The sequence below is a fragment of the Stenella coeruleoalba genome (assembly GCF_951394435.1).
Source record: "Stenella coeruleoalba genome assembly, chromosome: 3".
NCBI classification, from domain to species: Eukaryota; Metazoa; Chordata; class Mammalia; order Artiodactyla; family Delphinidae; genus Stenella; species Stenella coeruleoalba.
In genome coordinates, this window is record NC_137148.1 from 152379671 (window position 1) to 152451759 (window position 72089).

Sequence of the window (72089 nt, forward strand, 5' to 3'; positions counted from 1 at the left end):
ATCATTAAATGCATTCATATGCATCTACGCTAGGTAAGCTCTTTAGGGCAATTGCTATGAGTTCTACATACCTGTCAGGATATTATATATAGCCCACTTTCTATGGCGTTTATTCAAAGACGCTGAGAAAGGGTTACTCTGGGTAAATTCAGACCTTTTCTCAGTATAGAATTTGGTCAACAGGCATTCTGAACAGCAAAATTTCACAGTATTTTCCTACACTAATTGCCACCTCAGCAAATGCAGGATTAAGTATAATGGATTATAAGAAGTTAGAAAGGAAAGATGGAAGACAAGAAGGAAGGTAGAAAAAAGGTGGGTATGGAGTACTTCAACATTTATGTAAAGAGTGGACCTAAAACTAACCTGAGGTTTCCCTGAACTATTAGCATACGCTATAGAAACTTAAATGAAAAAATAAAAAAAACCAAGCAAGGGAAACTCAAAGATTCTTTGTTTTTTCACTTTACTGCATATACACGTCCATCTTAAACAATCTATATGCTTATACCCAATAAGAGAGCATTGTTTTGCAAGGCTATTTGGGTTCTATCAGTATGTAAAGGTCGGACAACTCAACTTTAGCAGAGTTAGCCTTCAGGTGAATAATTGCTTCTTTCAGGTTGCGAGCATTTGAATTTTCCAGAAATGTTTCCCAAAATATGAAAACTAAAAGAAGGGTCCTAGGACAGCGTCCTTTAGAAGTTTTATGTAGTATCAAGGCTTTTGGAGGAAGAGAATCCTTGTCGATTATCAACACAATGATTCCAAGCAGGTCAATTTTTGCTGAGAATATTATATAACAGAACCCACTTCACCTCCATTATACTGACAATGATCTTCCTTACTTCAACCTTGTGCTTCTTAGTAAAGTTGAAAATACTGAGCCAAGAACAGACAGTGACAATGCCAGAGACTCAGGTGTACCTATAGGTGCCTTCAGACAACATCAGCCACCCAGGCTAAAGTCCTGGTTTAAAACGTCCCAACATGAATGAATCTCAAAAACCATATGCTGAGCAAGTGAAGCCAGATCAAAAGGGCACCTACTGTATTATTCAACTTACATGAGATTCTAAACTGGGCAAAAGTCATCTCTAAAGATAAAAAGCAGATCCGTGGTGGCCTTGGGGTGGGAGATGGGGATACTTTTGCAAAAGCCTAGGAGGAAACTTTCTAGGGTTTTAGGATTGTTATCTATCTTTATGGGGGTGGTAGTTAAACAAATGTATACATTAATTAAAAGTCACTGAACCGTTGACTAAAAATGTCTGCATTTTATTGTATGTAAATGATACCTTAATAAGGTTGATTACAAAATGAACCAAAACCAAAACAAAGCAGAAGAAAAACCTCTCAAGACCTCAAAGGAAATACACTGTTTTCTTCCAGGGTACCAGACTGGAAATGAGGCATTGGTCTTTTCTACCCTCAGATTATCCCTAGGATTATCTAGTCTATTTTAAAGCACTAGAGTCCCCTATCAGGAAAACTCACCCCATGTTTAATTACTTTGATTTCTTCTCTGCCTCTTCTCCCAACACAGTGAAGCCATTCACGGAAGGAAAACCAGCTTTTCCCAACTTTGCATCACCACATATTCTTTCCAAAGCTATTATTTATGGAATGGAATTTGGCTACACTTTGTAAAAATCTAGCTTTTTGAGGCTTACAAATCTTAACAGTTAACCTATTGCCTCCACTGGAATTTGGAAAAAAAATTATTTTGAAAAGGAATAGCTGAGAATTGACATTTTTTTGTGTGTGTGATTTTCTCTTCCCCTAAGATAGAAGTGAGTAGGAATGAGAAACACATACATAAAGAAAAATAAATTATCTTGCTGCCTTTGCATGGTTATAATTTATAGGAGGCCCTTTTCAACAATAATCTATTATCAGAATCAATAAAACATAATCTCCATGAAGGCCGGGCCAGGATATTTGTCTCTTTTTCAGCAGATTGCAATACAAACCACATTCATGGATATGCTTCTTGATGATCTTTGTAATACTGGAACAGTTGCCCATTTCCTCATGCCTCTTCACCTTAACTTCAACCTGGTTTTTCACCAATGACCTCACATTTCCTTCTCTATCACTTGGTTGTGGGCCTCTTTTCCAACTCCAACTCCAACTCCAACTCGCATTTCACTCTGGAACCAAAGGAAGACTCACACCTTCCTGCTTTTTAGTGATACCTCAAGGTCATTACCGTATTGTGATCACCCTGAAGAATAGCCAGACAATTGTCATTTCAGAGCCATCTGACAGTTTGTAGCTCTAAAAATTAACTAAGGACCGCATTTGTCAAAAATATCCTAGTTTAAGATTTTGGTAATACAGCAACAGTAATTCCGAAGTCATTTATGACAATCAGTGTGGGAAGCACCCTCCTTCAGGAAGATCCTTTGCCATACAATACTCTTTCCCTGTCTGGTAATAAGGAAGCACGGCCGTGGAAAGTAACCTTTTGTGGAAAGAAATACTTGGCTTTGAGAAGGCTTGAAGTTCATACATTTTTCTTGAATTAGATTCCCCATTAATTACTTTATCCACAAAGAGGTAATTATCAGAGTTATGTAAGCAATTAAGGAGATGCTACTCCACATTCTTTCAGCTTGTTGACCTTTCTCACTTTATTTCATGTGGCTATCTGAAACATCAGTGATTTACATGCCTTTCTTTTTTTTTTTTTAACAGATTTCTGTGTGTGTGTGTGTCCCCATGATGAAAACATCATTAAAGTAAAATATCATGAATAGACTCTTAAGAAGCAGAGTCTACTTAAAGTCCTGGAAAATATGAAAGCACTAATATTCATGGACAACTCTACACTCTGAAAGTTACTCCAAATGTTGTTGATCTCTCTTTTGTCTAGGAGTTTTTCATATTTTCTACCATGATCATTTGTTAGTTTTATAATTACATAATAAAGGCGTTACATCATACAATCTTTTGTTATCCATTGCAGTTTTAAAACTATTCCTTTCCTTGTCCTCAGCAGATATGTCATAGATTGTTAGTACACAAGCAAAGACTTTCAACGTAACAGTACTTTATAGTGAGAAGAACTGTACTGAGCTATCTCTATCCTAAGACAATGCACTAGGAAAGCACTAGGAATTCTTAAGCACTAGGAATACAGAGACGATCAAGGGGCAAGTTCCTTGCCTTCGAGTATACACGATCATTATAGCAAATGCTTAAATAGCACTTAGTATGTAACTCACCACAGCAGACTTATTATCCTCCTTTTTAATAGGTGAGCAGAGGAAGCCACAGGGAAGTCATAGGGTAAAGCCAGAATTTGAACCTAGGTAGACTAGTACACTCTCCACGGCTTTAACTACTACATTAAAATATATATATATATATAACTCCAAGTATTCCAAAGTTACAAAACACTTATCTACCAAAACTCAAAAAGGAGCACACAAACTTGCATAGAAAATAAACATGTGGGCTTCCCTTGTGGCGCAGTGGTTGAGAGTCTGCCTGCCGATGCAGGGGACACGGGTTCGTGCCCCAGTCTGGGAAGATCCCACATGCCGCGGAGTGGCTAGGCCCGTGAGCCATGGCCGCTGAGCCTGCGCGTCCGGAGCCTGTGCTCCTCAACGGGAGAGGCCGCAACAGTGAGAGGCCCGCGTACCGCGAAGAAGAAAATAAACATGTAAAACTTCATAAATAAACCACAATATAACCTGCTCCACATAATATACTGACTGCAGTGTCCTGGGCCTCTCCCATCCTTAGGTAGCCGGAAATTACAACAAAATAATACTTTTCACCTTTGGAAGCCACACCATCTCTCATACCAACCAACCAATTACTTCCTTAGAATTGGAAATTAACCTGAATATCATAAAATATATATATATAGCATTAGTGATGTAGAATCTTTGTTTAAAGACAATAACTTCAATAGCAGAGGGAACGTTACCATTGCAGGCTTCCGATAACCTCTATATTTCTCAGATTTCATGCTAAATCATAAAATGCCATATTGTGTCTGAAGCTATTTTTTCAATAGTCCATTTTCGTAAATGGACGAGCAAAGCCGTAAATACTGAGGAACATTTTGGCTCCCAAATCCTAAAGCCATTCTGATTATGCCTGGGTGATCATGGGGACGTCATCGGAACTACCAGAGGACTGGCTGAAATACCAGTGTTCTGGCCAGCTTACAAATTAGAAATTATACAGAATCCAATTTTATTTTTTTGTTAAGTAATTCGTATGAGGCTTTTAGGATGTCAGTGTAAAGTCCTTTCATGTGTAATCTTTATCCATTAGATAGGGAACAATGCCAATCCCCGTCATAAATACTGTCACAACCTGACACTGAAAATCCATTGCAGGGCATAGGACCTGCAAATAGGATGTGAATCACACAAATCCACTCATTCAGACAATCCACAAATGTTCATTTTTAAGTCTACTATATGCCAATAATGTACCGGCCTCTCAGATGCTAAACCATGCTAAATGCTGAAACAGACATACTCAGTTCGGGCCCTCCTGGAACTTATTACCTACAGAAGTGCCTTCGTTGTAAATGGTCAGGTCTCAGCCAATGCTATTATCATCAGCAGGTGACCAAAGGATAGAGCTTGCTTCCCTTCAGAGGTACAAAACAGTTCTTACACCTGAATGGGATGCAAAGAATAATCTGACTTCTGTTCACCGGGGCATGAATTGAACTGTCCTTGCAGAAGAGATAACAGATGGTGTGAACCCCAGATCCTAGAAACGGGCCAGGCACACGATAAGTGTTCAGCTTTCAAAAACAAATGAACAATCACTTCCTCTCCTAGATCTTTACACCCTTCCTCTGTTGGCTACTTTCTCTCAGCTTATAAACATCCTCAAATATACCCACTTAAAAAAACTCTCAGACCTATGATTCTTTGGATATTCTTGTGGATAACCTAAGTCTCTACCATGCCTTCAAACACCTGTCCTCCCAAAAGCCCACATCTGTGCCTTGGGCCCAGACCTATCTACCAGGCCCCTCTAAAGCACTGAAGATGAAGTAAGATCCTCTCGCCACACCCAATCCCTTTCTACTGTGCTCTGTATCTCTCAAAAAGATGCAGCTGTAAACTGTCACCCACGCTTGCTGCCCTCCCTTTTCTAACTGGTCACCAGGCCTCACCCATTCTCTCTCAGATCTGCAAAACCCGGTCCCACCTTTTATAACTTAAGTGGGACCCTTAGATTACAATTCACCCTGCACCCAATCAACTGCCTTCCACATGGAGGTCCAAGTGAGCCTCTAAACCAGAATTCCAAATCACTGTTCTTTGGTGTTTCCCGCAGCCTTCAGGATAAACATCCAAACTTCTGACAGGACAAACAAGGCGCCTTTCTGTTGGGCCCCACTAAGTTTTCAGTATCGACTCTCATTTCTTTCCCAAACCCTGAGTTCCAGTCCTGTACATTAGTTTTGCCATATTTTCTTACATTTCTCAAACTTCAACACACACTGCTCTCTCCTGCCACCCCAGGAGCTTCTACATATCCTTAGAAAGGACGGCACTTCCTCCAAGAATCCTACCCTGAACTTTCCCTTCCAAGTTTCTGTGCTCTGAAAAGGGGAAAGATGGCGGGGAGGGATACATTAGGAGTTTGGCATTAACATATACACACGACTATATATAAAATAATCAACAAGGACCTACTGCATAGCACGGGGACCTCTACTCCATATCCTGTAACAAAGTGTATGGGAAAAGAATCTGAAAAGGAATGGATATATGTATAACTGAATCACTTTACTGTACACCTGAAACTAACAATATTGTAAATCAACTATCCTCCAATATAGAATAAAAATTAAATCAAAGAAAAAAGAGATTCTGTGCTCTGTAGCAGCAGAACTCACTTCTTCCAGAGCACTGACTCCTGTGCTTGTGTTTACTTGCTGCCCAGTAGAAGGGACGATTACCTAGGGCAGAAGCATCGTCTCCAGCAGCCCTTGGTTCTGACAACTCATTCAAGTGCCAGGATACTTTACACACATAACCTGCTTAATTAATTCTAAGAACCCACAGAAAGAGTGGTTTTTAATGTCATTTTACAAGTGTGGGGATTGTGCAAAAGAAACCTGTCCAGGCCACAGAGAGCATAAGCCCTGGAATTCAAACCCTAAGCTGCCTTGACACCGGTGCTCTTTCCACTATATACGATACACCTATTGGAAAAAATTTTTTTTTCCTGAGCCCTGTTTGAATGGAAACGAAATGAAGCTGGGATATATCCATTTCCTAACCGCTTTGGTGTGTACCAGGCAAAGTCATTCAACAGACCAGGTAACATCTGTGCAACAATTAACGATACTCCAAACTGTGCTAAGTGTTCTACTTTGTAGAGTCTAGAAGCATTAACACAGTGCATCCTTGTAACCGCCACGGAGGCTGGGTCCTGTTAAGCCCATGCTACAGATGAGAACACTGAGACCTTGAAGCCTTAAGGCACCCGGCCGGGGTCACCGAGCTGGCAGGAGTCCTAGGCCACACGCCCCGTCTAGTGCACGCACATCCGGGCACTGGGCATCGGGTCTAGTGCCCACCCTCCACCTTTAACCATTTAATACCCCGCTTCTCAGCGCCCACACGAGGGCCCCTGGAAGCGGGAAGTACAAACCTGTCTCGACAAGCCGTGGCTGGAAGAAGCTCTGGATACAGATCAGGGGCAGAGGGTGCTCAGGAGTGGCGCCCAGTCTACCCCCGCGGAGGCGGTCGGCGTTAAGCCCAGCAGGCCCTCCCTCAGGGAAGCCCGCACGGAGGGCAGAGGCACCGAGTCCTGCAGCGCGCACAGGGCCCCAGAGCGCGAGAAGGAGTCGGCCGTGCTGTCCGGGCGCAGCTTCACCGAGTGTTCATGGCCTGAGCGCGGCCTCGGGGACGCTGGCTGCAGACAGGATGCCCACACCCGCCTGTGGGTCCCGGCTCGCCTCCCAGCCCCTCGCGCGCCCACCGCCCGGCGGCTGCGACCCGGCGGCTGCGGCCCCGCATCGTGGGCAGGACCGGCGTAGCAGCCAGAAGACATAGGGCCACGGGCCCCACCTAGGCCGGGGCCTCCATGCCGCGCTCCGGAGCCCACGCGCGGCCTGGTGTTGGCGCGGGCATCAACTGCCTCCCGAGCCGCGGGGTTGCGGTTTAAGCCTCCGGGCGGGCCCGTGGGGGCGGGGCTCGAAGACTTCCGCGCGCTCGCCGTGCGTCCGCACGCAGACCCGCCTCCCATGACGACGCGGCCTGAGGAGCGGTGTCGGCAGCTTCGAGACTACGGCAGCGCAAAAGGTAGGAGGTGTGGAGAATTTGGGGTTTCCGAAAAGCGTTTGCTGACTGATCCAAACAAAAGTGAGACATGGTTGTATCAGCGCATTTTAAAAGTAGTTAAACTCCCGCAAAGTGTCTGTGCTCGCCCCGCCCAGGAGAGAGCGTGAACTCCTTGAGGGACGCAGGAAAGGCTGAGTGAACGTCTGCCTGTGGTCCCTTACCTGGTGCACGGGTGTGTGAATTTCTGCGGAGAGCTCTTAATTTCTGTCGTTTCTGCTGACTTGACACGGTGGTTGGCAAACGGTGACGTGTTCCGTGCATTCAGGACATGATCGTGGTTCCTAGTAATCACTTCGTTTTGTACTGACACCTCCACAGAGAATTTACTACTGAATATCCACTTTAGAGAAGAGAAACTGAGGCGTAGGAAGTGAAGTGACTGAGTAAGAGGAAGGACTCAGACAATTGGTGTTAGTAAATTAACCCTGCAAGGAGGCCGTTAGCCTGCGGTGGCTCTAGCGATGCGGCCGCCTACTTAAACCAACCCAAATCTAAGCCTGTCAGCGCCTCAGGGTGACGAACACCGCTGAGGACACCCAGTCACAAACCACCAACTAGGCGTTAAAGCCATAGCAAATCACTCGTTTCCTTGCTTTGCTTCTGCCCTTTTAAAATAAACATCTCTGCAGCTCCTGTGGCTGGAGTGCTCCTCACCTCTTCCGCTTTGTGCTGCGTGAATTGAATCTATTTTTGCGCACATAAAGTGTTAAAATTTTAAATATGCCTCAGTTTGTCTTCTAAGATTGGCCGTAGAAATTGGATTTGTGTCCAGTTTCTAGAGCAGTGGTCGTCCTCTGGTCAGGCCTTAGGCGTTACGTGTACAACGTTCCTCTTCTACCACCACCTTCTGGATGCCTCCACCCACTACCAGCTCCCACGCATCAGTTCCCCTAGATGTGGTCAGCAATGGCTTTTACATGCAGCGTGCTCACATTATAACATCGCAGACACTCCTCCGTCCTCCAGCCAGCGTGTGAAGTGAAACATTACCATTCCTGTTGAAGAGTCTCTGGTGTGACCACTTTCCCAAGCACAGCAATTCCCCAGCTGACCCTGGGTAACCACTCCTCTGAACTTGGTCTCCATCACTGGCATGGATGTCTTTCTATGTAGGCTACAATTTTAAGTATTCTTAAACTGCATATCGTATTCTATTTTGTTTTCTCTTGTTACTTGCTTTATTTAGTGTTATCTTTGCTAGGTTCATCCATGCTGACATGTAAAGATCTATCTAGTTCATGTACTTTCCTCGCTAGGTAGGATTCCCGTGTAGGGAAATCCAATAATTTATATGTGCATTTTCCTGTTGATGGACATTTAAATTGTTTCGAATTTTAAGTATGATTTCTTTTTAAAAAAATTTTTATATACTTTTTAAAGGTTACTTTACATTTACAGTTATTACAAAATATTGGCTCTATTCCCTGTGTTGTACAATACATCCTTGAGCCTGTCGTACACCCAGTAGTTTACATCTCTCACTTCCCCACCCCTGTATTGCCCCCTCCTCCCCCTCCGCACTGGCAACCATTAGTTTGTTCTCTATATCGGTGACTCTCCTTCTTTTTTGTTGTATTCATTCAATTGTTGTATGTTTTAGATTCCATATATAGGTGATATCCTACAGTGTTTCAGAGTTCAAAAGACTCTCACGACAGAAGCCAAAAGGTAAGAGCCATTTTACATTGATAAAAAGCATTTTAACTATGTAGAAGCAGAAAATGAAAAGAAAGAACTTTGCATTACATTTAATAAAAGCTTAGGGAGATCTTTGTGGTATATTAGTGAACTTATTTGTGGAAATTTAGCCATGTACATTGTGTTGGAGAGGCACCAAGAGTTCAAGGACTCTCACAATTTGAGTACACAATTGCCTTACTTGTAGGCATGGTGGCATCCATTTACATAACAATGATTTGGAGCATGTTGTGTTAGTCAGCTCTTGCTGTGATAATGCTTTGGAACAAATCGACCCAAAACTCAGTTCCATAAACAAGAATTTATTTTTCTTGGACCTATTGGCTAGCTGCAGTGGCTCTCTTTTAGACCTCTAGATGGCTGGTTTGCTCCGTGTTTTGGGTCAGTTTGAGGTCTGTAACACACATCTTCCTCTGGAGCCCAACTGTGAGGCCGCAGCTCCCAGGCCCTGTCTTCTCACAAAGTTCACTGAAACATAAGAGGTGAGCCCAACTGCACAAGCCCATTTAAGGCCTCTGCTGCTCATTGAAGGCCATCATGTCTGCTCACACTTCATTGGCCAAAACATGTCACAGATCTAAGCTGTATTTAGAATATGTGTATTTGTTTAAAGTTGGGTGCCCTCACAGAAGAATATTGCCTTTTGGACAGTGTTACCTTAGCATTTTCATTGACATTTGCAAACGTGATAAACGCCGTGTGTACTTTTTCACCTTTGAGAACTTTCTGAAATTGTGGGACCATTTCTATTGGAAAAGAGGAAGGTATACTTTAGAACTCAACTCTAGTTATGGCATTGTTGGGAGAAGAATTAATGAGATAAGGTCAATACAAGTGAAAGATTTGGGATCACATATTCATCATTAACATTAGCATTCTACAGAACATTCCTGGAGAATTGTGATGCTTGCTTTATGTGATTTCTATCATAAATCATTAGAATTTGACCAAGACACTTCAGTGAAACATACATCATACAGCACATCGCATTTTAGTTTTTCCTACCACTCCACAACTTATCATCAATACTTCACCATAACTCAGAAACAGAAACAGAAACTGAGTGAGTTCATTGTTAGCAGACGGGCTTCACAAGCAATACTAGTAGAAGTTCTTCAAATGATAGCAGACAGTAACTCAAGCCATAAAAACAAAACAAAGAATGCTGACTAGAGCAGTTGTGTAGGGAATTATAAAAGATACTGTAATTTCAAATTTCTTCTCCTTTCTTCTCTTAACAAATTTAAAAAGTAAGTGCCTAAACAATGACTATATTTGGACTGTTCTCTATATAACATAAAGAAATATCATATATTTGATGATATGGCACAACGAAGGCAGTGAGAACAAAGCTGTGTTAGAATAAAAATGACAGTAGATCATAAGCTGATTCCGCAGGAAGAAAGGAAGAGAACCAGAAATGGTAAATAGATTAACCCGACAAACTCAAAAATATTTATTTGCTCAACTTTCTTCTCTAAGCTCTTTGAAAAAATAAGCTTGTGAGAAGTAATTATTATAATAATATGTTGTTAAGTATGTAACATATATAAAAGTAATAAAAACAAAAAAGAGGGGAAGGCATACAGCTCTATAAAAGTACAGTTTCTGTTTCTGTCTGGAATGAACCTAGTAAAAATCTGAAGAGATTCTGAGATGTATTACATAAGCACTAGTGCAGCCATTAGTCAAACAATGTGGTTAAAAATCATTAAAGGAATTACATGTTACAGTAGAAAATATCTACTTACTATAAAAGGAAAATGGAGGAACAACAACAATAACAAAAAAACAAAAACATGAGACATGTAGAAAACCAAAGGTAAAATGATAGACATAAATAAATCCTACCATATCAATAATAAAAACTAAATGTAAATGAATTAAACAATACAATCAAAAGGCAGATATTGTCGAACTGGGTATTAAAAAATGTTTTCTATAGGAGACACTGCTTGGATTCAAAAGTCTAATGTGTACAAAGTAAAAGGATGAAAAGCTATACATCATGCAAATAGCGACCGTAAGCATTGCTGAAGTGGCTATACTAATACCAGAAAAAATAGACTTTAAAACAAACAAAAAATTTACTAGATATGAAAAGAGACATTTTATGATAAAGAGAGGGAAGATACAAAAATTTTTAACATATTTGCCCTGAATAAGGTGAAACCAAAATACATGAAGAAGAAAATACCAAAATCCATGAAGAACTGAAGGAAGAAATAGATAATTACACAACATTAGGTAGAGGCTTCAGTACTCCACAGTCAATAAGGGATAGAACAGTTAGGCAGAAGATCAACAACGATATAGAAGACTTGGACAAGACTATGAATTAACAAGACCTAATAAGTGTTTACAGAACACTCAACCAAACAGTAAAATACTCATCCTGCTCAACTACATGTGAAACGTTTTCCAGCATAGATGACATGCTAGGCTGTAAAAGAAGAGATTGAAACCCACATACGTTGCTGGTGGGAATGTAAAATGGTGCGGCCATTTTACAAAACAGCTTGAGAGTTCCTGCAAGTGTTAAACATAGAGTTACCCTATGACCCAGCAGTTCCACTACTAAATATATACCTAAAAAAAATAAAAACTTACGTCTGCACAAAAGCTTGTACGTGAATGTTCATAGAAATATATCTCTAAAAACAAAAGGTGGAAATAATTCAAATGACAACCGGATAAATGAATAACCAAAATGTGGAATATCCATACAGTAGAATAGCATTCAGGTATAGAAAAGAATGATCTATTGATCCATGTTACAACATGGATGAACCATGAAAGCATTATGTAAAGTAAAAGCAGCCACTCACAAAAGATCACATATTGTACGGTCCCATTTATATGAATGCCCAGAATAGCAAATCTGTAGAGACAGGAAGTAGATGAGTGGTTGCCTAGGGCTGAGTGGTTTGAGGAGATTGAAAAAAAGCTTGTTAATGTGTAATGGGTTTTTTGTGGGGGGACAGGAATCTAAAATTGGATTGTTGTGATGCTTACACAAGTCTTTTAGTGGTTACACTGAGAACCACTGAATTGTATACATTAAAGTGTTGAAATTATGGTATGTAAATTCCATCCCAATAAAGCTGTTAAAATTATGATAATTTTATATTTATAAATTTGAAAATTCATCGAAAATGACAAATTCTTTAAAAATGCAAGCTAACAAGACTAACCCAAGAAAGAAAAAATATCTCAAAAACCTGTATCTACTGCAAAAGTTGTTTGTATAATTAAGTACCTTTACAGAAAATGATTGCCAGGGATAAATGGCTTTCCAAGTAAATTCTTCCAAATATTTAGGGAAGAAATATTGGTAATCTTACATAAAAATCTTCCAGGAGACAGAAAAGTATATATTGCTCAAAATATTTATAAGGCCAACATAAGCTTCAGATCAAAACTAAAAAGAATATTACAAGAATAGAATCACAGGCCAGTTTCTCTTTTGAACATGCATGCAAAATGTGTAAACAGAAGCACAAACTGTATCCATGGTATGTAAAACAATCATATATCACAATCAAAGTAGCTTTATTCTAGTAATGCAAGGTTGGTTTAATGTTCAAACATGAAACTGATCCCAGGAATGAATTAGAGTGGGAAAAAAAGTCATTTAAAACAGAAGTCTTGGGACTTCCCTGGTGGTCCAGTGGTTAGAACTTGGCACTTTCACTGCTGGGGCCCTGGGGTCCAATTCCCGGTCAGGGAACTAAGATCCTGCAAGCCATGAGGCAGGGACCCCCCCCCCCCCCCAAAAAAAAAAGGAAAAAAAGAAGACTTAACCAGGAGAAGCACAAGATCGAATAAACATAACAGATAACACCTTATGAAAAGTAGGTGAAGATTATGGAATATTCTAAAATTTTAAAACAAAAAGAAACATTTAAAGGTTCAAGAGGATGTGACAAATATTGTACATAGGCAAAAAATAAAATAAAGTAAAATATACGGATGATGGGAGCCCCAAACTCCAGATGCCCATGTGCTGTCTCTGAAGATTCTCATTCAATGGGTTATGGATTTCCTCTATGTTTAAAAACCTACAGGTGTTATAAAGCAGAAACTAACACACCATTGTAAAGCAATTATACTCCAATAAAGATGTTAAAACACAACCAAACAAACCTACAGGTGATTTTGATATGATTCACAGACAATGTAAAGCTTCTGCTTTACAGGAAATAATACCAGATTATTTTGTTATTTTATAGTTATAGTAACAGGTTGTACTGTTGACCGGTAAGTCTGATGTCAAAATGCACTCCCCACTAGGGATATAAAAGGAACTAATAGTCTGTACGGCTACTTGGTGGCAGCATGCAGGTATTGCAAGGGCAATTATTGTAGGAATCCAAATGAGTGGAACATTTTAGAATTGGAAGACTACATACAGATCATCTAGTCAAGCTTCCAACTATGATAGTTGTGAAAACTAAGGCCCATATAAAAGAAATGATTTATCTCCAAAGAGCGTTAGTGAAAGAGTATGAAATTAAAAATATCTCTGAACTTTTAATTTAGTGCTGTTTTTATTAATCTCATGTATTAGCTTAAACTTCAGTGTGACAGATTTGGGATTGAATTCTTGCTCAGATTTACTGATTGCGTGCCTTTTAGTAAGTTACTAAAACACTTTTTGTTTTTAAATAGATTTATTTTTGGCTGCGTTGGCTCTTCCTTGCTATGCGCGGGCTTTCTCTAGTTGTGGTGAGCGGGGGCTACTCTTTGTTACAGTGCGCGGGCTTCTCATTGTGGTGGCTTCTCTTTGTTGCTGAGCACGGGGTCTAGGTGTGTGGGCTTCAGTAGTTGTGGTTCACGGGCTCTAGAGTGCAGGCTCAGTAGTTGTGGCACATGCTCTTAGTTGCTCCATGGCATGTGGGAGCTTCCCGGACCAGGGCTCAAACCCGCGTCCCCTGCACTGGCAGGCAGATTCTTAACCACTGCGCCACCAGGGAAGCCCTACTAAAACACTTCTAACTTCGCTTTTCACATATGTAAAATGGTGAGCCTTGGCTGATATAGAATATGAGATAACCTAGCACTGTTCTTAACACATACACGTAGTTAACATTGTTTGGCTCTCATCCCTCTTAAACAACCTCTATCCTCTTAACAATGAAAGTGTGTTTCAGCTAGCAAAGCACCCCAGAGCTGACCACATTCTGGCAAGAGATGTAGGATTCTTTTTCTTGCTGGTGGTTCTTTATACCTGATATTTGAACTGCACTGAAACATGAACATCTCTTGTTTATACTGTATTAATGGATTGATGAATTTGATAGATGAATTTTAAAAAGTAATATGCAGGAAAAAAAAGTAATATGCAGGAATTGAGCTGCCTTACTCTCAAGAAATATAATTCGATAGTGGTGGCTAAAATGATAAACAGTGTTTGGACAGGGAGTCCATATTGGATGTGAACTACTTTTACTCCCATTCGTCTATTAAGAATAAATAGAATCCTTTCAAAATCTGTTTTAAAGCGCAGTTATTTCCTTCTGACTCATTTAAGTTACCTGCAAGAAAAAGACGGTCTCCTGAATCCTTGCTTAAAAGGCTTTTAATATAAAGCAGATAATTTTTTGCAACATTTCCCAAACTTTTCATTATCAAATTGGCTGAGGCTTCTCAACGATTATCATTTCACAACAATATCTCCCTTTTCACCTTTTTAAAAAGAATTGGCCTCGTAGATGTGCCCTTAAAACAGAGCTTCACTCTCAACTTATTTTAAATTTTGTATTCAAACAGTATGAAGAAAACAGGATCAGGGAATTCAGCCATAGAAGTGAATGGATTACTGATACATGCTACATCATGGATGCAACTAAGTGAAAGAAGTCAGGCGCGAAAGGCTCTATATTGTATGCTTCCATTTATATGAAATGTCCAGCAGTGGCAAATCCATACACACGGAAAATATTATACATTAGTGGTTTCCAGGGGTTTGGAAGAGAGGGAAATAGGGAATGACTCCTCAAAATGGGTGTGTGTTTCCTCTTGGGGTGATGAAAATGTTTTGTAGTTGGACAGTGGTGATAGTTGCACAACATTGTGACAGTAGTAAATTCCACTGAATGGTACAGTGAATTGTAAAATGATCAAAATGGTGGATTTTGTGTTATGTTCATTTTACTACAATAAAAAGGAGAAAGAATTAGGGAAAGACTTAGAGTTTGGGAAACTAAGGTGAACTGGTCAAGAAAAAGACAGCTCTACTGTTGAGTGTTCTCTCAGCTCTCCCAGTGCATTAATCCTCAGCAAAAAGTAGCCTGAACTTGTCGATGATAGTCATTCAACACAGTCCAGGGAAAAGTAAATAAAATAAAACCCAACTCTTCTTCTTTAGCACATCTATGGAAGGTTAACTTGCTGCTCAGCCACGTGGACATTCATGAAATCGTTTCACTTTAGGTGTCCTCTACTTCAGTACTTTACTCACAGCTCATTCACACCTGTAGGCAACAGCATTCCTTAATTGGATGGAATCTGCAGTGCTGGTTGTGATCGGTCTCATGAAAAGAAAAGGGAAGGAGGAAAAAGCCTCCACATTGACTTGGTGGTCTTGACGAAATGGATGCAGAAGACAGCTTGAGTGTCACTGGAAACTGTTATTTTCCTTTTCCTTTTCTTTTTATCTTTCCTATCAGGTCGTCTGCCCACTTCCCACCCCCTTCCTTCAAACAGGAAAGACACTAATTAGCTGTTTTTTTGTGTTTTTGGTAAAACACCTATTGTTTTGCGTTTCTTGTTGTTCGGTGAACATTATTGTTTTTACTGCCAAATGAGCTTCAGTGGTTGATGTAGGGGGTCTCTTGGGAACTTAACTTTTTCCAGTTTAAGTGGAAAAGCTTTTTTGTTTGAATTGGCTTTTACTGGGTGCTTCAAGGTTTGCTCTTGGCTCTTTGAAGGGGGACTGAATAGCACTGTGTTTCCTTTGAGGTTCCAATGAAGAAAGGATCCTATGTCTTGGGCACTTTTTGTTGATTTTGCTGTGTGTCCTCTCTAGTAGCCAGAGGCAGATTCCAGGAAAATGACATATAAATGAATATAAGTAATCTAATATGTTTACAATTTGCTTTGGCCATACTCCTGGTCTTACTCTACTTGTAGCAGATGGCTTTAAAGAGCATTAGCTATGTATATATTAAAAATAATATAAGTATACCAATATTAAATATTATATTGATGTATAAATGTAATATACTAATATTTATATTAGTGTATAACAATTATGTATTATATTAATATATATTTTTGCCTAGCATATATTATATACAAAATATATGAGTAATGAAATGTATTTCTATGGTTAATATGTTCATAATATTAATATGATATATCCTGTAATATTGATTATAAAACAATTATATCATAATATATAAATATATAATTATTATTATCTGATGTAATACACTATAGTTAATATATTCTATATAACAATATATAATGTATTAGTATAATTGTATTATATAATATAAATATAATACATATATAAAACTATATATCTTTTAGTTATACATTACACATACGAGTATGTATAGCTATTTATAATTTTATTGACATAGGAATCTGGTCATCATAACAATTGATGTAAAAATATGCAATATTTTCAATCAAATGGGCCTTAACCTCACTACCTACACATAAGTACTTTTAAAATCTTGAACCCTGTCTAACTCATGCTTCCATATCTCTCAACCCGCTTTTCTACACATGCACGTAGACACACATTTATACACGATATATATGTATACTACCAGTTTTCAGTTCAATGTATATAAATATATAATATATAATTATATTCCTGTCTATGTATACAAATATAAATCAAAGGTATGTGTATAGGTATGTATTTCATATGTTTATATAAATGTACAAATAATGTATGTGTATATAAATACATGACTGTATACATACATACACAGAAATATACTTATTTAAACAAAAGGGACCTAAATATAGTTCTTTAAGAATAAAAAGTTATGTCTCACTGTTTCAATAACAGTTTATAGTTCTCTACTGTATGTGCTTCTATAATTGTTATGAACATTTCGCATTTTTGTTGAATGTTGTTTTAATTTTTGGCCTTTTTTTGTTTTTTGTTTGTTTTTTTTTTGGTACGTAGGCCTCTCACTGTTGCGGCCTCTCCCGTTGCGGAGCACAGGCTCCGGACGCACAGGCTCAGCGGCCATGGCTCACAGGCCGAGCCGCTCCGTGGCATATGGGACCTTCCCGGACCGGGGCACGAACCCGTGTCCCCTGCATCGGCAGGCGGACTCTCAACCACCGTGCCACCAGGTAAGCCCAGTTTTTTGCCATTATTAATGAAGTTCTGAAGAATACGGTGGGCAAGATTACTTGAAAAACTCCCCTAACAGAAATGGGTTAGGTATGCTAGGTTAAATGTACACAACTTATTTTTAAGTGCGTGGTTGATTTTGGAAGTGTGCAGTCGAAATGTCCAGGACCCATGAAGGAAGGGTGGTCCATGTGTGAGAGTGATAGCTCTATTAAGAGTGGATTGAAGATCTTGATAGCTTAGAACAGAAGCTGGAACTCCTGTTTTTATGGAGCCAAATGGCAAATATTTTAGGCTTTGTAGACCAAAGAGGCCAAATTGAGGATATTATTTAGGTACTTAGGTAACCACTTAAAATGCTACCAGTTAAAACGTGAAAACTATTCATAGCTCATAGGCCATAAAAAATAGGCAGCTGTCTGGATTTGGAATACAGGCCGTAGTTGAATGACACACCTGGTATAGAGACTTGTTTTTCAATGGCCATGACCACATGGGAGGCAGGAGGTAAGACTCCATCCCTACTAGATGGGAAGTTAGAACTAAACCTACCTATCCCTGGCTTCACCTTTAATGAAAGGGTGTGCCAGGAGAAAAAAATATCTGCTGGCAAAGGGAGACTAAGAGCAAATTCTCTTGGCCTCTGCTCTGGGTAGGAAACAGGTAGGAAATCTTGAGAATTCTGAACCGCAGATCTGTGTTCACAGTGTTTGGGTTGCAAATTTATTTGCGGTCTTGCAAACAGAAGCTAAGAAATGAACTTAAAATGCTCCCAAATCGGTGGTATTCCAAACACAAAACTAAACCCTTTCTGGAGAGGTAGACCTTCAACACAGGCCTGTAGCGTTCCCACAGATAAAGTTTAGCTAAACGTGAGCTCATGATCTAAATTTACACAATAATGAAGAAATCAGCTACAAGTGGAGAGAATCAGCAAAAACAATCAATACCAGAATTAAATTCCCAAGGCCATCCATCAGATGTTGGAATTATCAGGTGCCAGGCAGAAAATATACATAAAACTAGAACTGAAACAAGGAGCAAGGATGTTTTAAAAGACTAGGTAGGATCTTTCAAACATTTTTAAAGTACGTGTCATTGATAAAGCTAAAAACTCGAAGGTCGTGTAATACAGCAGATTAATCGTGGAGAAGAGTGAAATTATGCTGTTTTTAAAAATATGGCAGATCAGATTTCCTGCCTAATTATATAAGTTGATTTATCTTAAAAAATACACAGTATTTTAAAGATTTATTGGCTGTAAAATAAGTTAAGCGTATTTCAAAGGGCTTCTCTGCAAAGAGAAGTGAGAAGTAGCAAAACACAGAAAGTTGAGGGGAAAAAATGTCAATATATACATTGCTATAGGGTGAACTAAACCTTAGGCCAGCAACTATGAGGAGGAGCTGACCCTTAGATACGTACAACTAAACTGGAACCTTCAAAAAGTTCAACTATTTATAAGTAAAAAGAGTTATTAAAATTAATAACCAAGTGTTTTAATTGACATCAGAAGAGTAAAACAATAAACCCTGAGAACATAGAAAAAGAGACAATAAAGATATGAGCAGAACTTAATAAAACAGAAAAAAGTATAAAATTGAGGTGATTTAGTAAGTCAAAAGAATATTCTTTGAAAAGATTTAAAAAAACAAACTTTGATTAAGCAAAACAAAAACGTAAGTAAACAATATACAGAAAGAATCAGGACAGTGTTATAGCAGAGAGTACAAACAGAGAATATATGAAATGCCAGTAAATTTGAACATTTCTGTAAAGTGGACAATTTCCTAGCTCCTAAAGTTTACCAAAACTGACACAAGAGGAAATTTGTAGCTGGAGTTCTTGCACCACTAATGGAATTGTCAATAGTTTACAATCTTTCACCAAGAAAATACCAGACCCGGCCAGATCATTTGGGAGGTGAATTCTATCCAACTTCTGTTAAACAGATAACATCAATATTAACAAAGAAAAACTTCTAGAGAGTAGCAAAGGAAGAATGCTCCTTTATTCATCTTATGAAGTCTATATAATCCTAATACTGAAAATAGATTAGGACTGTAAGGAAAAAGAAATTTACAGGTCAAATTTACTTGTAAATATAAAAGGAAAAATTTTAAACTATGATATTAGCTACCCACGTTCACTAGAGTAAGAAAAAGCATGAGCAAGTTAGGTCATCCAATGAATGAAAAGGTAGTTTAATGTCCAGAATATATATCAATAGATTGAAATCACCACATTTTATTTCTTTCCTCTGTCTCTTTAAAAAATTGCTAAGTACTTATATTGATCTCTCTTGTACTAGGCACTGTGCCAAGTCACTTACATATTTACTCCTTTAAACCTTCTATCATCCCTGGGGGAAAGTTCTATTTTGCTTCCATTTCTTAGCTAAGACTCTAACCCCCAGGAAAGTAAAGCAACATTTGTAAGTTTTTGTGGATGGTCAGTGACGGGACCAGTACAGGAACATCCAAAGTCTGTGCTGGGAAGCAGTGCCCCATGTTGACACTCACATTACAGATGAAAGGAAAGGAACCATGCACTTACCATATAGATTAAGTCTCACATTATAAGTTAAAGGAAAGGAACCATGCACTTACATTATAGATTAATACCCACATAACAGGTTAAAGGAAAAAGAAACATGTGCTTCTCTCAAAAGTTGTAAAGAAGGCATATCCATTTCTAAATATATTTCCCAATTTCTTTTGCTTGTTTTCTGACCTTTGTAGTGCATTTTGCCATGAGGAAAATTTTAATTCTTATATAATAAAATGTATCCTTTTTTCTTTGTATCTTAGAAAGATATTCCTCATGAATAATTTATTTCAAGTCTCCCAGGTTTCTGATACTTTTACACTTTCATTATTTTTTAACTTTTAAGTAGTTGCTGTATCTAGAATTTAGTAATTCTATGATAGCTATATTTTCCCACTTTTGTTGAATAATTTTTGCTACTGATCCAAAACGTGAATTTTATTTTAATCTCAATTCCCTTATATCTTGCATCTAATTTTAAGATGCTTCCTATTCCACTGGTTGTTTTGTCTATCTAAAACAAAATGCTACCTTAAAAATAATGTAATTATAATATAATAAATGTCATTAGTAAACAGAATACAATATATAATAAATAGCATAATATAAAATAAGAAAATATAATTTACCATATAACAAGGTCAAAGGAGAGCAAAAGTATACAATCACTTGAAATATCCCCCAAAAGATATTTTATAAAATTCAATATTCATTTGTAATTTAAAAGAAAGAGTAAAATAGGGATTGATGAATGCTTCCAAAATAAGAAGAAATTATATGTCTAAAAGAGAAAGAGGTAAGTGATAGACTTTAGTAACACTGGCAATAAATGCAGGACAAGATGAGGATGCCTGATGTAATGTTAAAGAAGAAGTATTATGTAACATTGTGTTTGCAGCACTGATGAGTTCAGTGAAAAGAGAATCTCATAGAAAAGAGTATCTCGTTCTTCTTAATGTATGTACACTTGTCCATTGCATGAGCATAACAGCTTATTTAACCAATATGTTACTGATCTGCATCTGGATTTCTAGGTTTTCATGGAATTTTATTATGCACAGTTGCTTCAAACACTAGGACTTCCTCTTATGTTTATATCTTTTGAAAGAAACAATATCTCCACAGATGATTTATCTGTGCTGGCTACTAGCTGACTTTGGGTACTTCTCTGTTCTTCCCTTTACCTTCCTAGTCAATATGAAAAGGGAAGGCAAGAAGGTCTCCTGTTTAGAGACTGTAAATGTAGGTCTTGGTGATAAAGTCTTGGTGGTAAAGGCTAAAAGTATTAACCCAGAACAAATGTTTTTCCAGCTGTAACTGTGTGTGATTCCCTTGGCTTGATTCCATAGAGGATGTAAGACAAGACTGTAGAATCTGCCCTCAAAGTGCTTCCAGTAGGATGAGCTAAGTCAAGTATGGTGGCATATCTAATTCAAGACAAACTATATAACATCTCCTTTTCTCTCCTGGCAAAACTTGGTGGTGTGAATGTCGAAGTCACTGTATGCTTTAAATTAAAGCAACACAATAAATCTTGTATTGGAAGGTGCTTATTCTGGTCTCTTTGTGGAGACGAATTGGAAATTGTCTAGAAGAAGGAAAATTAGGTTAACCGAAGTTAAACTCATAAATAATTGAGCATTAATTAAATATCTATGGTCTATGTTTCTCTTTGATCATAATTTCTCCCAATTTATAGACCTCTTTGATACCTGATTAATCCTTGTCAAAGATGCAGTTAACAATGATTATTACTGTGTATTAGGTTTTGTCTGGGCCCTGAAGAAACTATCCTAAATCACCAGCTATGATTGTCACTTGATTTCCTCACAGAGAACAATCAGAACTCCTTGTCTTAAGTGGCTTGGGATGTGAAACTAGTTAGTCTCTTAGATACTGTTAGAGGACCCTACAGAGCCCATTGGTGAAAGTTTGGAAAACACTGGGCTTCTTAAGATTGATTCTTGTAGTGCTTCAGGAAAGATCACTGAACCAAAAGGATAACGGTGTTTCTGGTTCTGTTGTTAGTGTTCTCCATGGAAACATTGCTGAAGCTTCTGGACTCAATTTCCTTCCCCATGTGTGAATGTCACTGAAAATATCCAACTCCATTCTATCCCCATGTAACTTCAGAAACTAAGCAAAATAAAGACTCAAAATTCATTTCAACTAATGAAATGAATATATAACATAGAATGGAACTGGGAAAATACCTGGTTTAAATTCTGGAAAGTACCAACTATACAATTCTGGATAAGTTGCTTCATCTTGCTTAGTCTAATTTAATGCCCATCTCACAGGATGTTATGATGATTAATTTAATATCTTTGTATAACGTACAGTGTTATGTAATTTCTTCCTGTTTTTCTTGAGTAAATTCATATCCTTAAGCAACTCACTGTAAACAGTAGTTACTTACTTGCTTAAATTACTCTTATCTTCTATTATCAGCTGAATTGTGTCCTGCTCAAGTTAATATGTGGAAGTCTTAACCCCCAATACCTCGTAATATGACTGTATTTGGAGATAAGGCCCTTAAGTAGGTAATTGAGGTCAAATGAGGTCAAATGGGTGGGCTGTAATCCAATATGACTGGTGTCCTTATAAAAAGAAAATATTAGGACACAGACATGCACAGAGAGAAGACCATGTGAAGACAGAAGGAAAACATGGCATCTACAAACCAAGAAGAGATACTTGAGAAGAAATCAATCCTGCTGACACCTTATGTCAGATTTCTAGCCTCTAGACCTGTGAGTGAGTAAATTTCTGTTGTTTAACCTCCTCAGTCTCTGGTACTTTGTCATGGCAGCTCTAGGAAACTAATACAACTTTTTATGGCCTCCTTGTCTCATGTTGAAAGTTCAATATTTGGCATCATAGCTAGGAAACAAAAATATCATCTACACTCCTTGTTGTAGTCTTTCTTCCCCATTCTCATTGCTAGTAATTTCCATATTTGGGTCTGTTTTCTGTGCCTTGTAAATAGAACGTTATGCTCATTTCTGGTCTTACTGCTAATATACGGTAAATGTGCAGATACTGAATAGATTTTGGAGAAGTGCAGCATATAGTTGGTACATGTGTGTATGTGTGTGTATTCATATAATTTATACTTTTTCTCTATTTTCTTCCTTTGGTGTGAGCTAAGATTCTCTGCTTTTGTGACAAGTACTCCTGAATACTAATCCCTGAATTTAATTCACCAAAAATTGCCAAAAATAGTAATAATATGGGGAAAGAGAGAGTGATAGAGGGAGAAGAACAAACAGTCAGGCAAGGGCAGTACTGTGAATTATTAGGGTCTTATAATAAGATTATGTTAGTCTAGAGGAAATGACCGTAAATATCATCAGTGAGCCCAGTTGGTCTTTACTGACTGCTAGACACATCCCTGAGTTCTGTTCTTAGTCTCCAACTGTATGATTACTACTGTCTGGAAGTATTATTTGAACAACTAAAGTCACTTAATGGAAAAGGAATATGTCTTTAGAGAATCAACAGTAATTTTTCTATCTGATTAAAAAGGACTGTTGACTGTCTGGAAACCTCAGTCATATTTGTAAGCAGGAAAGCATTGGCTATTAAAAGTGGATGATGTAAAGAGATGAGCAGAAACTTTGGCAATAGGTATACCTGGATTTAATTCTCACTCCTACCGCTTGGTAGCTGGATAGCCTTAGGCAAGTTTCATACCTCCCTGAAATTCACTTAATTCAGTCTGTAAAATGGCATAATAACTTATTATAGCATCCTTTTAGGAATTTTAAATCAGTTATTGAAATAAAAGTACACAATATATAGACAAGTATGGATTCCTCAATAGGTGTTTGACCTTTCATTTCTCCAGTATCCCACCCGCATCAAATAAAGAAAAATACTTTTTAAAATTTACGAATATTTCATTGTTGTAAAGTTAAAGCCATAAAAATAATCAAATGGCCTACTATCATACCGTTAGAAGAAAAAAAAAAAGGTGTTCATGAGAGTTGCATATTAGAATACAAGTTTTCCTTAGGCACCTGTTTATGTATGCTATTCTGCTCTTTACAATAAATAATTAAATTTAAAAGACTTAATTCCTCACTTTTAAGACCTTATTAGTTTACAAATTACATATTGACCTATGCTAAATTTTATACCGACCCATGCTAATGAATTCAGTACAGAAAACAAAAAACACTGCACTAAAGCAAATTATATATATATATTATATATATATGTATATATAAAATATATATATATATATATATATATATCTTAAATGCATTTATATCCTACCGTGTCTCATAAAGCATTGTGGTAACTCACCGGAATACAGACAATCAAATATAATGGCAAAAGCACTTAATATAAACAGTGCCAAGGAAACATAGAAGATGAAGAAAAGATGAGGGAAATGTGAACAGGAGGACGTGTGGTTAATCGAGTTGTATGTTTTGACCCTAAGCTTCTCTGTGTGGGGACTTCCCTGGTGGCACAGTGGTTGGGAATCCTCCTGCCAGTGCAGGGGACATGGGTTCGGGCCCTGGTCTGGGAAGATCCCACATGCCGCGGAGCAACTAAGACCATGCGCCACAACTATTGAGCCTGTGCTCTAGGGCCAATGAGCCACAACTACTGAAGCCCGCGTGCTACAACTACTGAAACCCCAGCTCCTAGAGTCCATGCTCTGCAACGAGAGAAGCCACAGCAATGAGGAGCCCGCACACCACAATGTAGAGTAGCCCCCACTCGCCCCAACTAGAGAAAGCCCATGTGCAGCAACAAAGACCCAACACAGCCAAAAATAAATAAATTTATTAAAAAAAAAAGATTCTCTGTGGATAAAACAACATGTAAATAATTGGTTACAAAGCCACATTATTTGAAGGTGCCAGACTGCACATTAACAGTCTGACACAAAGGGACAGCACAGGAAAACTATTCAAAGATAAAGATTTTTAAATCTTTGCAGTTTGAAACCTTTTAGAGCAAGTATAATGAGCTCGACACACATTTCAACACTCAACATGTTAATCGCATGTTCAAAGCATGTCTCAAAGTCATTGGAAATAGTTGCTGTCTCTGTCTCTGATATGTAAAACAGATCTGTGATGTGTAAAACTCAGGAGGTATTGATATCCACTTTTTGGCATCTGAACAGGAAACAAAGTTGTTTCGCAGTGATAATAAAGAATGAAGTAAATGCAACAGTCAAATGAAAGACAAAGTACTGAGGGAATGTATTAACAAAACGAATCCAACTAAATTCTGGTGACCTGGGGCCTACGGTTGTACACACTGCATGGAAATACCCCAGCCGCCTACTGGCATAGGAGGAAGGGTACTGCTAAGCCCATCACAGTATAATCCTTTTAAATGTCCCTTTCAAGGTTGTCTCCACTCAACACTGAGTATAGGAAATCTTCCCATCAGGCAGAAACACTGGCTGCGCAATGATTGACCAAGAAATTAACACACTAATGAATAAATGATGCTAATTTATTTCTATCTCTGACAACGGGAAACAGCACACACTCTGTGTCAATGATATGTCCTCTTTCCCACTTTTCTAAATGGTCAAGTATGTTTTTCCCTTCATTGCTTTATATCATGTGTGGCAGGCATGATGGGAAATGGCTACCAATGGTTCTGTTATTGATTTCTACCTTCCTTTCACTGTGGCTAAAGAAGATACTTTGTATGATTTCAGTTTCTTAAAAATGTATTGGTACTTGTATTGTGGCGTAACATATGGTCTTTCCTGGAGAATGTTCCATGTGTACTTGAGAAAAATGTGTATTCTGCTGTTGTTGAGTGGAGTGATCTATATATGGCTGTTAGGTTTAGTCGGTTAAATGTGTTATTCAGTCCCCCTACCTCTCTACTGATCTTCTGTCTAGATGTGTTATCCATTATTGAAAGCAAGGTATTGATCTCCAACTATGATTTTAGAACTATCTATTTCTTCCTTCAATTCTGTCAATGTCTGCTTCACATATTTGGGGGATGTTTGGTACATATATGTTTATAGTTGTTATATCTTCTTGATAGATTGAACTTGTTATCAACATATAGTGGCCTCCTTTTCCTCTTGTGATAGTTTTTGATTTAAAGTTTATTTTGTGTGATATTAACATAGCCATCCCAGATCTATCTTCCTTCCTTCCTTCCTTCCTTCCTTCCTTCCTTCCTTCCTTTTTCTTTCTCTCTCTTTATTTCTTTTTGTTACTATTTGCATGGGATATTTTATTCTGTGCTTTAACTTTCAACTAACTTGTGTCTCTTGAAATCAAGTGAGTTTTTTGCGGGCAGCATATACTTGGATTATGGATGTTTTTAAAGTCCATTCTGCCAATATTTATCTTTTTATTGGAGAGCTTAATCCACTTACTTTTTCAAAAATTACTGATGAGGAAGAACTTAATTCTGTCTGTTTCCTGGCTGTTTTCTGTATGTCTTATGCATTTTTTGCCCTTCATTTACTCCATTACTGACTTCTTCTGTGCTTAGCCGATTTTGTTGTAGTGAACTCTTGATTCCTTTTTCATTTCTTTTTGCATATAGTCTATTGATATTTTCTTTGTGGTTATCAAGAAGATTACATTCACCCTTCTAAAGTTCAACCAATATCATTTGAATTGAAACCAACTTCAATAGCACACAGAAACTCTGTTCCTCTACAGTTCCATTCCTCCTCCTTAAATTATTGTTGTCACAAATTACACCTCTATACTTTGTGAGCCCAATAACATGGATTTATGATTATTTTATGCATTTGTTTTTTCAATCATGTAAGAAATAAAAAGTAGAGTTACAAGCCAGTAGCACAATACTGGCTTTAGTATCTGCCCATATATTTATCTTTACTGGAGATTTCTATTTCTTTATACAGCTTCGAGTTGCTGGCTAGTGTCCTTTCATTTCAACCTGAAGGTTCAATTTAGCATTTGTCATAGGGCAGTGTTAGGAAGTTGTAAAACAAACGCCCTCAGCCTTTGTTCGTCTGGGAATGTGTTAATTTCTCCCTAAGTTTTGAAACCAGTTTGGCCAAATATAGAATTCTTGGTGGGCAGTTTTTTTCTTTCAGCACTTTAAATATGTCTGGCCTCTTGCCTCCATGGTTTCAGATAGGAAATTAGCTATGAATCTTTTTGAGGATCCCTGCTTTGTAACAAATTTGTTTTTTCTTTCTCCTTTGGGAGTAAAGATTCTTTCTCTGTCTTTTGGCACCTGAGAGTCTGATTATACTGTTTCTTGTTGTGGCGTTCCTTGAGTTTCTCTTAGTCCTGAAATCAGGCAAAGATTTACAGCAACCAAACACATACTGAACCAGGGAAGAGGCAATTGGAAAATGGCAGGAAAGCTTTGTGGCATTTTTACTTGCCCTTGCCCCATCTACTGTTAGTGTAGTGATGGTCTTAAAGTGGTGGGGTCTTAACGCAGTGATAGTCTTAAAGTAGCAGCAGACCATTCGTAGTATGGGGCCCTCAATCCTGCTTCAGGAGGGAGCAGAAGAGCCCATACTCTCGGATTATTATGTGTATCTGTTCTAACCTGTCTGGGAGCTACCTGAAGGACTGACACAAGATGCTTATCTCTGTCTTAGCTAACCTGGAACACAGTCTGGAAAAGCAGCGGTCATTGCTCAAAAAAAGTGCAAGGTGAACTGACAAAGCACAGATGGCTGGGGCAGAAGACTGTGCATTGAAATACAATAGACCACATAAGATGCAGGAGCAAAAGTTGGGGGAGATTCTTTGGGAACTTAGAACATACAAAAAGTACACATGTGTCCAGAGAAATTAAGAAAGCCACATGCGTACTCAAGATAAGATGCATGTTCTGAAAACACCAGAGGAGTCTCTAAGCTTTTACCATGGGCTGAGCCCTGAACTCAGTGCAGGTCAGCTAAATGTTGAAGGAGTGATCCAGCAATCTGCACAATGGGGAGAGGTGTGTGGTTTTGAGTGTGCATGTGGATGTGCTTGTGTATATTTGTTTTTGTTTGTCTTAGGTGCAGGAATTCAAGGACATCTCTGTCAAAACATTAGCTAAACATGAACTAAAGGAACAGAGACTTCAGTGCCTACATACGATAAGGGGTACAGTCATTGCAAAACTAGTTTGGAAAGGTCCCTAAACAAACAGACTACTACAGCCTTCAACAATCAAAAGCTCAGAAAACCCTGGGAAAGTGGGAGAATCTGATTTCCATAGACACCACATTACAATATTTGAAAGCCAAATGTTCAACCAAAAAACTCACAAGGTATACGAAGACATGGAAAAGTATGGTCCATTTAAGAAAACAAATTAATTGATGAAACCATCCCTAAGGAAGCCCAGACTTTTCTCCATTGCATATTCTTGCCTCCTTTGTCATAGATTCATTGACCATAAGTGCATGGGTTTCTTTCTGGGCTCTCTATTCTGTTCCAGTGATGGATGTTTTTGTGCCGGTACCATACTGTTTTGATTACTGTAGGTTTGTAGCACAGTCTGAAGCCAGGGAGCATGATTCCTCCAGTTGTGTTCTTCTTTCTCAAGACTGTTTTAGCTATTCAGGATCTTTTGTGTTTCCATACAAACTTTAAAATTATTTGTTCTAGGTCTGTGGAAAATGCCCTTGATATGTTGATACAGACTGCATTGAATGCGTAGATGTCCTTGGGTATGATGGTCATTTTAACAATATTAATTCTTCCAATCCGTGACCATGGTATATCTTTCCAGCTGGTTGTGTCATCTTTCATTTCTTTTATGAGTGTCATATAGTTTCCTGGGTACAGGTCTTTTACCTCCTTAGGCAGGTTTATTCTTATGTATTTTATTCTTTTTTATGCAATTGTAAATGGGATTGTTTCCTTAATTTCTCTTTCTGATAGTTCACTGTGAGTGTATGGAAATACAAAATTTATATATAGAAATCTGTTGTATCCTGCAAATTTACCAAGTTCATGTTTGAGCTCGAATAGTTTTTTGATGGTGTCGTTCAGATTTTCTATGTATCATGCCATCTGCAAACAGTGACAGTTCTACTTTTTCCTTTCCATTTTGGAGTCCTTTTATTTATTTTTTCTTGTCTGATTGCTGTGGCTAGGACTTGCAAAACTCTGTTCAATAAAAGTGGTGAGAGTGGGCATCCTTGTCTTGTTCCTGATCTTAGGGGAAATGCTTTCAGCTTTTCACCATTGAGTATGTTAGCTATGGGCTTGTCATATATGGCCTTTATTATGTTGAGGTATGTTCCCTCTGTGCCCACTTTCTGGAGAGTTTTTACCATGAATGGATATTGAATTTTTTCAAAAGCTTTTTCTGCATCTATTGAGATGATCGTATGGTTTTTAGTCTTCAGTTTGTTACTGTGATGATAAGAGACCTAAGACAGCTACAGAGGCTAGGTGACCTTTCCTTCCCTGAATGGGTAGGTATCCTTGTTCTGCCTTCTAATTGAGTTAGTATCTGAGTAAAGAACTGCCAGGTGTCATTTAGTTCACAGTACACTGCTGTGGCAATATAGAAATGAATTTGCCTAAGTCATTTGGCTTTTCTCAATTATAGTAAATGAATATACTGAATGAATACTTCAACTTAAGGAAATGTTCTTAAAAATATATTAATGTAGGCAACTTCAGTGGAGAACTGAAATCAAAACAAAACATTCAGGTAAAGGGTTGAAATAAAAGTACACTCAGTTGTATCCAGTTTCCTCTTGTAAATCTCTCTTTTTAATTTGAGTGGACAGTCACTTGAGAATATCTGACTTGGGGCTAAGGAAATCTAAGCCTTCTTGGCCACACTGTATTCTCTTATGTCATTTACTAAAGACACCAGTTGGGCTGCTGAAGAAAGCGTGGGAAAAATCAATCCCTCACATCCAAAGGGCGGCTCTTGAAAATATGTGTGTTGTTGTAGTTATTTTGCTCTTCTGGCCTCAGAAGTTCTAATCTTAACCTTAGCCCCTCATGGAGAGAGACTTTGTAAACCAATTCCCACATTACTCATTATGTGACTGTTGAAAAAGATAAACCCAGCTCTTTTCCTGTGCTTTCAACCAGTTATCTTCTTCAAAAATCTGTTTGGATTGTTATACCTTAATCTTGCCTGGCAAGGGACTTATGGGAAGGTTCTTATTGTTTGAAAGTTTGGTGCCAGTATCTGCAAAGAAAGAAGAAAGATGTGTTTATCAAACATCCCAATAGTGAAGGTGTGTGAAAGCAACTTTTGAAAAAGTTAATCTGTCAGAGTTTAGCCGTATTATTACATTTTATTTTATTCATTGAAAATAAATAATTATCAATGAATCCTTTCCAGATTTTCTAGTTTCCCAAAGTTCCCTGTATTCACATTCTAAGAGGAAAAATGGTATTTTAAGTCACTGCTCTCCACCTTATATTATTTATAATCACTCCTCGTGGCCTCTTCCTTCCAAGAAACTTGATCCTGAGAAGTGTCCTTTGTTTGTCTTTGTGGAATAAGTGATGAGGATGCATCCTGGAGACCTGTGAGATGTTTAACTTGTGGCATAATGAAACTAGGAGAGTTCTGGGAAGATCTGGAAAGGTGGCTGGTAGAGTGTGGTCAGATGTGGTGGGAGAAGAGAGACATACAGAGAGAGGGAGAGGAAATTTTCAGAAGGAGAAAATGAAACACATAATTAAATAAGTTTTGTTGTGTGGTGTGGGACGCAAGCCTTTCTCTCCCCCTTTCCTTCACAATGTCTTTGTTAAAGACTGTGTTTTTCATTAGTTTTACTAAGATAGGATTTGCTGTTTTGTTTGGATACTGAGAATGGACCCATGGAAACAGTTACATTTGGGTTATCTCTGACTGTCTTTAATGAAGAACATAAATATTGGCCACACTATCCATGCACATGCTATCACCATGCCTTTTTTGTTCTCTGTTCATATATCTAAGTCCTCTTCTTTCTTTAAGGTCAATCTCAAATCTCATCTGAAATGTACATTTATTGATAGACTCAACCCATAATGAACTGTCCCTTCTTTGTCCTCCTTAGGCTCTGATTATTTACAAAAACTCATTTTTGAACTTAGAAACTGTCCAATATGATATATTAGTTATTTCACCAGCATATGTTATATCCTCAACACAATTATACGCTTTTGTGGGGCTGGGATCATACATTCTGTAATTTTTCTCAGTACTTACACTTACTTTGATAAAAAGCGCATTCATTCATCTAAACATCATTTATTGGGTGTTAATTAAATATCTCAACTCAGTAAATATTGTTTGAATGAATGCATGCATGAATGAGGGAGTGTGCAATAGGTAGCCTAATGTACCGCCCAATGTGAGAAAACCAAAAACGTAAACACAAAAGCAAGCCAAAAAGTGGACCAGGACTTTCTGTAAAATATCCTGCTTTTTGTTGGATGATGCCATGAAAATCAAGATGCTCCTGAACGGTCTTAATAGCTGACCAAGAATAGTAAACAATTGAAATTCTCTCAGGCTTCTTCAACCCTATCACTGGACACATTTATACCTCTCAGGAGTGGTATTAAAAGAAGAGATTAATAAAGCTTTTATAGATGAGTTGATAAATCTCTAAATATTTAAGTCTTCATTGCCTGCTAGGTTTTCTCTATTTTGGGTTTCCAAAAGATTTCAATAAACCACAGGATAATTAAAAATTAGACATTATCTTTCTTACCTTGATGTTTTTTGATGGTAAACACCTTTTTATTGTCTCCATAGTGCTGCCTAGTTTCCACCAGTACAGTACTTAAGGGAATTTTGCTCTGGATGTTGAATATTACTTAAATAACTAAAGTAACTTCCTCAAAATTATTATTCTATTCTGGTTAGGATACTATCTGCTCTGGTTTGTTAAAATTTCCCTTTAGAGTGGTTTTAATTTTGTTTCTGATAGGGTCCTAGGATTTATTGCCACACCCATCCTGCATCTGTTTTTCTTTGAATTACTCTCCTTGCAGTTTCTGATTCATACAGGGCCTTACAGGTTAGTGACAACCTGGCCATCACAACGCTGGGAAGGAGAGGCCTACTTTTCAGAGGTGTTGATGTTTTCTGTACCTGAAGGTTTTCAAGAGATATCAATCTTCCTCACCACCGCCCTTGGCCCTCTTAATGGACTAAGCAGTTCCTCATGAAATTTCTGTAGGATATCTGTACCAACTTCTCAATATTGTTCCATCCTGAGTCTATAAATTCCTGGCCTCAAGGTAATGTTAGATTTCTAGCTCCAGCCCCTATTTACATAAGGCCTATACTAAGGAACGGAACCCACAGACATCAGTCCGCTCTTCTTTCTCTGGATTTAATTTCTCTGTTACTTTCTGAAACACGCAGGTGTTCCTTTCTTTCTTTTAATCTCAGCTATGTCCTTTTAACTTTTTCAAAATTGACCCAGAATTTACGTGTGTCTCCAGTAAGAGTACATTAAATTGAGCTTAGTCTGTTATTCTACTGGCATATTTGAGATCCAGATAATTTGCTACTTAACTGGATTCAATGACCTGTATATTTCAGGCATCTAACACTTACCATGTTCCAAATTTCCCTCCTTATAGTTAGTAATTTTCTTGGGAATCTGGATGAGATTAAATGGAATAAAGTTAGTGAGTGGCCCAGGAATGCCTGAAAGTTTGTTTGTCAGAGTGGCCAGGGAAAGTTAAGCAAGGAAGAAAAGCAAATGAAAAACAGAATCCCATTATTATGGCTGAGTTTACTCCCAGGATTCCATGCAGAGCTCTCTGTAGAGCTGGGTTGGGTTATAATTTATGCCAGAGCTCTACGTGGGGCTGACACCATCTCATGCCAAGCTCTCAGTTCTGGGCTCACGTCATCTCTGGTCCACTCTGTGGAGTGGAAACTTTGGAGGAATGGCCAATGTGTTCCGCGGTGTAGGAAGAGGGAAATTATGAATGTGACTTTCTAAATTGTGGAGGAACTAACCACTGTAAATGTGCCTTGAACTATGTTGTTTAATTTGACCAGTCAGATCAATGACTTTCCCCTTGAATGAAATGCTGCTACGTATATGAGCAGAAAAACAAAACTGGTATAAGGAATAGATAGCTAGTGGGAAGCTTCCGCATAGCACAGGGAGATGCGCTCGCTCGGTGCTTTGTGACCACCTAGAGGGGTGGGATAGGGAGGGTGGGAGGGAGGGAGATGCAAGAGGGAGGAGATATGGGGACATATGTATAACTGATTTACTTTGTTATAAAGCAGAAACTAACACACCATTGTAAAGCAATTATACTCCAATAAAGATGTTACCAAAAAAACTGGTATAAGGAGATGGAGAGACTGGGAGTCTTATTTTCCCACCAATTAACTTTGCCTCTGACCATGACCTTCCCTTTGAGTCTCCTAGACCTTGGGGATGATCGCAGCCCCTTGGGTTGGGTGACGGCAACCCCATCTTCACTAGAACCTCTATAGTTAACTTTGATTTTTCCCACTCCGTCTATCCATCCCATGTATGCAGTCAGACATTTGATCATGGACTTTTCCTGACAAAATATGCTTGAATATAACCATTTCTTTTCACTCCCACTGCTACTGCTATTGTCACTGCCTTAACTAGGGCTTTATCTTTAAGTTCTTTATATAAATATATAAATATCTATATATAAATATAATATACAAATAAATAAAATATAATATTAATTCTGATGATTTTAAAGTCTTTTCTTGATAAAGACTTTTCCTGATAAAGACACACAATATCTTATGTAAATATTTTTGTATTATCTGTTCTTAGAATTTTAGCCATATGATTCTATCTCTTGGTTTGTCTAGAACTTTTTGATTGAATGCTGGCTATTTTATTTGGCTTTTTTTGTTTTTCTCAGTGGAAACGTTGTTTTGCTTCCAAATATTTTATTCTACCTGGAAGTAGCAAATCTTCAAATTACAATTTTTTAAATGCTTTCAAATATCAATACTATAGGTGTCACAAAATCTAGAAAAATGACATTTAAAAATTAACTACTGCCAGATGTGTCTCTATAAAACTTTTCCCCCACTCTTTTAGCTATATATTCTTTAACTGCCTCCTCATACGACAGTTTATGTATTTTCGAAATAAAATTTTAAGAAATAAACTTCGTAGTTTTTAGACATAGATTTCTTGTAGCATGGTTGATTAGAATTTGCTTCTAGTTATTAATAGTTTAGAAAAGTTTATTTCAGCTTCACAATTTATTATTGATAATGTCACATTCATTTTCATTGTTAACTTTGAGAAAACCTCTATGGATTACTTCCTCATAAGTATTTACTATTATAAATGCATTACTGATCTCAGTACTGCTATAGGTTTGTGCATTACAGGGATTCTGATAAAATACTCATTCATACCATTCCATTACACACATTGTTGATGGAGTATATTCATTCATTCATTCATTCATTCATTCATTTATTTATTTTTGGCTGTGTTGGGTCTTCGTTGCTGTGCGCAGGCTTTCTCTACTTGCAGGGACTGGGGGCTACTCTTTGTTGCGGTGCACAGGCTTCTCATTGCGGTGGCTTCTCTTGTTGCAGAGCACGGGTGCTAGGCACGGAGGCTTCAGTAGTTGTGGCTCGCAGGCTCAATAGTCGTGGCTCATGGGCTCTAGAGTGCAGGTTCCGTAGTTGTGGCACACCGGCTTAGTTGCTCCGTGACATGTGGGATCTTCCCGGACCAGGACTCGAACCCTTGTCCCCTGCATTGGCAGGCGGCTTCTTAACCACTGCGCCATCAGGGAAGCCCCTGGAGTATATTCTTGACAGAAGAAAATTTCCATTTTGACTAAGCATTGATGAGAACTGAATCTTTGACTTATCTTTCACATGCCTGATGATTGAAATAATTTTCCACAGATTAGCTTCTGGTTTTGTACTTTTCAGTTGTTTTTTTCTTCTTCAAACGCACATGCTTTGAGAGCTGTGAAGTGCAAGACATGGCTATATTGTAAGGTGGGTTTTGTCCTTATGCTTCTGTGTCTTGTGCTAGGTTAAGTCAGTAGAGTAGTCAGTATGAGTACTGGAAGTTATTCCTGTAATGCGATAGTATATAGTCAATTACATATGGCGGTGTCTGAAAATCACATAATAGCCTCACTTAAAACATCTCCTTAGGGCTTCCCTGGTGGCGCAGTGGTTGAGAGTCCACCTGCCGACGCAGGGGACACAGGTTCGTGTCCCGGTCCGGGAAGATCCCACATGCCGCGGAGCGGCTAGGCCCGTGAGCCATGGCCGCTGAGCCTGTGCGTCCAGAGCCTGTGCTCCACAACGGGAGAGGCCACAACAGTGAGAGGCCCGCGTACCACAGAAAAAAGAAAATCTCCTTAGCCAGATTTCAAAAAAGCCTGTGGCCATTCCAATATGATCCAACATAGCGGAATATGATAGAAGGAAAATTGGCAAAGAAAGAGACGCTGGTCTTACCTGATGGAAGTTAAAATATCCCACCTTTGACAATTTTGCAAAAACTTATAATTCCATGAACTAATTTCTAGGGTTCTTCATAGGACCTAAAAAGGAACCCATAGAGTTGTGGAAGAACAATAGAAGCTGCTGTGATGAGAAGCCCAGGCACCGCAACAAAGAGTAGCCCCCGCTCGCCACAACTAGAGAAAGTCTGCACGCAGCATTGAAGACCCAATGCAGCCAAAATAAAAATAAATAAATAAAGATAAATAAATTTAATTTTAAAAAAGTAATACTCAGGTTTGAGGCATGAGAAGTATGATGAGGAGAAATTAGCTAATCTTTTCAGAACTTTTAAAATATCAAACTCAGTCTCTAAGATTTTAGCATTATATACAACATTGGTTACTTATTAGTGGTTTGGGAAGGCCAATTTAAAATTTTCTGATCTTACTGTATTGAAATTCACGGCCCTAATGTTTTCCACATTGACTATATGAATGATGAAGTAAAGTCAATCATGTATTTCCTTTCCAACTGGACAGAAAACAAAACTTTAAAAAGTGTTTGGACTACTGACTTTTGATTTCTTCTAAGGCAAGTGTATAGGTAATTTTTATTCCCTGATTAGGAGAAAAATGGTGGAAGAGGGCAGGGTTAAGAATTAAGATGTCAAGAGCGTGAGAGGTAGATGGCCAACCAGAGTTCCTAAGGTTCGGTGCCTGTAACTGTCGCCGCCGCTTAAGCCTGCCAAAGCAGTGGTACGGCTGCTGCCCTCATATTTGCTACCTCTAGAAACATTCTTGCCAGTAGTGGCGGCAGCGGGACTCAATTACCCCCTTTTCTCACTCTCTCCAGAAGCTCCAGATGGCGTCTTCTGTGGGCAACGTGGCCGACAGCACAGAACCAACGAAACGTATGCTTTCCTTCCAAGGGTTAGCTGAGTTGGTACATCGAGAGTATCAGGCAGGAGATTTTGAGGCAGCTGAGAGACACTGCATGCAGCTGTGGAGACAAGAGCCAGACAATACTGGAGTACTTTTATTACTTTCATCTCTACACTTCCAGTGTCGAAGGCTGGACAGATCTGCCCACTTTAGTACTCTGGCAATTAAACAGAACCCTCTTCTGGCAGAAGCCTATTCGAATTTGGGGAATGTGTACAAGGAAAGAGGGCAGTTGCAGGAAGCAATTGAGCATTACCGGCATGCATTGCATCTCAAACCAGATTTCATCGATGGTTATATTAACCTGGCAGCCGCTTTGGTAGCAGCAGGCGACATGGAAGGGGCAGTACAAGCTTACGTCTCTGCTCTTCAGTGCAATCCTGATTTGTACTGTGTTCGCAGTGACCTGGGGAACCTGCTCAAAGCCCTGGGTCGCTTGGAAGGAGCCAAGGCATGTTATTTGAAAGCAATGGAGACGCAACCGAACTTTGCAGTAGCTTGGAGTAATCTTGGCTGTGTTTTCAATGCACAAGGGGAGATTTGGCTTGCAATTCATCACTTTGAAAAGGCTGTCACGCTTGACCCCAATTTTCTGGATGCTTATATCAATTTAGGAAATGTCTTGAAAGAGGCACGGATTTTTGACAGAGCTGTGGCAGCTTACCTTTGTGCCCTAAGCTTGAGCCCAAATCATGCAGTGGTACATGCCAACCTGGCTTGTGTATACTATGAGCAAGGCCTGATAGATCTGGCAATAGACACCTACAGGCGAGCTATTGAATTGCAACCACATTTCCCTGATGCTTACTGCAACCTAGCCAACGCTCTGGAAGAGAAGGGCAGTGTTGCCGAAGCAGAAGATTGTTATAATACAGCTCTGCGGCTGTGTCCCACCCATGCAGACTCTCTGAATAACCTAGCCAATATCAAAGGAGACCAGGGGAACATTGAAGAGGCAGTTCGCTTGTACTGTAAAGCATTAGAAGTCTTCCCAGAGTTTGCTGTTGCCCATTCAAATTTAGCAAGTGTATTGCAGCAGCAGGGAAAACTGCAGGAAGCTCTGATGCATTATAAGGAGGCTGTTCGAATCAGTCCTACCTTTGCTGATGCCTACTGTAACATGGGAAACACTCTAAAGGAGATGCAGGATGTTCAGGGAGCCTTGCAGTGTTATACTCGTGCCATTCAGATTAACCCTGCACTTGCGGATGCCCACAGCAATCTGGCTTCCATTCACAAGTATTCAGGGAATATTCCAGAAGCAATTGCTTCTTATCGCACTGCTCTGAAGCTTGAACCTGATTTTCCTGACGCTTATTGTGATTTGGCTCATTGCCTGCAGATTGTCTGTGATTGGACAGACTATGATGAGCGAATGAAGAAGTTGGTCAGCATTGTGGCTGACCAGCTGGAGAAGAATAGGTTGCCTTCTGTGCAGCCTCATCATAGTATGCTCTATCCTCTTTCTCATGGCTTCAGGAAGGCTATTGCTGAGAGCCACGGGAACCTCTGCTTGGATGAGATCGGTGTCCTTCATAAACCACCGTACGAACATCCAAAAGACTTGAAGCTCAGTGATGGTCGACTGCATGTAGGATACGTGAGTTCTGACTTTGGGAATCATCCTACTTCTCATCTTATGCAGTCTATTCCAGGCATGCACAATCCTGATAAATTTGAGGTATTCTGTTATGCCCTGAGCCCAGATGATGGCACAAACTTCCGAGCGAAGGTGATGGCAGAAGCCCATCATTTCATTGATCTTTCTCAGATTCCATGCAATGGGAAAGCAGCTGATCGCATCCATCAAGATGGTATACATATCCTTGTAAATATGAATGGTTATACCAGGGGTGCTCGAAATGAACTCTTTGCTCTCAGGCCAGCTCCTATTCAGGCAATGTGGCTGGGCTACCCTGGGACCAGTGGCGTGTTTTTCATGGATTATATCATCACTGATCAGGAAACTTCACCTGCTGAAGTTGCTGAGCAGTATTCTGAGAAACTGGCTTATATGCCCCATACTTTCTTTATTGGCGATCATGCTAATATGTTCCCTCACCTGAAGAAGAAGGCAGTCATCGATTTTCAGTCCAATGGGCACATTTATGACAATCGGATTGTGCTGAACGGCATCGACCTCAAAGCATTTCTTGATAGTCTCCCAGATGTGCAGATTGTCAAGATGAAATGTCCTGATGGAGGAGACAACGCAGACAGCAGTAATACGGCTCTTAATATGCCTGTCATTCCTATGAATACTATTGCAGAGGCAGTTATTGAAATGATTAACAGAGGACAAATTCAGATAACAATTAATGGATTCAGTCTTAGCAATGGACTGGCAACTACCCAGATCAACATTAAGGCTGCCACTGGAGAGGAGGTTCCCCGTACCATTATTGTAACCACACGTTCTCAGTACGGGTTACCGGAAGATGCCATTGTGTACTGTAACTTCAATCAGTTATATAAAATTGACCCATCTACTTTGCAGATGTGGGCAAATATTCTGAAGCGTGTTCCCAATAGTGTACTGTGGCTGTTGCGTTTTCCAGCAGTAGGAGAACCTAATATTCAACAGTATGCACAAAATATGGGCCTTCCCCAGAACCGTATCATTTTTTCACCTGTTGCTCCTAAAGAGGAACATGTTCGGAGAGGCCAGCTGGCTGATGTCTGCTTGGACACTCCACTCTGTAATGGACACACCACAGGGATGGATGTCCTTTGGTCAGGGACACCCGTGGTGACTATGCCAGGAGAGACTCTTGCTTCCCGAGTTGCAGCTTCCCAGCTCACTTGTTTAGGCTGTCTTGAGCTTATTGCTCAAAATAGACAAGAATATGAAGACATAGCTGTGAAACTGGGAACTGATCTAGAATACCTGAAGAAAATTCGTGGCAAAGTCTGGAAGCAGAGAACATCTAGCCCTCTGTTCAACACCAAGCAATACACAATGGACCTAGAGCGGCTCTATCTACAGATGTGGGAGCATTACGCAGCTGGCAACAAACCTGATCACATGATTAAGCCTGTTGAAGTCACTGAGTCGGCCTAAATAATGACTGTGTGCACAGGAGAATTACCCTGTACCTGAGCCTCAACCTTCTGGGGGAAAGGGAACTACTTTTTCCTTATCTGTACAATACCATGCTGCAGATGGGTGACAGACAATGATAAGAAATAGCACAGCCAGACTTGCTTCCTGCATGATCATGATCATGATAGGGAGAGACACAAGAGATGGGAAACTGCTGTTCCACAAGGAGTCTCCATAGAATTTTGCAGCAGCCAGGTGTCTGGAAGGTCTGGAAGGTAAGTGTGGAAGGTCTGATCTCCCTTGGTCTTCCATGGGATGGATGGTTAGTGTGGAAGGGAGATAGAGATTGCCCAGCCGTTTTGTGATTATCATGGATTGATTGAGTCTTCTGAATTAATATTTTTCTTTATATTTTGGGTATTGGAGCTTTTAAAAATGTTTGGTTTCAGGTATTTTTATTCATGTGAAGTGTGTATGATTCTCTTGAGATAAGCTTTTAAGCTAAAATATTCCTTGTTTTAGTTTCTGAACTCTACAGATAAATGGGGACTTTGCTGGTGTAGTCTTTTTATAGGTTTTGTAAACCACTTGAGCTTATATCAGTCATTTTAGTGTCTGACATAATGTTCGGAACTATCAGTGCTTTGTTGGTTTATAGATGATGGCTTAAATTCTTTTCCTGGTCCGTTTCCTTCTTCCCTTCCCCCCACTTTAAAAATTCTCCTGTAACTTGGCTAACAAAAAAACAAGTCTGATTCAAAACCTCCCAGAGTGTTTCTCTTAACCGCATCATCTGGTGCCAAATGAAGATTCTTAGGAGTGATTATTAATTCTGAAGGGCACAGTTGTGGTACTGTCACTGATGATAATAATAATGGATTTTTGGCCTAGAGTGTTGACCTATTTCACCAGTGTTTTACCGTTGACTGCCCCTCTATGCTGCTTCCAAAAGTGATAGTGTGTGTTAAGATTTTTACTTTCATTTCTAATGTTTGTTTGTTTGTTTTAGTGAGTCCTGTTCTTCCTTTTTCTTTCAGCAGAAATGAAATCCCAGGTAAGTATAAGTATTCAAATATTTGATCAGTAAGTCACAGTTATCTCCAGTACATTAAATAACTTTCATCAAAAAACATGTTATAGGTAAAAAGCTCTGAAGGACCAGCTATGTATATGATAATTATGTTTCAGACCTTCTAGGGTATTATATATAATAACTTGTCTTCTGGACGTGGTCTTGAAGTCTTTATGGATTCAGTCTCAGTAGTAGCGAACTGCACTGCTACTTGGTTTGGAGTACAAATTAGACTTTAGCCCTCCTGGAGGTTGAGTTTTTGGTATTGAAAACCATAGGAATGAAATTATTGTATTTCAACAAAGGATCGAGGGCTTGAGGCTTAAACAAGGCAACATACGTGTGGGAAGCAGTCAGCCTTGAGGGCAGGTAAGGACATGCCAGGCATGCGGCCGCTGCTCGAAGGGACTGTCCCTACTTGTTCCCCTCCTTGTTCCATTCCATGGGAGATAAATCACCAGGGCCCAGAGATCAGAAAGAATGTAAAATGAGACAAGCAAGCTGTCTCCCCCCTGCACATGCAGGTTATTTTTGATGCTTCTGGGTTTATGGGTTTCCTCCCAGGGAAGTTTATCTTGAGCCGAGACAGTCTGTAGATAATGTAAACCACCATCTGGCAACCTTCCGATTTCTAGTCTAGATAATCTGCAACTGTAGCATAATACAATTTGCCTTGCAACCATCAGTTGTCTTGATCCTTCTGATCCCACCCGTCGGTGCTACTTCAGTTCCTTACCCCTTCCCTTCTGACCCTGGGCGGTGAGATCCTCTTTCTCCGGCTGGTCCGCGGCAAGTGGCACTCGAACAGGGACCTGAAGCGTGAAGGCAATTAAAAGAAAAAGAAAGTGCAGGTAAGAGAACGCTTATGCAAAATATGTGTGGCCACCAGTAAAAGTGAAACGAATAGCGGCATAAGGCAATAGTCAGAAGTAAAATAAGATGGGGCAAAAGGGCTCAAAGATGTATGAATTATTTGCTCAGGTTTTACTTTTGATGCTTAAAGCTCGGGGTAATAAAGTTTCTGAACTTTATTGTTGACTGAATTTTTACAGCATATCCATGGTGCATCTCCCTGGTTTCCTGATGGTGGCTCTGGTGACATAGAAATCTGGCAGAAAGTTGGAGAAGATTTAAAAAATTATTACGAGTCTCGAGGGCCTACTCATACTCCTGTTGTTACATATAGTTTGTGGAGTCTGATAAAAATATGTTTAGATTCTTCTCATGATAGTGTTGATTTGAATGTAAAGTCAGAAAAACATAAGCCTCTGACAGAAGGAGAGACTGTATTAACTACTGTGTCGCCACTTCCTAAACCGAAAGAGCTAATTAATTTCAATAGTTTAGATGAAGAGGAACATTTTGACTTAACAGATGAGGCTTGTAAACATAAAAGAGAGAACTATCCTGAGGATGGTTTTCTAATGGCTGTGATAGATAAGTCAGTGAAAAAGCTGCAGGTTAATAAGGACTGTCTTCCTCAAAAATCTACATCTGTAAAAATGCTGAGTCCCTTGCAGCGCGCTGTACAAGGAGCAATAAAACGAGGAGAAGATCCTATTTTCTGTTGTCCCGTCATAGAAAGACCTGGTCCTAATAATCCTCAACAAGCTACTAGGGAGCATCAGGCTCTCCCTTTGAAAGTTTTGAAAGATTGAAAATCTGCCTGTGCTCAATATGGGCCCACTGCTCCTTTTACTACTGCTATGGTTGACAGGAGAAGCTCTTCCCCCCGCTGATTGGAAGTCTATTGCACGAGCTTGTTTAAATGGTGGAGATTATTTAATATGGAAGTTTGATTTTTATGAACGGGCTGCTGAACAAGCAGAAAAGAATGCTGCCCATAATATTCCAGTTGATTATCATATGCTGATTGGGGAAGGACAATATCTTTCTTTACAAGATCAATTAACTTATCCCTTTGTTGCTTATCCTCAAATAAATCATTTGGCATTACAAGCCTGGAGGAAATGTCCTTCTACACACAAAACTGAAGATCTTTCAAAACTTAGACAGGGACCTGATGAACCATACGCTGATTTTGTAGATAGGTTGTCACAGGCGGTGGGGAGACTCATTGTGGACGGACTCACTGGTACAATTGTAGTTAAGCAACTTGCTTTTGAAAATGCTAATAATGAGTGTCAGGCTGCGATTCGACCTTGGAGAAAACGGGGAACATTGGAGGATTATATTCGCCTTTGTGCAGACATTGGGCCTACTTATATACAGGGTGCTGCTGTGGCTGCAGCATTAACTAACGTGGGGTTTAAAAACAATCAAAAGAAAACAAAGACTTGTTTTAAATGCGGAAAGGGCAGGTCCTTTTGCTAGAGAATGTAGATCTTTTAATTCTAACCCTAGTCCTTCCTTCCCTACTCAGAAACCTCCAGATGGTCAGAAAATCCCTGGTTTATGCCCTACATGCAATAGGGGAAAACATTGGGCACAAGATTGTTGCTCAGTGGCCCACAAGGATGGGCCACCACTGTCGGGGAACTCCTCCCGGGGCCTTCCCCGGCCCCAACAAATAATAAGGGCAATGTCTGTGTATCCTCCTCAAATTATCAATCAGACATTAACCAAAAACAAAAACATACAATATCCTCGCTCTCCAGAGCAACACCAGGAAGCGCAGGACTGGAGCTCAGTACCTCCGCCCGATATGTATTAACTCCTGAAATGGGTCCTCAGGCCCTCTCTACGGGCATCTGTGGACCTTTACCCAAGGGTTTGATGGGACTATTATTGGGAAGAAGTAGCGTCGCCATGAAAGGTTTAACTGTTATGCCAGGAGTCATAGATTCTGACTACGAAGGAGAAATAAAAGTCATGGCACAAACTATTAAAAATATAATAACTATTTCTCCTGGTGATAAAATTGCACAATTGCTACTTTTGCCCTTTGTACCTCATGGACAAATTTTACAACATCAAAAGAGAGAAACAAAGGCTTTTGGATCGTCTAATGCTGCCTACTGGATTCAGAAGATAGGGAAAGAACGTCCAGAAATGAAATGAACCATTAATGGAAAGGTTTTTTCAGGTTTGTTAGACACTGGAGCTGATGTCTCTGTTATGACGCAGGTACACTGGCCTAAACGTTGGCGCATTAGTCCTACTATTACAGAACTTCACGGAATAGGACAAAGTTCTTCTCCTATGCAAAGTAGTCAGTTTTTTTTTATGGCAAGATAGTGAGGGCCATTCAGGATATTTCCAGCCTCATGTTTTGCCTGGGCTGCCTTTAAACCTCTGGGGCCGAGATATATTAAAAGAAATGGGAGTATTACTTTATAGTCCAAACTCTCAAGTCTCTAATATGATGTTGGATCAAGGATTTCTTCCCACAAAAGGGCTGGGAACAAATCAACAAGGAACTGTCAGTCCTATTGATGTGAAAATAAAAAATGATAGACAAGGTTTGGGTTTTTCTTAGGCGCCTTGGATTCTCCACTCACTGCTGATCCAATTACTTGGCTGACTGATGACCCTGTATGGGTGGACCAATGGCCCCTCACAAAGGAGAAATGAGAAGCTGCAGAACAATTAGTACTGGAACAATTAGGGCATTTAGAAATTTCCAGTAGTCCTTGGAATACTCCTATTTTTATTATCAAGAAAAAATCTGGAAAATGTAGGTTATTACAGGATCTAAGAGCTGTTAATAAAACTATGCTAATAATGGGAGCTCTTCAACCAGGCCTACCCTCTCCAACAGCCATACCACACAATTATCATCTTTTAGTTATAGATTTAAAAGATTGTTTTTTCACTATTCCTTTGTTTCCTGAAGATAGAAAACATTTTGCTTTTAGCTTGCCTTCCTTAAATTTTAAGGAAGCCATGAGGAGATTTCAATGGAAAGTATTGCCTCAGGGCATGGCAAATAGTCCTACATTATGCCAAAAATATGTGGCTCAGGCCTTGACTCCTGTGAGAAAAAGGTTTCCATCGTTATATCTCATACATTATATGGATGATATGCTTTTAGCCACTGATAATATTTCTTTATTAGAGACTGCTTTTCCATTTTTACAACAGTCCTTACAATCATTTGGCTTGGTCACTGCCTCAAAAAAATTCAAAGACAATCTCCATTTTTATATTTGGGAAAATATATTGATAACACTACTATTAGGCCTCAAAAACTGCAAATTCGAGTTGATAATTTAAAAACATGAAATGCTTTTCAAAAATTACTTGGAGATATTAATTGGCTAAGGCCTTCCTTAAAACTTACTACTGCTCAATTACAGCCTTTGTTTGATATTCTTAAAGGTGACTCAGATCCTTCTTCTTCACGCTCTATGACTCCAGAAGGATTTCAAGCTTTACAAATAGTCAGTAGATCTATCAGTTCTACACAATTAACTAGAATTCATACTCACCTTCCAATTTTCTTAATAATTTGTCCAACTCCTCACGTGACTACTGCCGTCTTATGGCAAACTGTTGGAATTATTGAATAGATTCATATGAAAACTACACCCTCTAAAGTTATTAACCCTTATTATGAACTTATTAGTAATTTAATAATGCAAGGTAGAACTAGATGCTTACAACCTATAAGTATAGAACCTTCTCAAATTATTATCCCTTATTCAGTTAGTCAACAAAATTGGCTTTTTCAACATAGTAATGAATGGGGTCTTGCTCTTGCAGGATTTTCAGGTACCTTGGAACGCCATTACCCTGCTGATAAATTGATCCAATTCAGCAAACTTAACTCATATCTTTCCTTCTATAATTAGGCAACAGCCTGTTCCTCATGTACCTTTGGTTTTTACGGACGGTTCTTCTTCAGGAGTGGCTACTGTAATCATTGACCACAGAACAAACCTCGTTAAAGAAACTTCCTTGACTTCAGCTCAACGTGTTGAACTGTATGCTGTCATTATGTCTTTTAAACATTTGCCTTCTATATCTTTTAATTTGTTTTCTGATAGTAAATATCTTATTAGCTTGTGATTTCTTCTGGAGACTGCGAGCATAGGACATACTAATGACCCTGAATTATCATCCTCTTTTTGTTTGCTTCAACAGCTTATTCGTTCCCATGATGGTCCTGTTGCAGGTCTGTATATCCGTGCTCATTCTAACTTGCCTGGTCCATTGACTAAACTTAATGCGACTGCAGATGTTTTAACTCGATCTAAACGTGATCTTTATCCTGTACATTTTCCTCCCAAGAATAGAGTTGAAGTTACTCCTCCTCCTCAATCTCTTTTCCCTAAAGCAGGACAGGTCCCAATTTACCGTACTCCTCCTTTCCGTTCATCATGCTGTCAAGAATGGCTAATGTACTGCATTCATTATCTTCATACTCTTGATACTCATGGTCCATGTCCTGGACACCCTCATATTATGGTAAGTTATGATCAAACTGCTTCACAAGCAGCACAGCCGTTGCACGCTTTACACCGTCAGTCGGCGGCTACATTGCACGCACAATTTTCCCTTACTGGTGAAGCCGCCCCACAAATTGTTAAGCAATGCCCACAATGCTTACCTCACCTTCCTGTTCCACATTATGTTGTTAATCCTCGTGGATTATTACCTAGACATTTATGGCAAATGGATGTTACTCGTATTCCGTCTTTTGGGAAATTACAGTTTGTTCATGTCACTATCGATACTTATTCTGGTTTCCTCTGTGCTACAGCACAGACCGGAGAAGCTACTAAACACGTTATCACTCATTTATTACACTGTTTTGCTTTCATGAACCTTCCCAAAATTATTAAAACAGATAATGGGCCCGCTGCTTTTGCAACATTTTGTAATTCATTACAGAATTACCCATATTACAGGCATTCCATATAACCCTCAAGGACAAGGTATTATAGAACGTGCAAATAGATCTTTAAAGCTAACTATTGAAAAAATAAAAAGGGGGGAATTGTATAGAACAACGCCACATAACCTTATAAATCATGCTCTGTTTATTTTAAATGTTCTCACTGTTGACAAATTTGGCTGCTCTGCAGGGGGAAGGTTGGTGGCTGAGCCAAGATTGGCCTCTCAATCTCCGGAGGTCCTCTGGAAAGATCCGTTAACCAGCACTTGGCGTGGTCCTGATCCTGTGTTGATTTGGGGACGTGGTCACGTGTGTATCCTTCCCAGATCAGTGCCTGGACCTTGCTGGCTTCCTGAGCGCTTAGTCAAGCAAATAGATGGCTCGCCACAGCTCACCTAGTTCAGAAGATGAAGAAGCTCTGCACCTCTCCTGAAAATTTGACAGTGTTGATTCAGAAAAAGAAGAAGAAGAGGAGAGCACTTGCCAGGACGACTCAAAGGAGTGATGTTCCAACTTGGGGACAAATTAAACAACTGGTTTCATGAGCTCAAGAGTCAGTGAAACAACAGAATAATCCTGTTACACCTGTAACTTTATTTTTGGTTATGTTGGCAACCATTTCATGTGTTCCCTTTGTTAATGCAGCAACTTACTGGGCCTATGTACCTGATCCTCCACTATTACAACCCATATCTTGGTCTGAAGCAGAGTTTCCTGTATTTTACAATGATAAGTGTTTATGGGCCTCTTATTGGGAATATAAAACAAATCAATATGTCTGTAAATTATACTAACTGGTTTAGTACCCATCCTGTCTGTCTTAGCCCATTGAATCTGGAAACTGGATGTGTAAAGGCTATTAGTTATGAGCATACAGATGTTTATGAGGGAACGGATCAATCAATTAGTTTGTCAGGCTCTCCAGGCATCCTTCGTTTTACAGGAACCAACATTACTCTTACATGCCCGGCTACCAGCCGACGAGAGGATCTTAAGGATACCATCATTTGGTATAAAATGGGCAACCTATTAATATTAGAGGTCGAATCTCATACGCCTCACCACTTAGGGATTCCGCTATTACTATAGCCAAGGTTACAGGTGAAGATTCAGGAAATTATTTCTGTATGAAGCGTTTACTTGGAGGACAAGGGATACTTATAGCTGGACGTAAGGTTACTATGCTTAACAGAAAATCAAAAAATCAATTGCCTCCCCTTACGACCGTTAACTTTCCTGGATCCAATTTTGAACATTGCAATGCATCTTGGAATAATAACCAAATATGGTGTACTATAGATTATACCAAGGTGTCAATTCTTATCTCTTCTTTTCCCATCATAGATAGGTTTATCACATTTCAAAAGAACTGGGATATATGGAAACTAGCTCTAACTTATTCCAATACACCTGTTAGAACTTGTGTTGCTTCTCCATATACACGTTTGTGTGGTTCTATTAACATTGGTAATTCTTCCAAAGGAGGATATAATATTAGCTGTGTTAATTGTATTTTTAGCAGTTGTATGTTCCCTTCTGCAGGAACGCAATCTGTGCTTATACTAAAGCAACCCATGTATGTTATGGTGCCTGTACATCTGAGAGAACCTTGGTATGAAGATACTGGAGTACAGGCATGGGTGGAAGTCTCTAAAGCCTTGCAGAGGAGACGCTTTCTTGGGTGGCTAATAGTAAGTTTACTTGCGTCGGCTGCTCTGTCTGCTACTGTGGCTACTGCCGGTCTTGCTCTTTCACAGAGTATTAATCATGCTCACTTTGCTAATCAGTTATCTCAACATACCAGTCTTGCTTTATCTTTACAAAGTCACATATATTTACGGATTAATAACAAGTTAGATGAATTTAAAAACGCAATTTTGGGGATTGGAGATCAGATGGCAGCATTAAAATTGAGGATGCGTTTAGCTTGTCATGCAAAGTATACATGGATGTGTGTTACTCCTTAAAAGTACAGTGACTGTATTTGGGAATGGGAAAAAGTAAAAATGCATCTGCTGAGTGTTTGGTCAGATAATAATATTAGTCTTGATCTTAAGAAATTAAATGCTGAAATTCAGGATATACAAAATACACATCTTGATGATGTTTCGCCAGAAGATGTAATTCAAACTTTACTGGATCATTTAAAGTGGTTAAACCCTCAGTCTTGGATTACTGGAAGGTTGTCAGGATTTATTACCCTGGCCATAATTTGCCTATTATTGATAATAATCTCATGTCTGTTTCGTATCCTCATGCAACAGTACACTACTCTCGGCACTAAACTTCATGGAATTATTTTGCAGCAAAAGTTAAAAAATAAAAAAGACCTGTGGGAAGCAGTCAGCCTTGAGAGCAGGTAAGGACATGCCAGGCATGCCGCCGCTGCTCGAAGGGACTGTCCCTACTTGTTCCCCTCCTTGTTCCATTCCATGGGAGATAAATCACCAGGGCCCAGAGATCAGAAAGAATGTAAAATGAGACAAGCAAAGCTGTCTCCCCCCTGCACATGCAGGTTATTTTTGATGCTTCTGGGTTTATGGGTTTCCTCCCAGGGAAGTTAACCTTGAGCCGAGACAGTCTGTAGGTAATGTAAACCACCATCTGGCAACCTTCCTTTTTCTAGTCTAGATAATCTGCAACTGTAGCGCAATAAAATTTGCCTTGCAACCATCAGTTGTCTTGGTCCTTCTGACCCCATTCGTCGGTGCTACTTCAGTTCCTTACCCCTTCCCTTCTGACCCTGGGCGGTGAAATCCTCTTTCTCCGGCTGGTCCGCGGCACACATGAATATATGTCTTTGTCTTGCTGTACTGCACCTGTGCTGTCTAGTAACAGATATTTTGTCTGCTAGTAGTGTTCTAGATTATGTCTTTCCAAAGCGCTGAGGCAGTGCACCTATTCTGTAGTTGCAGCTGATGCCTGAATGTAGCCTAGCTGACAAATTATTGATTAATAAGAACTTGAATTTCTCAAAGATTTGTACTGTTAACCAAAATCTGAGCAAGGAGTCTCAAATGTAATTCTTAGCCAGAATTACATGTTAATGAACCATTTAACAGTGTGAATCAAGGAACATCAGTGTAAGGATTTCTTTTAATTTATTTTTTACCTGCTTGAAATATCAGTTAAAGTTTGCCAGCTTGGTTGCAGATGAACGGACGTTGGAAGTTCACCAAACTACTTAATGTGGGATAGGATAATAGACTTCCAGCGCCCTCAAGGCTGTGACCTTGCAGCCATTTTACATAGCACATCCTCCTCCTATAGGGATGAACCTTTCCCTGGCCCGAAAAGTAGCAGCTCTGTTGAAGCTTTGCTTATTGTAACAGGATTTTGTTTCCAGGTTACATGTCTGTGGAAGACTTAATTCTGAATAGAGATATAGATATTACTGGAAACGAATTGTTTTTTCTATTATACTCTGATTTATCAAAAAAGTAAAACATTTAAACTGCGCTACAGAAATTCAGAAGTTGTCTTGCAATCTTTAAACAATAAATGAATGAGTTGCCCTTAAAAAAAAAAAAAAAGGATTAAGCAGTTAAGCTGTTGGTCCCGCATCAGACAAATTTTCCTATACCTTCTGTCAATATTGTTAACAGAGACTGTTATTTTATTAATCCTTATGATCCCGTGATTCTTTCTTTCATGTTTCAGGGCACAGCAGGTGAGAGAGTGGATTTGTTAAGCTGGGTGGGTTTATCCTTCTTTTATGCGTTCATTCAATTTTATGTTCATTTACTTATTGTACACACATGGCAATAGAAGCTGCTAAAGCAATCATTGCTATTCTGCAAAACAACAAGGCACAGAAGCAGATGTCTTATTTCTGAGATTTCTCCCCCCAGGATTATTATGATTAAAGATCCTTTCCCCCCACTCCCTGGAGAGGACAAGGGGCTGCTCGCTGGAGGTTTTTTAATGACTTGGGGAAAGGCTCAAATATCCCCCCGTTATGGTAATCCACCCCAGGGGCAAACCTCACAAGAATATTATGAATTTATTTTATTGTTCTATCCTTGCAAAGGTAATACTCAGCTCATTAGAATATGAAAACTATACTGTCAAATTTCAGAATTACATGGATGAAGAAAATCACCAGTGGCATCATATCACGTGTGTTATAGTTGTATTTACTATATTGACTCTATTAACTATGTTGTGTTAACAATATATTGTATAACTATATATTGAAAAGGCAAAATGCTGTAACTTATTTCAGAAAAAATAATTATGTTGGCAAACCCCAAATTGTACACTGTAGACAGGTCCTAGGAAAAGAAGATTTAATTCATAGTGGACAAGAGGTTACCTTCTGTTTTCAGCCATGTGCTATTTCAAGAATTAAACGTCATGAATAATACAGGATATAAGAGGAATAGTCTAAAGACGGAAAAGCACATTTTGATTAGGAAAGAGAATTTAAGGCTTAAGTCTTTTTTTTTTAAGGAAAACTGCCTTATTACTATGAGATAAGAAAATTGTTTCCTTCTTTTCTTCCTTGCTTTCTTCTTTTTCTTTTTTTTAACCTTTTTAATTTTGGATATTTGACCTCTAAGCTGAGATGACTGAAAATGCCTCCTCTGGGCATCAACATTTTTGAAAGACTTTTTCCCCCTCCCTAAGGGCTATTTGTCTCTTGGAGGCATTGCCTACATTACTCACCAAGAGGCAAGCATTTGTCCTTGCACTAAATGCTGACATCTCCTGATAAGAGGGAAGCTGCAAAGTAGAAGAATTGAAGGTCAATATGTTGATAGTGGTCTCAAGAGCATTGACGTACATTTGTGTATTGGGGAAGGGGAGAGAAGCTTGAGAGTGGGCCAGTGGGGAGGGGTAAATATTTTGTGATGCTGTCTACCTATGGGCTTATAAAGTTTACAGCTGCATTAGGAGGACAAGCATTACCATTAGCATGAAAAGTAGGGCAGACCTCAGTTGCAAAAGCTTCTAGCCATACACATAGGGCAATACGTAAATGATACACCTTATTGCATTCACCCATTCACCCTCCCCTGTTCATGCTAATTGGAAATTTCAGTCCATTTCAGAGAAGTAACACAACTATCGATCATTTCCCCTGGCACGAATCTTCCTAGAGCTCACGCACTAGCCCATGTGTCTTAGATTTAATATCTGATCACTAGCTGGATTGAAGCCAAGAGGTGGTTCCCAAAGTTGCTGCACATTAGAATCACCTGGGGAACTCTGAGACCTCCCTGTGCCCAGGCTCCTCCCTAGACCTACTGAATCAAAATCTCTGGGGCTGGGACCCAGACACCAATGTTTTTCTTAAAAGCTCTTTAGGTAATTCAAATGAGCAGCAAAGCTTGAGAAGCAGCCCAATAACGGGAACAAACTTATTTCACACAGATAAAGTGGGGCAATTCATGTGTTAAAAGAACATGAATATATGTCCATGCCTCTCTCACGCTTTGTCACAGTTTACCCTTCCCCCTCCCCATATCCTCAAGTCCGTTCTCTAGTAAGTCTGTGTCTTTATTCCTGTTTTATCCCTAGGTTCTTCATGACATTTTTTTTTCTTAAATCCATATATATGTGTTAGCATACGGTATTTGTCTCTCTCTTTCTGACTTACTTCTACACTGTTGGTGGGGATGTAAATTGGTGCAACCACTATGGAAAACACTATGACAGTTCCTCAAAAAGCTAAAAATAGAGCTACCATATGATCCAGCAATCTTACTCCTGGGCAAATATCTGGACAAAACTATAATTCGAAAACATACATGCACCCCTATGTTCACAGCAGCACTATTTATAATAGCCAAGACATGCAAACAACCTAAATGTCCACTCACAGATGAATGGATAAAGAAGATGTGATATATATAAAATGGAATACTACTCAGCTATAAAAAAGAATGAAATAATGCCATTTGCAGCAACATGGCTGGACCTAGAGACTATTATACTAAATGAAGTAAGTGAGAAGGAGAAAGACAAATACCATAAGGTACCACTTATATGTGGAATCTAGAATATGATACAAATGAACTTATCCATGAAACAGAAACAGACTCACAGACATAGCACACAAACTTGTGGTTCCCGAGGGGAAGGGGGAGGTGGGGGAGTGATGGATTGGGAGTTTGGGATTAGCAGAGGTAACCTATTATATATATGGTGGATAAACAACAAGGTCCTACTGTATAGTACAGGGAACTATAGTCAATGTCCTGTAATTAACCATAATGGAAAAGAATATGAAAAATTATATATATGTATAACTGAATCACTTTGTTGTACAGCATAAACTAACACAACATTGTATATCAACTATACTTCAGTAAAATAAATTTTTTAAAAAAGAAAAAAAACATGAATATATATATATATATACTTATAGATATATATATATATATATATATATATTTCTTTTTTTCCTCTTTATTCTGTTTGTGTTTCAAATAGGCTTTTTTTTTCCTTCTGCAAAAAGCGTTATTGTTTCCATTTGGTCCAAGGCTTGGGAGAGGGCTCCAGGGCGGTTACAAAGCTGCCTAGTAGCTGCAGAGCAGGGCTTCAGGCAGAAGCTCTGATGCCAGAGGGGCTCCTCAGAGGCGGCTGGACTTCAGAGACTCCTGTTTGTGCTCGAGGGTGAGCCTTTCAAAGAGATACTCGCCCAGCACAGCCTGCGGACCAGCCAGCCTGCGGAGGTTGGTCAGGTGGTCGCCCATCTTCTTGATGAGTTTCACCTGCTCCTCCAGGAAGCGGCTCTCCAGGAAGTCACAGAGGTGGGAGTCTGCGCGGGCGGAAGCCAGGGCGCGCAGATGTGATAGTGCCTGGTGCAGGCTCTTCTCCCTAAGAATGGCGGCTTCCACAGCGTCCTGGGTTTTACCCCACTCATCTTGAGAAGGCTTCCGCGCATCCTGGAAGAGGGCGCGGCCACAGCACTGGTTTTGCATTTTCAAGAGACGCTGGGCGCCCTCACACTTCTCCTCAGCCAGTTGGCGAAAAATGTGGCCCACACTGTCCAGAGTCCCATTGTTGCTGTCGAAATAGAAGCTCAGAGAGAGGTAAGTGTCCCCAGATGCATGTTGAACAGGCGGTGGACGGCGGCCTCCACCTCGATGGAATAATTCTGACGAACCTGGGAACTCGTGGTTGATCAGTGATAAGGAGCTAAGCTCAAAAAACGGTGTTGGCCTGTCCTGGAGGCTGAGGATAGCTGAGTGGCTGATTCCAAAGGTTGCGACAGGAAGAAAGGTTGGAGGGTGGTCGGGGGCTGGAGCAAGGAGCGTCCCTGGGTCTGTTCATTCCAAACACTGTTGAAGCAAAAGACAGAACTGCAGGACTGCCGAGCGCACTGCCTCAAATAGGCTTTGATATAAATGAACAAGAAGTCCAAGCAAGGACAAAACTTACCCTTCCCCCCACCAAAATAGCTGGCGATACTAGAATCTAGACCTGGGAAGGGATTCTTCCATTACTTTCTGAACATTCCAAGCCACTAGAGCAGTGGTTCTCAAAGTATGGTCACCTTGTAACCAAGCAGTACCCTATGGGGCCTTCCTAGGACAGACCCATCCCCCATATCCTCTGCTGTAGTTCCTCTCTGAAGTACTCAGATAATAGTATCTCAGGCATATTTCTTGAGTTTTCAGATGCTAAAAACCACCACCCAATGGAAGAAATTAACTCCTTGATGATCATGAGCACGTAGCCCCCAGACCTTCTGGCACCTAAGGATGGATAATGTTACCTGCCCTGTGGCCTCAACATCAACCAATCAGAGGATTGTGCACGAGCTGATCACATTCCCTGGGACGTCCCTCCCTCACCTGGCCTTTAAAAATGCTTTGCTGAAATCCTTTGGAGATTTCAGGGTGTTTTGGAACTCGGGCCACCCCTCTCCTTGCTCGATCCTGCAATAAACCTTTCTCTGCTCCAGACTCCAGCCTTTAGGTTTGTTTGGCCTCACTGTGCTTCAGACAGACGAACCTGCATTCGGTAACAACCTGACCAGTTTTACCAGCGTCCCCTGATAATGTGTCAGATATTCAAGTTTTAGGGCCCTGTCCCAGCCCTATGGGATCAGCAACTCTGGTGGGGCTCAGTGATCTCTGTTACAACAGGCCCTCCAGATGATTTTTATTCACCTTAAAGTTTGAAAATATCTGCATTGTCAGCTGGCCAAAGCGTCCACCAGCAGGTGAAGGGGATTGGTGCCTGGAAAAGATAGGGACCAGCCAAGGCAAGTACAGCAGCATTTGCCGTGGTAGTAATGGAGAATGCCTTTTCTCCACTGGTTGGCACAGACTAGGATCTGGGAGCAGTGGCAGGGTTATTTAGGATGCTTTACATTTCAATGTAGAGGGACCGCTGTCCTGGTTTGCCAGGGACTTCCCCTGTGTGAGCACTTAAAATCTCATCCTGGCAAACCCCTTAGCCCTGGGTTTGAAAAACGTAGGGAATAACATGAAATTTAGGGGAAACATGATCTAGGTTTTGGGCAAGTCACAAGTGCTAATTAAAGCTAAGCAAGTATGGACAACACTAGCGTTCTTTAGCCCTTTGCGGGGAGGTAAATCTGATTGGGTGAAAGGACTTATTGTTAAGAGATCTTTGTAGAAACATCCCCTTCTGCTTAGTCCGCTGGTTCTCAGTTCTGGCTAGACATTGGCATCGTCTGAGGAGATTTAAAATGATTTTATTGGTCTACGATGACCAACCGTCAGTGTGAGGGTTTTTAAAAAGTGCTTCAGATGATTCTAATGCACAACCAAATTTAGGTGCCACTGCTTAAGCTTTTGAACCGCTGCTGCATATTTGCACCTCATCTTCCTATGAGAATATCCAACTGTAGTTGAGGTTTGTTTTTTTTTCTTTTTCTAACTGTCTTATTATAAGATTTACTGGCTTAAATAAGGTTGAATGTACAGAAAATCTTGCTAGTCCATCTGGTATAGCTGGATACTTAGAATAATATAGTTAAGATATATACCATTTAAGTATTGTGACTGGCCTTTTTTTGAAATTAACATATGCATTGAATTAGTATGTTCTCTTTTGAAGTTGTTATGTTGGGGAGCTATACCTCTAATCTGCCATTACTAAATATCTGGACACCTCTTATTAGGAATTGCTTTTAGAAATCTTTAGGGATTAAAACCAAGATTGCTGTATTATTTGTGCTGGAACCACAAAAACCTCACAGAGTTCCCCCGCTGTACCTTCTACCCCCATCTCTAACCCTTGGCAACTTCTAATCTGTTCTCCATCTCCACGGTTTTGTTATTTTAAGAATAATATGTAAACATAATCATGAATTACTTAATCTTCGGAGATCGGCTTTTCAAAATTTTTCCCTCGGCATCATTCCCTTGAAGTTCATTTCAATTTTTGCATATATTAATAATTTGTTCCAGAAACTTCCGGGAAGATGGCAGAAGAGTAAGACGCGGAGATCACCTTCCTCCCCACAGATACACCAGAAATACATCTACGCGTGGAACAACTCCTACGGAGCACCTACTGAACGCTGGCAGAAGACCTCAGACCTCCCAAAAGGCAAGGAACCCCCCACGGACCTGGTTAGGGCAAAAGAAAAAACTAAACAGAGACAAAAGGATAGGGACGGGTCCTGCACCAGCGGGAGAGAGCTGTGAAGGAGGAAAAGTGTCCACACCCTAGGAGCCCCTTCGCGGGCGGAGACTTCGGGTGGCGGAGTGGGGGAGCTTGGGAGCCACGGAGGAGAGCACAGCAACAGGGGTGCGGAGGGCAAAGCGGAGAGATTCCAGCGCAGAGGATCGGGCCGAACGGCACTCACCAGCCGAGAGGCTTGTCTGCTCACCCGCCGGGGCGGGCGGGGCTGGGAGCTGAGGCTCCGGCTTCTGTCGGAGCGCCGGGAGAGGACTGGGGTTGGCGGCGTGAGCACAGCCTGCAGGGCGTTGGTGCGGCCGCGGCTAGCCGGGAGGGAGTCCGAGGAGGGGTCTGGACCTGCCGAATAGGCAAGAGACTTTTTCTTCCCTCTTTGTTTCCTGGTGCGCGAGGAGAGGGGATTAAGAACGCTGCTTGGGAGAGCTCCAGGGACGGGCGCGAGCCGCGGCTAAAAGTGCGGAGCCCAGAGACGGACATGGGACGCTAAGGCCGCTGCTGCCGCCGCCAGGAGGCCTGTGTGCGAACACAGGTCACTAGCCACACGCCCTTCCGGGGAGCCTGTGCAGCCTGCCACTGCCAGGGTCCCGGGATCCAGGGACGGCTCCCCCGGGAGAACGCACGGCGCGCCTCAGGCTGCAACGTCACGCCGGCCTCTGCCGCTGCAGGCCCGCCCTGCACTCCGTGACCCTCCCTACCCCCCCCCCCCCCCCCCCCCCCCCCGCCTGGGTGAGCCAGAGCCTCCGAATCAGCGGCTCCTTTAGCCCCGTCCTGTCTGAGCAAAGAACAGACGCCCTCCAGCGACCTACACGCACAGGCGGGGCCAAATCCAAAGCTGAGCCCCTGGGAACTGTGAGAACAAAGAAGAGAAAGGGAAATCTCTCCCAGCAGCCTCAGAAGCAGCGGATTAAAGCTCCACAATCAACTTGATATACCCTGCATCTGTGGAATACATGAATAGACAACGAATCATCCCAAATTAAGGAGCCCTGTGGATGAAAGGCTCTTGGTGCTGCAGCCAGGAGTCAGTGCTGTGCCTCTGAGGTGGGAGAGCCAACTTCAGGACACTGGTCCACAAGAGGCCTCCCAGCTGCACATAATATCAAACAGCGAAAATCTCCCAGAGATCTCCATCTCAACGCCAGCACCCAGCTTCACTCAACGACCAGCAAGCTACAGTGCTGGACATCCTATGCCAAACAACTAGCAAGACAGGAACACAACCCCACCCATTAGCAGAGAGGCTGCCCAAAATCATAATAAGTCTACAGACACCCCAAAACACACCACCAGATGTGGACCTGCCCACCAGAAAGACAAGATCCAGCCTCATCCACCAGAACACAGGCACTAGTACCATCCACCAGGAAGCCTACACAACCCACTGAACCAACCTTAGCCACTGGGGACAGACACAAAAAACAACAGGAACTACGAACCTTCAGCCTGCAAAAAAGGAGACCCCAAACACAGTAAGATAAGCAAAATGAAAAGACAGAAAAACACACAGCAGATGAAGGAGCAAGATAAAAACCCACCAGACCTAACAAATGAAGAGGAAATAGGCAGTCTACCTGAAAAAGAATTCAGAATAATGATAGTAAGGTTGATCCGAAATCTTGGAGATAGAATGGACAATAGAATGGACAAATTGCAAGAATCAGTTAACAAGGACCTAGAAGAACTAAAGATGAAACAAGCAACGATGAACAACACAATAAAGGAAATTAAAAGTACTCTAGATGGGATCAATAGCAGAACAACTGAGGCAGAAGAACGGATAAGTGACCTGGAAGATAAAATAGTGGAAATAACTACTGCAGAGCAGAATAAAGAAAAAAGAATGAAAAGAACTGAGGACAGTCTCAGAGACCTCTGGGACAACATTAAACGCACCAATATTCGAATTATAGGGGTTCCAGAAGAAGAAGAGAAAAAGGAAGGGACTGAGAAAATATTTGAAGAGATTATAGTTGAAAACTTCCCTAATATGGGAAAGGAAATAGTTAATCAAGTCCAGGAAGCACAGAGAGTCCCATACAGGATAAATCCAAGGAGAAATACGCCAAGACACATATTAATCAAACTGTCAAAAATTAAATACAAAGAAAACATATTAAAAGCAGCAAGGGAAAAACAACAAATAACACACAAGGGAATCCCCATAAGGTTAACAGCTGATCTTTCAGCAGAAACTCTGCAAGCCAGAAGGGAGTGGCAGGACATATTGAAAGTGTTGAAGGAGAAAAACCTGCAACCAAGATTACTCTACCCAGCAAGGATCTCATTCAGATTTGATGGAGAAATTAAAACCTTTACAGACAAGCAAAAGCTGAGAGAGTTCAGCACCACCAAACCAGCTCTACAACAACTGCTACAGGAACTTCTCTAGGCAAGAAACACAAAAGAAGGAAGGGACCTACAATAACGAACCCAAAACAATTAAGAAAATGGGAATGGGAACACACATATCGATAATTACCTTAAATGTAAATGGACTAAATGCTCCCACCAAAAGACACAGATTGGCTGAATGGATACAAAAACAAGACGCATATATTTGCTGTCTACAAGAGACCCACTTCAGACCTAGAGACACATACAGACTGAAAGTAAGGGGATGGAAAAAGGTATTTCATGCAAATAGAAACCAAAAGAAAGCTGGAGTAGCAATTCTCATATCAGACAAAATAGACTTTAAAACAAAGACTATTAGAAGAGACAAACAAGGACACTACATAACGATCAAGGGATCGATCCAAGAAGAAGATATAACAATTGTAAATATTTATGCACCCAACATAGGAGCACCTCAATACATAAGGCAAATACTGACAGCCATAAAAGGGGAAATCGACAGTAACACATTCATAGTAGGGGACTTTAACACCCCACTTTCACCCATGGACAGATCATCCAAAATGAAAATAAATAAGGAAACACAAGCTTTAAATGATACATTAAACGAGATGGACTTAATTGATATTTATAGGGCATTCCATCCAAAAACAACAGAATACACATTTTTCTCAAGTGGTCGTGGAACATTCTCCAGGATAGATCATATCTTGGGTCACAAATCAAGCCTTGGTAAATTTAAGAAAATTGAAATTGTATCAAGTATCTTTTCCGACCACAACGCTATGAGACTCGATATCAATTACAGGAAACGATCTGTAAAAAAATACAAACACATGGAGGCTAAACAATACACTACTTAATAACGAAGTGATCACTGAAGAAATCAAAGAGGAAATCAAAAAATACCTAGAAACAAATGACAATGGAGACACGACGACTCAAAATCTATGGGATGCAGCAAAAGCAGTTCTAAGAGGGAAGTTTATAGCAATACAATCCTACCTTAAGAAACAGGAAACATCTCGAATAAACAACCTAACCTTGCACCTAAAGCAATTAGAGAAAGAAGAACAAAAAACCCCCAAAGTTAGCAGAAGGAAAGAAATCATAAAAATCAGATCAGAAATAAATGAAAAAGAAATGAAGGAAACGATAGCAAAGATCAATAAAACTAAAAGCTGGTTCTTTGAAAGGATAAACAAAATTGATAAGCCATTAGCCAGACTCACCAAGAAAAAAAGGGAGAAGACTCAAATCAATAGAATTAGAAATGAAAAAGGAGAAGTAACAACTGACACTGCAGAAATACAAAAGATCATGAGAGATTACTACAGGCAACTCTATGCCAATAAAATGGACAACCTGGAAGAAATGGACAAATTCTTAGAAAGGCACAACCTGCCAAGACTGAATCAGGAAGAAATAGAAAATATGAACAGACCAATCACAAGCACTGAAATTGAAACTGTGATTAAAAATCTTCCAACAAGCAAAACCCCAGGACCAGATGGCTTCACAGGCGAATTCTATCAAACATTTAGAGAAGAGCCAACACCTATCCTTCTCAGACTCTTCCAAAATATAGCAGAGGGAGGAACACTCCCCAACTCATTCTACGAGGCCACCATCACCCTGATACCAAAACCAGACAAGGGTGTCACAAAGAAAGAAAACTACAGGCCAATATCACTGATGAACATAGATGCAAAGATCCTCAACAAAATACTAGCAGACAGAATCCAACAGCACATTAAACGGATCATACACCATGATCAAGTGGGGTTTATCCCAGGTATGCAAGGATTCTTCAATATATGCAAATCAATCAACGTGATACACCATATTAACAAATTGAAGGAGAAAAACCATATGATCATCTCAATAGATGTAGAGAAAGCTTTTGACAAAATTCAACACCCATTTATGATAAAAACCCTGCAGAAAGTAGGCATAGAGGGAACTTTCCTCAACATAATAAAGGCCATATATGACAAACCCACAGCCAACATCGTCCTCAATGGTGAAAAACTGAAAGCATTTCCACTAAGATCAGGAACAAGACAAGGTTGCCCACTCTCACCACTCTTATTCAACATAGTTTTGGAAGTTTTAGCCACAGCAATCAGAGAGAAAAGGAAATAAAAGGAATCCAAATTGGAAAAGAAGAAGTAAAGCTGTCACTGTTTACAGATGACATGATCCTATACATAGAGAACCCTAAAGATGCTACCAGAAAACTACTAGAGCTAATCAATGAATTTGGTAAAGTGACAGGATACAAAATTAATGCACAGAAATCTCTGGCATTCCTATATACTAATGATGAAAAATCTGAAAGTGAAATCAAGAAAACACTCCCATTTAGCATTGCAACAAAAAGAATAAAATATCTCGGAATAAACCTACCTAAGGAGACAAAAGACCTGTATGCAGAAAATTATAAGACACTGATGAAAGAAATTAAAGATGATACAAATAGATGGAGAGATATACCATGTTCTTGGATTGGAAGAATCAACATTGTGAAAATGACTCTACTACCCAAAGCAATCTATAGATTCAATGCAATCCCTATCAAACTACCACTGGCATTTTTCACAGAACTAGAACAAAAAATTTTGCAATTTGTATGGAAACACAAAAGACCCCGAATAGCCAAAGCAATCTTGAGAACGAAAGAAGGAACTGGAGGAATCAGGCTCCCTGACTTCAGACTATACTACAAAGCTACAGTTATCAAGACGGTATGGTACTGGCACAAAACCAGAAAGATACATCAATGGAACAGGATAGAAAGCCCAGAGAGAAACCCATGCACATATGGACACCTTATCTTTGATAAAGGTGGCAGTAATGTACAGTGGAGAAAGGACAGCCTCTTCAATAAGTGGTGCTGGGAAAACTGGACAGGTACATGTAAAAGTATGAGATTAGATCACTCCCTAACACCATACACAAAAATAAGCTCAAAATGGATTAAAGACCTAAATGTAAGGCCAGAAACTATCAAACTCTTAGAGGAAAACATAGGCAGGACAGTCTATGACATAAATCACAGCAAGGTCCTTTTTGACCCACCTCCTAGAGTAATGGAAATAAAAACAAAAGTAAACAAATGGGACCTAATGAAACTTCAAAGCTGTTGCGCAGCAAAGGAAACCATAAAGAAGACCAAAAGACAACCCTCAGAATAGGAGAAAATATTTGCAAATGAAGCAACTGACAAAGGATTAATCTCCAAAATTTATAAGCAGCTCATGCAGCTTAATAACAAGAAAACAAACAACCCAATCCAAAAATGGGCAGAAGACCTAAATAGACATTTCTCCAAAGAAGATACACAGACTGCCAACAAACACATGAAAGAATGCTCAACATCACTAATCATTAGAGAAATGCAAATCAAAACTACAATGAGATATCATCTCACACCAGTCAGAATGGCCATCATCAAAAAATCTACAAACAATAAATGCTGGAGAGGGTGTGGAGAAAAGGGAACCCTCTTACACTGTTGGTGGGAATGTAAATTGATACAGCCACTGTGGAGAACAGTATGGAGGTTCCTTAAAAAGCTACAAATAGAACTACCATATGACCCAGCAATCCCACTACTGGGCATATACCCTGAGAAAACCATAATTCAAAAAGAGTCATGTACCAAAATGTTCATTGCAGCTCTATTTACAATAGCCCGGAGATGGAAACAACCTAAGTGCCCACCATCGGATGAATGGATAAAGAAGATGTGGCACATATATACAATGGAATATTACTCAGCCATAAAAAGAAACGAAATTGAGCTATTTGTAATGAGGTGGATAGACCTAGAGTTTGTCATACAGAGTGAAGTAAGTCAGAAAGAGAGAGACAAATACCGTATGCTAACACATATATATGGAATTTAAGAAAAAAAAATGTCATGAAAAACCTAGGGGTGAAACAGGAATAAAGACACAGACTTACTAGAGAATGGACTTGAGGCTATGGGGAGGGGGAAGGGTAAACGGTGACAAAGCGAGAAAGAGGCATGGACATATATACACTACCAAACGCAAGGTAGATAGCTAGTGGGAAGCAGCCACATAGCACAGGGAGATCAGCTCGGTGCTTTGTGACCGCCTGGAGGGGTGGGATAGGGAGGGTGGGAGGGAGGGAGACGCAAGCGGGAAGAGATATGGGAACATATGTGTATATATAACTGATTCATTTTGTTGTGAAGCTGAAACTAACATACCATTGTAAAGCAATTATACTCCAATAAAGATGTTAAAAAAATAATTTGTTCCTTTTTGTTGCTCGGTAGTATTCTATCATCAGATTTTATCACAATTTGTTTCAACATTCATCCACTGAAAGACATTTGAGTAGTTGCCAGTTTTTGGCTATTATAAATAAAACTGCTATGAACATTTATGTGTAAGTTTCTGTGGGAACTTAATTAAGTTTTTGTTTCTTTTGGATAAATGCTCAAGAGTACAATTACTGCGTTGTAGGGTGAATCTACTTTTAGGATTAAAAGAGACTGTCAAGCTGTTGATCAGAGTGGCTAAACCATTTTATTTTCCCACCAGTGATGTGATATAATTTTTCTATGTACTCGCCAGCATTTGATGTTGTCACTATACTTTAATTTTAGTTACTCTCTGACATCTCATTATGGTCTTAATTTGCATTTCCCTAATGGCTAATGATGCTGAGCATCTTTTCATGTGCTCCTTTGCCGTGTGTATATTCTCTTCCATGAAATGTCTGTTCCTGTCTTCTGCCTATTTTCTAGTTGGATTTTTTTAAGTTGTTTGGAGAGTTTTTTGTATATTATAGATACAAGTCATTTGTCTCATATGGGATTTTCAAATATGTTTTCCTACTGTGTAATTTGAGTTTTCATCCACTTAAAAGGATCTTCTATGAAGCACTTTTAACTCATTTTGATGAGATCCAATTTATCAGTTTTTGCCTTTATTGATCATACTTTTGGTGTCAAGTCTAAGAATTATTCCCCTTGTTCTAGATGCCAAACATTTTCTCCTATTTTTTTTCTAAAAATGCCCTGCTTTTACATTTAAGATTATGATCCACTTTGATTTAATTTTTGCGTAAGGTGTGGAGGTTAAGGTTCATTTTTTGTTTGTTTTTGTCGAGGGATGTCCAACTGTTTCAGTACCATTTTTTGAAAAGTCTATTCTTCCTTGATAGCTTTTGCACTGCTGTCAAAAACAAGTTATGTGTATTTATGTCAGTCTATTTCTGGGTTCTCTATTCCATTCCATTGATCTATGTATCTACCCTCCATCATTACTGCAAAATCTTGAAATTGGGTAGATTAATTCCTCCCATTTTCGTCTTCCTTTACAAGTTGTTTTAGCTATTCTTCAGCCTCTTCTTACCATATAAATCTTAGAATAAGCTTGTCTATATCCACAGAAACCTTGAGGGCATTTTAAGAGTAATTGTGTTAAGCCTCTTAACTTGGGGAGAATTGACATCTTTACCATGTTGTGTTTTCTAATCCATGAACAAGGTATGTCTCCCTATTTGTTTGGGACTTAAAAATTTTTCTTCATCAGCATTTTGTAATTTTCAGTCTAGAGGTCCTATAAATGTCTTATTGGGCTTATATTTAGGTATTTATTTAGGTCAGTTGTAGATGGCATCACATATTTTTATTTAAGCTTCTACACATTTGTTATTAATATATAATTTGATAAAATTGTGGTGATCTTGTACTCTAAATCATTTACAAACTAATATTATTTCTCAAGCTTTTTGTGGATTCCTTGGTATTTTCTCCATTTAGATTATCATCTCATCTTCAGATACAGACAGTTTTACTTTTCCTTATTCAGTATAATAGGATATATTACTATTCAACATTCAGTAGGATATGTTCCTTCCTATGCAACGTAGTAGGAATAGTCCTTTTATCTTTTAAATAAACTTTTTTAAAAATTTAACTTTTAAATTTATGTATTTATTTATTTTTGCTTTATTTTCTTACTAGACCCTCCAGTGATATATTTAATAAAAGTGGTGAGAGCAGATATCGGTGCCTTGTTTCTGATCTTACAGAGAAAGCATCCAGTCTTCCACAGTTAAATATCATGTCGGTATAGGTTGTTTGTAGATCATCTTTATGAGTTTCAGTATGCTCCTTTTCTATTCCTAGTTTGCTTGGAGTTTTTTTCTTCTTTTTTTAAAATCATGAATGGGATTGGATTTTGTCAAATGCTTTCTCTGCATTAATGGATAGGATCACATGACTTTTCCCCCTTAATCTATTGGATATGGTGGATTACACTGTTTAATTTTCAAATATTTAACCAACTTTGCATAACTGGAATAAATCCCACTTGGTCATGGTATATTATTCTTTTCATATATTTCTGGATTTAATTTGCTAATATTTGCCTGAGGGTTTTTCAGCCAATTTCATAAAAAATATTGGTCTGTAGGTTTCTTCTTTCTATACTATCCCTGTCTGGTTTTGGTATCAAGGTAATACTGCCTTCATAAAATTAATTAGAAACTGTTCCCTCTACTTCTATTTCTTATCAAATCATGTAAAATTGGTGTTAATTCTTTAAGTCTTGGGTAAAAGTGAAACATCTAAGCCTGAACATTTCTTTTGGGAGTTTTTAAATGAAAAACCAGTGTTTCTAATGGTTACAGGAAAATTGAGATTATCTATTTCATCTTGGCTGAGTTTTGGTAGTTTTGGGTGTAGAAACATTGGCCCATTTCATCTACATTTTTGAATTTGTAGTGTAGACTTGTTCATAGTAACTTGTCCCTCATTAACCTGCAGGATATGTCATGGTATCCCTGGTTGCATTTCTGATATCTGTGATTTGTGCCATCTCTCTGTTTATCTTTATCAGTCTTGCTAGATCTTTATTGGTTAGATTGCTTATTTCAAAGAACCAGCCTTTTGTTTCATTGATTTCCCCCCCTATTTTCCTGTTTTCAGTTTCATGGATTTCTGTTTCATCTTTATTATTTCCTTCTTTCTGCTTGTTTAGTGTTTTTTCCTCTTCCTTTTTTACTATTTTAATATAGAAAATTAGATTATTGCTTTGAAATATTTTCTTTCCCAATTTAGTGCTATAAACTTCCCTTTCAGCATTGCTTTCGCTTCATTCCGCAAACTTTGATCTGTTATATCTCCATTTTCTTTTATTCTATGCATTTAAAAATTTTTTTCTTGATGCTCTCTTTTTTACCCATGAGTTATTTGGAAGTGTGATGTTTAGTTTTCATGTGATTGAAGGTTTTCCTGTTGTCTTTCTCTTATTGATTTCTAGTCTGATTCCATTATGGCTAGAGAACATACTCTCTATGATTTTAATTCTTTTAAATCTGCTAATGTTTTTTTATCGCCCAGTATATGGTATATGAGTGAATGTTCCATGGACACTTGAATATGTATTCTGCTCTTACTGAGTGTGTTCTTTAAATGTCAGTTATATCCTGTTGATTGATGATGTTTTCAGTTCTTCCATATCCTTGCTGATTTTTCTCTCTGGTAGTTGTATAAATTGCTGTGTTGAAGTCTCAAATAATAATTGTGGATTTAAAACTTTCTCCTTTTACCTTTTTCAGTGTTTGCTTCATGCATTTTGAAGTTCTGTTGTTTGGTGCACACACATTTAGTATCACTAGGTCATCTAGGTGGATTATTCCTGTTATCTTTAGGTAATGACCCTCTTTGCCCCTAATAATTTCCTTTGCTCTGAAGTCTACTTTGTCTGATATTAATATAGCCATTCCTGCTTTTTCTGATTAATGTTCACATGATATATCATTTTCATCCTTTTACTTTGAACTACCTATATCATGATGTTTAAAGTAAGCTTCTTATAGACAGTATATAGTTGGATCATGCTTGCGATTTTTTAATCTACTCTTCCAATCTCTGTCTTTGACTTGGTTATTTAGATCATTTACTGTTAATGTAATTATTGCCATGTCAAAGATTTGGTCTACCATGTTATTTTTTGTTTTGTCTTTTACCTTAGTTTCTCAATCCTGTGTTTCCCTTATTTTTCCTTCTTGTGGGTTACTTAAACATTTTTTAATAAGTCCATTTTAATTTAATTCATTTATAATCATTTGTGTATACTGTTTGTATAGTTTTCTTAGTGGTTGCTTTTGGCATTACAGTATACATATGTAACTTATCATAGCCTACTGGAATCAGCGTTTCATTACTTCAAGTGAAGTTTCAAAATTTTACTTCCATTTAGGTCTCTTAATATTCCCCAGTTTTAAAGTATGATTTTCTGTAGTATTTCCTTTCTCTACATTGAGAACCCCATCAGATGGTGTCATCATTTTTGCTTTGACCATCATATAGAATTTAAGAAACTCATGAGGCTAATGATAGTCTCTTATATTTACCCCATTTGTTTTCACCCATTCCATTGTTCCCCTTTTCTTTCTGAAGTTCCCAGTCTTCTGTTATTGTTTATGTTTTCATAACAGTAGGTGATATCTTGGATTTCCAGTGCAACTGGATATGAGTTTCAGGAAACACTGAGCCTGGCTCACTTAATGCTACTGAGTTGGAGGGTTTGTATACGTTGGGCCTGTTGGCACAGCAGATGCTAGCAGATTAGACTAATGTTGATGGGACTAGTGCCACAGGAGGATGGGTTCCCATTCAGGCTATGCTGCTGCTACAGTAGATCAAGTCCCCCTCTACCCCAAGTGTGGGGCAGTGACCTGCTGCTGTCACTGCTTTGTATTAGGCTCCTTTTGCCTCAGGTGTGTGGTGGGATCCCTTGGAAGCTGCTGCTGCTGCTGCTGTCAATCACAAGGTTAAATTCATTTCAGAAATACTTAAGTATAAATATATAGCCTGGCTCTTGTAGGACCTCTGTTTTTTTTTTTTATTGCTTTCATACAAATTATCCCAAATTTAGTGACTCAAAACAACGTAAATTTATTACCTTACAAGTCTGACATTGGTCTCAATTAAGTAAAAGTGTTGGCAGGATCAACAGATGAATGGATAAAGATGTGGCACATATATACAATGGAATATTACTGAGCCATAAAAAGAAATGAAATTGACTTATTTGTAGTGAGGTGGATTGACCTAGAGACTGTCATACAGAGTGAAGTAAGTCAGAAAGAGAAAAACAAATACCATATGCTAACACATATATATGGAATCTAAAAAAACAAGAAAAAATGGTTATGAAGAACCTAGGGGCAGGGCAGGAATAAAGACGCAGCCATAGAGAGTGGACTTGAGGACACAGGGACGGGGAAGGGTAATCTGGGATGAAGTGAGAGAGTGGCATGGACATATATACACTACCAAATGTAAAATAGCTAGCTAGTGGGAAGCAGCCACAAAGCACAGGGAGATCAGCTCTGTGCTTTGTGTCCACCTAGATGTGTGGGATAGGGAAGGGAGGGTGGGAGGGAGATGCAAGAGGGAGGAGATATGGGGATATATGTATATGTATAGCTGATTCACTTTGTTATGAAGCAGAAACTAACACGCCATTGTAAAGCAATTATACGCCAATAAAGATGGTTAAAAAAGAAAAAAAAGTGTTGGCAGAGCTACATTCTTTTCTGGAGGCTCTTAGGGGTGTTTCTGTTCCCTGGACTTTATCCGCTTCCAGCGGTCACTTGTAGTCCTTGACTCAGAGTCCCCTTTCTCCACCTACAAACCCCAAAATGTTGCATCTCTCTGATTCTGCTTCTATTAGGACATCTCTCTCTTTCTCTTTCTACAGTTGGGAATGGTTTTCTGCTTTTAAGGACTCATGCAATTAGATTTGTTCCATGAGGTAGTCCAGGATAATCTTTCTATCTCAAGGCCTATAACTTCAGTCATATCTGCAAAGTCCTCTTTACCATGTAAAGTAACATATTATTGGGTTCTAGGGATTAGGGTGAGGGCATTTTTAGGAGCCATTATGCTGCCTACCACACCCTTAACAAGTGACCTTGAGAAAATTACTGAGATTTTAAAGCCTTACTTTCCTCAAACATAAAATGGAAAGAAAGATAACTAGTTAATATCATGAAAGTGAAACAGTATATATGAAATCAACTAATTCAAAAAATAAGATTTCTTCTTTTTCTTTATGATTGGCATGATTCTCAGAGTTCAGTTACTTGAAGAGTTACTTTTTTTTAAACAGAACTAAGGAATTTCAGGGTTCAGGTGCTGTAAGATTGTCTGAATTATCTGAGTAACAATTAGCTAAGCACAGGTGTAAAGCATTTGATTTACTCCCTGGTGTCCTTTATCTTCTCATCCCACTAAATCCATATCCCTTGTCTAGCTCCAGCCAGTAGAGTCAGAGTTTGTTTTACTGTTTAACTAAAGTTCAATTTAAATTTGCTCTACCTCTCCAGATTCTCAGCCCTGGTTGCATATTATATTCACCTGGGGAGATTTCAAGACCTACTTGATGCCAAAGTTTTACCTATCATGGATATTTGAGGAGGGACCTGGAATGAAATGCTCTAGCTTATGGTTTGGGGAGCCAAATCATAGTCTACACTGAGCCAAATCATTTGCGAGATCAGCTCTAAAAAGCAATTTATCTGTGGTGACTGATGCTCTTCCTTTGTCAGTATGCTTGTCCCTCTTTGGGGGAAAAGAAGAAGGGGAAAAAAACCCCAGCGGTTGGGCTCCCTGAATTATAACCTGATGCTGTGGAATTAGTGTTGGCTCAGAGCGCACATCTTCGGATACCCATTCTCTCTCCTGCTTCCTTGCATGAGCTTATATCTTTGGGCAGTTTTTCATCCACCACCCTCTTTTGCTTCTAATCTTAGCAAGTAAAGTCTCTCCTTAATGAAACAGCATTTCATGAGACTTACTGGGAGCATAGGTCTGTTCCAGACCTATCCTATGTTAGCTAAAGCAGATATAAGTGATGTATTTTTGGCATTCATCCTTGTGGGTTGGAGAGAGAAGACAGAATTTTATCCTTTAGGTGTCATATGACTGGGCAAATGGGCTCATTCCCTCTACTGCCTACCATGTAAAATACTGAGGGTATTACCTCTAGAAGGTATCTTCTAGGTATCAAAATAGCTCAGATAAGTCATATTTCTCAGTAAAAGGTGACAAAACTATGGCTTAGGTGGTGAATTTTCCATGTCAATTTGTCTGGGCCACCATGCCCAGTTATTTGGTCAAATATTATTCTGGATATTTCTGTGATGGTGTTTTTGTGTTTTTAAAAATTTTTATGTTTTATTTATTTATATTTTTGGCTGCATTGGGTCTTCGTTGCTGCACATGGGCTTTCTCTATTTGCAGCAAGCGAGGGCTACTCTTTGTTGTGGTGTGCGGGCTTCTCATTGCGGTGGCTTCTCTTGTTGCAGAGCATGGGCGCTAGGTGCACGGGCTCAGTAGCTGTGGTGCATGGGCTTAGTTGCTCTATGGCATGTGAGATCTTCCCAGACCAGGGCTCAAACCCGTGTCCCCTGCATTGGCAGGCGGATTCTTAACCACTATGCCACCAGGGTGTTTTTGGATGAAATTCATAATTAAATTTGTGGTGGACTTTGAGTAAAGCAGATTATCCTCCATAATATGCATGGGCCTCATCCAATCAGGTGAAGCTCTTAATAAAGACTGACCTCCCTGTCACAAAAAGGAATTCTGCCAGAAGACTTACAGAAATTGAACTGCAACTCTTCCGAGTCTCTAGACAGCCTAACCTGCAGATTTTGAATTTACCAAGCCTCTATTATTGCGTGAACCAATTGTTTAAAATCTCTCTCTCTTTCTCTATCTTTATATAGATATGGATATAGATCTAGGTATCAATATCGATATCTAGATCTATATCTGTCAGTATATATGGGCACATTGTATACACATGCTGTTGGTTCTGTTTTTCTGGAGAACCTTGACTAATACAGTGGCCCATATAAATAAAAGGATGAACCCAAGTTCACCCAGGTAGAAAGTAGTACAATGAGAACTGGAACTTAAGGCCTCATGACTCATTCAGCTGTGAACACTGACCCAGAACTGGCGTCCGCACACTCTGGCCCACTGATCAGATCTCGCTTGACTCCTGGTTTTGTACATAACGTTTTGCTTGAACCCAGCCGCACTCATTCATTAACGTATCGTGCATGGCTGTTTCTGTGCTACAGCAGCAGATGGGCAGTTGCAATGGAGACGTATGGTACAGAAAATCCAAAATATTTACTATCTGACCCTTTACAAAGAAGATCTGCTGACCCCTGCTCTAGGATGCCATCTGATTTCTGATAGCACCGAGGAGAATAATTCATGCACATTGGGATAGATTGTTAATCTCATGTCCTCCTTAGGTCAAAGATCTCTTAAATGCTCACCCTTGCAATAGCCAGCTTGGGGAGCATTGTCTGAGGATGCAGAAATTTTTCTTGCCAGGTCTTTCCAATCCACACTGCTCCCTGACTATGGTTCTTAAAACCTTTTTTTTTTTTAAATTTTTATTGGAGTATAGTTGATTTACAGTGTTGTGTTAGTTTCAGGTGTACAGCAAAGTTAATCAGTTATACATGTACATATATCCACTTTTTTTTTTTTTCTTTTTTCAGTACGCGGGCCTCTCACTGTTGTGGCCTTTCCCGTTGTGGAGCACAGGCTCCAGACGCGCAGGCTCAGCAGCCATGGCTCACGGGCCCAGCCGCTCCGCGGCATGTGGGATCTTCGCGGACCGGGGCACGAACCCGTGTCCCCTGCATCGGCAGGCGGACTCTCAACCACTGTGCCACCAGGGAAGCCCCACTTTTATTTTTTTTTTGGAGTCTTTTCCAAATAGCCCATTACAGAGTACTGAATGGAGTTCCCTGGGCTAATAAGAAGAGCAGGTTCTTACTAGTTATCTATTTTATGTATAGTAGTGTGTATATTTCAGTCCCAATCTCCCAATTTAGCCTCCCCGCCACAATCCCCTGGTAACCCTAAGTTTGTTTTCTACATCCGTGCCTCTACTTCTAAAACCTGTCTATTTTAACCAACTACCACTCATTGCTTACTGTCTCTGGCTTCATGTACTTGATAATAAATCTACTTCTTGTTCTATCCTGGATGACATGTTCCAAGGACTGAGATAATATCTTATTCTACATAATTTGTCCTTGATATTGTCTATCTTGGGGTCTTCATCTATGTCCCAAAGAAGACAGTCACTCTGTCTTCTAGTACTACTATTAATACCACATTTTATGGCATGAATTTGACCCAATGCACTGAACTATCCCTTTAGAAGCTGTATGCAACCTGTCACTGGGTTTTAGCACAGGGGTAGAACTCAGATTAGTGATCATATATAAACAAATCTACTTGACCAGAAACTTTTTGTCTCACCATTTATTACACAAGTAACTTCTGTCTTTGCATCTATGATGTAAATATTTTTAATCTCCTAAATTATCTGAAAAATTATTTAGAGCTTCCATTTCAATAGGCATTGGAATTGCTGTGTTATGACTATTTCATTAGTTTATTTCCAAGTGTTAAATTAGGCTTCAAGCTTTGGCCAAGAGTAGACAGGAAAGGGTTTCAAAGAAATGAAGAGTGGGAAAAACTTCTGATGCAAGGGAGACTTAATAAAGATTTGATTTTGAATCAATAATTTATAATAAAAGTTTGAGTTTGAATCAATAATTTATGTCATTGCAAAATAGCTCCCTGGTAAAATTCCATTCTTTGGTAATCATTAAGTACAGAAATTAACAATCAAAATATGCAGTGACCTTCTTCATTTTCTAAAAACAAACCTATATCTAGATGAGAGGAGAATTCATCTCATAACTCAGGCTCTGGACTTACGACTCCAAGTTCTGTCTTCTTTCAACCATACCTGCTAAGTTTGTCTAACTTCTTGAGCATGAGGTAATGGTGTCAGCTTTCATCCCCTTCCTCAGTATATAGCTTGGTGAGTATGAGTAAGGGATCTAAAA

The 72089-nt window shown here is 39.4% G+C and overlaps 2 protein-coding genes and 1 pseudogene across 3 annotated transcripts in view; 1 reads left to right on the forward strand and 2 right to left on the reverse strand.

Moving 5' to 3' along the window:
- Positions 1–7172: 7172 nt before the first annotated feature.
- On the forward strand, positions 7173–46122 carry LOC307183213 (UDP-N-acetylglucosamine--peptide N-acetylglucosaminyltransferase 110 kDa subunit-like). The gene is made up of 4 exons (XM_079915421.1): positions 7173–7298; positions 8938–9005; positions 17185–17357; positions 36160–46122. Exons 3-4 carry the CDS (start codon positions 17250–17252, stop codon positions 39307–39309), a joined length of 3258 nt encoding a protein of 1085 aa, XP_079771547.1. The 5' UTR covers positions 7173–7298; positions 8938–9005; positions 17185–17249; the 3' UTR covers positions 39310–46122.
- A 6430-nt stretch (positions 46123–52552) lies between these two features.
- Positions 52553–53295, reverse strand: LOC307184916 (ferritin light chain-like; annotated as a pseudogene). The gene has a single exon. The product of its transcript is annotated as a ferritin light chain-like (transcript).
- LOC307183221 (uncharacterized protein) overlaps positions 53065–72089 on the reverse strand; it is a 32590-nt gene continuing 13565 nt past the window's right edge. Inside the window, exons 2-3 of the mRNA XM_079915437.1 lie at positions 55957–56167; positions 53065–53452 (exon numbers count right to left, since the gene is read on the reverse strand). Of these exons, the coding sequence (XP_079771563.1) occupies positions 53441–53452; positions 55957–56167 (223 nt within the window). The 3' untranslated portion in view covers positions 53065–53440. The remainder of the gene's footprint in view (positions 53453–55956; positions 56168–72089) is intronic.

What these genes read in the sequence shown, in the direction of transcription:
- LOC307183213 (XM_079915421.1), top strand. Translation starts at nt 17,250, where the DNA reads ATGGCTCACAGGCCGAGCCGCTCCGTGGCATATGGGACCTTCCCGGAC. An exon ending in CTCAACCACCGTGCCACCAG is followed by an intron (nt 17,358 to 36,159) that starts GTAAGCCCAGTT and finishes CACTCTCTCCAG; the next exon opens with AAGCTCCAGATGGCGTCTTC.